This window comes from Homalodisca vitripennis, chromosome 1 (genome assembly GCF_021130785.1).
Source record: "Homalodisca vitripennis isolate AUS2020 chromosome 1, UT_GWSS_2.1, whole genome shotgun sequence".
NCBI classification, from domain to species: domain Eukaryota; kingdom Metazoa; phylum Arthropoda; class Insecta; order Hemiptera; family Cicadellidae; genus Homalodisca; species Homalodisca vitripennis.
The window spans coordinates 237116931-237179757 of NC_060207.1; the positions used below are offsets into that span (position 1 = coordinate 237116931).

Genomic DNA, 62827 nt, shown 5'->3' on the forward strand with positions numbered 1-62827 from the left:
TTTTGGCCAAAAACTGTGTTGTTTTCATGAAAGTGTGAGCTGGAGCGTTGTCGTGATGCAACAGCCATTTTTTGTCTTTCAAAAACAGAGTGCACTGTAGTATCAGGTGGCACAAACTCACGAAGGACAATGCCTTTAATGTGAAAAATAACCACGAGCATTGATTTTCTTGCACTTCTCATAAGTCATTTATTGTCTGATGGAGGTCTTCAGGACTGAGGTGCCGAATTTTTCCAACAATTTCATCTGTTTTGCTCGTGGAAGGATGTCCTTAACGATGATCATCTTCAATTAAAGTTCTGCCAGCCTTAAAACAAGCATACAACTCAAAAACCTGTGTTCTGCTCAGTGAATGTTCTTCTTGAAGCATTGCAAAAGATTCCGTTGGTGAATTCTTAAGTTTAAAACAAAACTTGAAGCAAGCACGTTACTCGAATTTATCAGCCATCACAAAAATCGCTACGTAATGATAACACACAACAACAAAGCAAAACTTGTAGACATAATCTAATCATTCACAACAACGAAACTCTGCACAATACCTCAGCGGCTACTGGCACGCCAACTTGTACAGTTGCATTACAAAAAAAAATGGTGAGTACAGTTCGAAAATCTTCTGATACCACCTTGTATAAAAAAAACTTGATGGAAATCGTGTACACAACCGTAAGTGTTGACTTTTTTTAAACTTATGTTATGGAATTTTTTTTTTGACATTTAGGAGAAGATATTAAAGAAGCTAATTTTTATACGTTTATTTCGTAAAAAATATTCTGGATTATGTGGCAGGAATCAAATTGATGAGTCTGTTGCTATTCTCTGCCAGCTCGGTAAGAGAGACTCGGCCACGCTGTTTCACGAATTTAGCCACCTTCTCTAATTCTTCCTGGCTGATGTAGATAAACTTTCCTCGATCATCAATCACCCCTGTGTGAATACAAACACTCTGTTACATTATATACCAAACAACACCATCTTAATGTATTCTTAGCAATTTGATAAATCAATATAATTTTTAATTTTATATTATTTAAAAAGATGTATTAAAACGTCTTCATTTATACGATTCTATTAAAAAAACATGTAGTATAGGATTAAATTACACAATATACGTTATTTCTATTCATTTTCCAAAACAAATATTTCATTTTTTTGTATTAAAAATGTAATTAAATATAACACTACGTAGTTGGGCATTGGAGATACTATGATGCTAAATTATGAAAATATTATGTCTTGTATTTATTTGCCTAACTTTAAATAAATTATATAAATCTTGTGGTTAATTCAAAGCTATGTAAAAATGTAGTTTTGTCAATTTGCATTTGCAAAATGTTAAGAGGATCACATTTTAGTAACATAATAAATAACCATATAGCTAAAAACAACAAATCTACTAAAAGATATATCACAAACACACTACTGTACAATAACATTAAAGTAATTTGTAAGACGGCAGAAACAGTGTGTACTCTTGCGTAATTATTTAAGCAGTTTCACTTGGATGCAGTAAGTGGTATATATTATATATCAACTATTATAATATTATCTGGTTATTTATTGTGTTACTAAAATGTGATCCTATTAAAATTGTGTAAATGCAAATTTACAAGATCTATTCTTTTTATGTAGCTTTGAGTTAATCACATTACTTTATCTTAACTGGTTCAAAAGATATAATTTTTTTTTATGAACAACACATACAGACAGATAGAAGGAAAAGGTACTTTGGGATTATACCGACCACACCCAGACATGAATCGTTATTTGACATTTTGCTTCTACTGATTACTAGATTAGCGTAGAACAATATTTCGTCAATATAAAACAGGAATTGTCTTATCGCAAACCCCTCCCCCATCCTCAGACAGAGGTCAAAGTCGAGCGGTCTAGTAGATAACGTGATTGCAGAGTCTCGCCGCCCGTTCAGCTGGTGCGTCGCTTTGTTGTACTTCCGTGTTTTAGCTCTACATTTCTCCAAACACAAAACTTCAATAAAAACAAACATTACCAAACTAAAACTAAACTCTTTATTGAAAAAAAACACTCAAAACTTGTTTTTTTCTTGATCACACTCTGCCACCCAAAATGCGAGTGCCTCCGGCGGAGTGTCGACGAAAGAAAAACATCCCTTGAGATAGTACCTATCAGTAAAATATCAAATTCTAGAGGGGCTGATCAGAAATATAAATTGAATTGTAATGGAAAGGCAATTATGTACCCTGTAAATCATGTGATGCCGCGCGGGCCTGCCGTAATCGGGATTCTCGAGAAAGATAAGATAACAGCGACAACAATACCGATCACAATACCTGGAAATGCTTGTAAGTTTGTAATTTTGTAATTAAAGAGTTGTTTTTTCATTCTATCATGTTTGTTTCTATAAATTTATATTTTCGTGTTCTTCATACTGGTGTGGTCGGTTATAATCCCAAAAGTACCAGGAAAACTAAAGGTTATAGGACATACGTTCATACAAACTTTTTTGCTCATTTTTATGTGTATAACAAAATCCCAAAGTATTGGAACACCTTTAATGAACACCCTGTATAAGAGCACAATTAAAAAAGGTGTTCAATGGAATTAGAAAAGGGTATTATTAGGAAATGCATTAGTATTAATTTAATTTATCTAATACGAATTAACCAACCAACAATTATGTAAGAAAAAAAGTGATTGCAAACTCTGTGCAATACTTCCAGTTTACCTTACTGAAGGTCACTATTTAATCGTTTTAAAAATCTTTTTCTTTATTGTTGAGTTTAAATTTATTTAAAATCTTTTTCTTTTTCTGTTATACTACAAAACTGCAGGTGAGATTACCTGTCAAACGGCCCTCTGCCTGTAAATCGTGTATCCTGTCAATAACAAACTGCGTTTTCAGTTTGAACTCGGCTGCTAAGTCTTCGAGAACAACCACTTTATTTTTCTAAAACAAACAACAACTTGTGTAAAGTAAGACTGAATCATACAGATCATCATACAATACTGTGTCTATTATCTATAGTAGGACCTATACTTCAGACACAAAGAAGCAACTTATTTTATACAATTACGTATGTATAAAAAGTAAAAAAGTTCAAAGAGTACAGTCAATGCTTACTTCACGTACAAATAAAATCTTGGTACAATGAATCCCTTAAAATACAAAAAGGTATTAAATTAAAATTTAAATTGAGTTTTTGAGATAATTCTAAATGGGGAAATACCACATCATATAAAAAGTTGCTTGTTTTTATTTTATAAAGCATAACCACCTAATAAATACATAGATTTAAAATTTTCCATACAAATCTAAAATGTTTACAATCTTATACAGTATATGAAAAAGAATATTACAAATATTGAAACAAAATGTGAAAGAAACACTTATTACAAACTTCAGATAAAGAATTCAATATTGAAGAATGGAAGGTTTTTGAAAAAATGTACAGGATGTCTTATTTTACCAGCCGAAGTTGAGGCTAAGAAACACTCTCTAACTAACATTTAATCTGAGGACCAACATTTTAAATGTGACTTCCATTACAACCCCTAATGGCAGAGCTGGTGGGTTGTATCCAAGGAGCAGTAATGTTCGGCCTTTACCTTATGATAACTGTAGTACCCGCTAGACTTTACCATTAGTAATACAAATCAGAAAAGGGTACAGACAGCAGAAATTTTTACTTAATTCGGTTAAGCACAACTGTGTAAAAATTATAATATTAAAACTACATATATTTACTAATTTCAAATAGAAGAAATTTGCAAGGTCAAATCCAATATACAGCGTAAATCATATATAACGTTTATAATATATATTCCAACACTGGAAGTTGGAATGTTGTTATTCATATTTTCACAGGATGTTTTCATATACACATACCAGTTACGTGAACAATTTATAAATTACTACACCAATAAATTATGAAACTGATAAAATATAATGCAAACTTTCTAAACGAATTATGTTGTAACAACATTGTAAAAGGAAAGAAAACCAGTTAAAACAACATCTTAATTAGAAATAGATTTTTTAGTTGTAAAATAAATTTATAATTAGTTATATACTTTAAAAAATGTAAAATATTATGTGTTGGCTTACTTGAATATAGCTTATAAAATCTTGCAAGAGGTTGGCTTTGTTTTCTTCGCTTTCAGCTTCGTCAAAACCTTCTTGTTCGATACTAAAAGCTTCTTTAAGTTTCAAATACTCCTCATGCTCCTGCCTTTCCTTTTCCTCTTTTGCTCTTCTTTCCTCTTCGAGCCGTTTTTCTTCCTCAAGTTTTTCTTTTAACTCGGCCCTTTTCCTTTCTTCTTCCAGCAACTCTTGTTTACGCTTCTTTTCCTCTCTTTCCCGTTCTTGTACCTAGAAATTAATAGTATTACCGCAACTGAAAATAAAACTGATCTGAACTTTAAAGTAGCTTTATCCTTCAGTTATACAAAAAAGAACAAGGCAAATAAGTAATTAATGTACAAGAATTATTAATAACCAGTGATAAGACCAGAAACTTCTGTTACAATAATAATATTGACAAAAAAACTAATCCTAAATATATTATAAATGCGGAAGTTTAGATGTTTGATACCCAATCACGAAAAACTTAGTGGATATATTTGGATGAAATTTGTAATTTACGTTATTAATATAACATAGTTTCTAGGCATATTTTCTGTCCGTAATACCACCCAAAAATACTCTACAAAGTAACTTAAAGTAAATTAATTTACTGTTAAAATAGGTATTATTTTTGTCACAGAATACAACATGCCATGCAGTGTACCAGTATTTTGTATTTGTATGAATAAATATATATTGTAGTTTTGTATGCATATATCTAGGTAATGACATATGATATTATCCAACTTTTATTACAGATAGTAGCAGTGACGAAATTTAACCAATTAGTTTACTCTGATTTTACCTAATGAACAAACTTGATGAATTGTAAGGTAATAGAAATTGGTTACCTCTGGCATTATAGGAGAACATATTTACAGTAGTGAAGGAACAAAAATGTAGTCCGTGCATTAACATGATTCAATGAAACATTTGTTCTGTTTGTGCAATTTTAGGAAACAAGTGAGCATAGTGAGCCCACTCATCATAAAATCATAGCAAATGCAATCAAAAAAACAATACACCAGACACTCTGTGCAATTTTTTATGACAGAAAATTGTTGGGAGGACATCACGTCCGTTTTTTCACTAATGATGCATACGATACTGATAAGGTTTATAAATATTGATATAATTTCTGGACTGAACTACGGAAATTGGATGATACAGCGAACAGGGATTGGGAAGCGAGAACATGTATACTATACTGTATCGGGTTTGCATATATTCATTTCTTCAAAAAACGTACAGAGGTTACAAACAAAAGCAGCAGGTAAGGTGGACTGCATACATTTACCTGTAGGGAATTAAACTTATAGTAAATATTATAAGTAAATCAGGACAGTTTAAAAAATTCACGTTCTTATGTGTATGTCCACATAGGTTTGTTCACACATTATCATGAAAACCATTTGACATATTCTATAGGGATTTAGCAACAATCTAGGTCAATTTAAGAGGAAGGCACAGCCGAAAATTTAGATTTTTAACTCTACCCTTATACCCAAAGTGGAATACAAGTGTGCGAGTAAATGCTTTTTGGCTGTAGTAGGAGCCACTGGAGTTTACTTTCTATTCCTATATTAGAGTTGTAGAGTATCCAAAGGAGTGCTTTCTAGTCCACAAAATAGTGCCCTCAACATTGAATATATTTTACTTTTGTAAATAGCTGTAACTATTAATTACTTTTTCATTCACAACTGACCTAACAAATACTACATAACTACAATTCCCTCCACCCATCCTGAATGTTATGTCTCCCTGAAAGCTGCACACAAGATGTTTAGGTTAAAGTGTACTAGAAGCTTCTTTATATTTTTGCCCTAAAGACACAGAGACTGAAGTTTTTAGCTTACCTCTCTCTGAGCTTTCTTTTCAGCCTTTGCTTCCAATTTAGCTCTTTTCTTTGCTCCTACTTTGGGGTCGATATCCAGATCAGCAAACTGCCGCAGCTTCCTCTTCAGCCTCATCTTCATCGTCATGATGTCCTACATGAATTATCTCATTAGTTAATAAAAAATGAGATAGAAATAAATATTTTTCTAAGGAGTAAAATAGGTTAAAACAGCACTTTTGAAATAAAAACATTATTAGAAATTACTAGTAAGGAGCAGCTCACAGCAAAAAAATGTGTAACCCATAAAAATCTTAAAAGATTGTTTTAGAAATCAAAATGAAACATTTTTTAAATCTGTGTGAAGAACATTATGCATTTTAGGTAGATTTGTGTAAACAAAATCAGCCAATTGCAATCGGCCTCATGGCAGAAATTAGTGAAAATTTCTACATAACTTCACCAAACTTGACCCCTACAGCCCAAAACCATGGGCCCCATTCAAATTGTTTTTATTTAAATGCTGTATAATTCGGCTTGTGGAAACAGTAACTCTAAAAAGAAGTTGAAACTTGTTCAAAAACTTATCTAACAAATGTCATCTTTCATTTCAACATGGCTGTTTAATTTTTTTAAATTCACAACTCTGTTATTTGTGAACCTAGAGAAAAAAAGCAAAATAAGTATTCTGTAAGGGAAGGGTACAGGGGAAGAAGGGGGAATGTCACTTTTAACTAATTTTACAGGGGAACATTTTTAAAGTTTTAAGACTGATACGTATGGTATGTTGAATTATGTAATATTAATTTTAAAAACATATCTTTGATATGTTTACCATATGGTTTGTAGGTTGTCATGACATTTGAAATTCACTAGAACGCTTTGTTTAAAAAATGATGTCAATAATACACTTTTACTGGTTAAAAAGGGGGAATGTCATGAGTTAAATCAAAACTTGTTTGAATACAGATTGAATTTAATTGATAAAATGAGAACATTATTAAGTTACAATGTTACTTGGTTAAGACTACAGTACTCCAGGCCCTCATTCAGCATGAGGTAATGCTTTGAAGTACTCTTTGGCATTCTTTGTGCAGAATCTGGATAGGTGCACAACGTCATCAAACTTTGCCTTGGAAATAGGAATAAAATCTAAAACCAACCACAGAATACTTGCGGTTTCCAAAAGATGATACCACAATATACAAAATATAAAATTTACACAGTCTTATGTTGTTAGTTATTTATCTAACTTTTTAAAATGTGTAATAGAGTATTAATGCTGTAAAAAAACGAGTTCCTTATCATGGTATGTTAGGACAAGTATCCTGACACAAAAATGTTATGATACAAGTAATTGCTGTTGCTTACCTTCATAAAGATAGTGTGGTAGTTCAAATTCATTCTCTTGCAAGTTATAGAGCCCCCTAATTTGGCGACGGTTAGCAATTACTGCAGATTCATAAGGACCGTTATATGAGTTTCGGTAAATAACAAAACAAATCATCGTGAAACACTTTATGTACGTAACATAAACAAACTAACCTCTAACTTACACAAGGCATCACATTGAAGTAACAATCAAAACGTGTTTACACGTGTCTGCATGACTCACAGCTGACATTCCTCCTTCTTAGCCGGTAACGTCCTGACATTCCCCCTTTTTCACCTGTATGGGTATTTTATTTATATTTTTATCTAACGACATTACCCATTTTTAACCAGTCTTGTTTATGCACTTAAAACTACAGCACATAACCTATATAATAGATCAACAAAAACAAAACAAATTTTTTTTTGACATTTCCCCTTCTTCCCCTGTACCCTTTGTATACTAGATTTTACAATAAGCAATTTGTTGGTACCTTGGACGATTTTTGAGATATTAAGTAAATGTAAATCCCATGAGAATAAATTAATAATATTTCAGTCACAGTAAAAACAATCTACCTATTTCTTCCGACTGAACCAGAAGGATTATTTAAAAAATATTTTTGGTATTCCATAAGTCAATGACAATATTTAAAGTGATGATAGGTCAGTTAATCACTAATCTTAATTAACAAAAGTATGACCTTAGTAATATGACACTTTTTTGAAAATCGCAAAAACTGCTACTTTAGATTAATATCTCATTTACTACTGCTACAAATCTAGGAGTTTAGTTATAATTTTGTTTTGAATGAATGTTAGATTTTTTTATTTTAATGGAAAATCTGGACTCCTTTTAAGCCTTAAATTATTTTACCCATCCTCATGGGCCACTGGCCTGTGCGAGGATCTCATCAAACAAAATAAGTAGGAGAGTTGATACAATACAAGGCTGATGGTACCGAACAAGTATCTATGGTCAAAGGTAGGATTTGAACCTGCATTATCTCTCACTCAGATCCAAATTCTAATGCCTTAGATTGCTTGGCCTTATCTGCACACTCAATGATACCTAATAAAAAATACGTGGTGTAAAAAAAAAAATCTGTGAAATCCATAAATGTTATCTCATGAAAATGAAAGTTATTTCATTTTAATGTATTTCACATAATAATTTTCCTATTCAAAAATTCATACCGAAATAGAAATCTAATAGTAAAATGCAATTATGGTTAAAAAAGGTAGATTTTTTGTGTATTTCAAAACTTCCAAGAAATCCTATTTTTCAATTCAGAAATAAGAGTGTTTTTATTCCATTTTATTAAAAAAAACTAAGCACTTTCAATTGCTTTTCAAAACATTGATAACAGTAATCTAGGGACAATTTTACTATTTAATTTACAATATTACAATAAATTAAAAGACAAATTTTTGAATAATGAAAATAATTACATCAATTATTTATTAAAAATAAAAATATTTTCACTTCAATGAGGAAATAGTGATGGTTATATAAGAAACAATGTCTAAATTAATTAATTCTATCAAACATAATAACAATTATTTGATGTGTTTAATTGGCTTAATACACAAGTTTTTATAGAAAACTTTTAGAAAATTTGAAGTTTATTTAAATGTGCTTTAATAAATAGTTTATTCTGTTATAGACATCTTTTAAGCTATATTTGTTTTTCTATGTCCACATCAAAATAGACTACAGTGTATTAAATTAAATAAAACTTTGATTTTGATTTAAATAAAACTACTGGAGCCTTGCAAAACTTCTCAAAAGCAAACTATTAATGAGGAAAGTTAAATTAAGAATTTACAAAACCATGATCTTGCTAGTTTTGCCGTACGGGTCAGAAGTATGGGCACTCACAAAGAAATCCCAAAAAAAGTTAATAACCTTTGAAAACAAAATACTAAGAAGAATTTTTGGACCAGTTCAAGAAGGAGATATATGGCGGATCAGGAAGAACAGAGAATTAAGAGAAATATACCAAGATCCCGATGTGATTGCACTGATCAGGAGTAAAAGAATGAGATGGATGGGCCATGTTGCCCGTAGGGGAGAAGATAAAATGATAAAGAAGGTGTGGCGAGGGGAACCAGAGGGAGTGAGGCCGTTGGGCAGACCTAGGATGCGATGGAGAGATCAGGTGGAGAAGGATTTAAGAACGATTGGCGCTACACTGGAAGTGGCTCAAGATAGAGGAAGTTGGAGAGACATTGTTGACGAGGTCAAAAACCATCTGGGTTTCGAGTGGCCACAGGAGTAAGAGTAAGTAAGTTGATTTTGTCAAAATAAATCATCATTATTATTAGTACCTGCTGCAGCCCTGAGACGAGCTCTGGCATTCCTAGCAGCAACTGCTCTCCGTGGCACGTCTCTAGGAGCCGGTTGTGGTCGTCTAGCAGCAGCTGGCTTGTCATCTGTACAAATTAATTACTTAAATAAAAATGAGCTTAATTAAATACTACCCTTACATAAATAGTACCCCAACAAACACGTGCTCACACACACATTATTCTTACTACCATATAAGGAGTATTTTTATATAACAGCAAAAGTAAAAATTAATGAATTACATAATGAATAAGCATCTTCTGAATTTAATTGAAAATAGATTTGGGCCAAAGTGGAATAGTTTGGATAGTATGTAGTTTTAGGTCCTTTTCTCATTAGATGACATGTAGTGCAGCATCACATCACTTAAGAGTAGTCACTTTGGCCAAAGTCTTAGCCATCACTGACAAAGTCTGGACTTGAGTTATTGCGTATTGGTTGTTGCAATTTTCTGCAAAATGCTAAATATTGATACTGTCAATAGCTTCATTTTGTAAAATGAGGTCTCACAGACTGCAGATTTCTGTTGATGTTTTACAGTCAGGGTTTCGGTATAGGTGTTAAAAACTACCTATGTGTATTTATTCGATGTAACAAGGCAACGTAAAACTAAGTCCTTACTATTTGGAAGGATAAGCGTGTATGTCTGCTTGTGACATAAATAGCGTAAGTTCATTGCCATTGTAGATGCGGTCATTACTCAAATACCACACAACTGATTTTACAAGGGTTGAATTTAATCAATACTGTTATAGTACATTAAAACAAATATCTTTAATTAATAACTACAATAAAAATGGATTTGTATAATTGATATGTTAGGTATTTCTAATCGATAATTTGGTTCGGTGATTTGATTGTTTTGGTGGTCACTCATTAATCTGCCACCATTTAGTCATGTTTATCTCCATTTACTATTGGAGTCTGGTTAGTTCTCAGTGGTTGGTTGTTCAGTGCATACCTATTGTGACCTGTATTCTTTAGTCCGATTTTAATAACTAATTAGTGTTGTGGTTTTATTAAGTTAACTAGCGGGCCCGGCGCGCTTTGCTGCGCATTTCAATAATTTTTTTTGCAAAAGTTGCCCGCGGCTTCGCACGCAATTTCCCGTTGAAAACAGTACACTATATTCACTTATTCTTTTTCTATCACATTCTAAACATTGCTGAGATAATTGATAGTCGTTCCATCGTGAGCCTCTTGGGCGTATTATGAAGGTATGTACCATATTCCTGCCTCTATCTAGCTGTTACCCACGGCTTCGCACGCAAATCTTAAGAACCGAAGTCCTTATATTACTTAGTAATTTTTTTTTTTTTTTACTATAATAAATTTTAGATTAAATTAGTTATATCTCCGATGCCACGATTGAGCTTGCTTTGTTGTCTCGATCGAGAGAATATGTACACACGGAGTTTTGAGAACCATACTTCTGTCAAAAAAAACAACTAAGGTTGATTTTATAACATTCTTTATATTTGTAGCCAACGTAAGATAGTAATTATGATATCTGCATTACTCTTCTGATCAAGCATGAGCATGGTTTATATTAAATAAATATTGCAGTTAAAGGTGAATTTTTACGTCAAATTTGAATTGTATTATCTGGATAGTAAAGTCTATGTTTAACAGTGATTGCAAAAACAGTTTAAACAAAATTTGTCGTTTCTCTTAAGCTTACTCTATGCTTTAAAACTATAAGTGTAATATATGTTTACAAAGAACAGCTGATTAAAAATTTGAAAAGACGTTAACATATGTTTGCTGCAATGCATTTCTTATGGGTATTTCTGTAACCAGTGGGGCGGAATCCTGAATCGGGAAAGGGATGGGCATAGCTTATAAACCTTCTCCGTGGAAAAATACATATACGTACAAATTTTCATCATGATCGGTCCAATAGTTTCACGATTCCATAAAGGACAAACATACAAACATTCATTTTTATATATATAGATGAAGCTATTTCATTGAGTTAAACTATGATTGATGCCGTAATTTATTTGTATAATTTTAAATGTAATTGTACAAAGTATATAAATAAAGTTGTTTTGAATTTGAAGTGTAAACTTTAGAGATAGTGTGTATGGAATGAACACAACATGTTTGTAATGATTCTTGACTTACGTACTAATTATCCGCAATTATTGTGCGATTACGTGTGTCTGGTACAATAATTTATTTATTGATTTATTGATAGAAAACTTAATACAAGATCATCAAGATCTGAATTGGTGTCAAACAGTATAAGCATTTTACAATTTGTCAATAGTAGTTTCCAGGTTAGGCAGTTGTGGTTAATGTTCTCTCCAATTCAGGAACTCCTCCAGGCTGTAGAATGATTGGTCCAGCAACAGGTTGTCAGTCTCTTCTTAAGCAGATTGCGGCTGATACTCTTCAGTGCTTCTGGGAGGTTGTTAAAAAAATTTTGCTCCAGCGTATGTAGGCTTTGATTCATAGAGTGCTGACTGTGTAGAGGTAATGTATAGTTTGTGGCATTTCTAGTTTGGTAAGCATGCCTATCATAGTGTCTTGGAAGGTTTTCGAGAAGAGGCATGAAGTATTGTCTCTAGGATATAAAGGGAGAGTGCTGTGAGGATCCCTAAGTCCTTAAAAGCCTGTTACAGCTGTCTCTTGTGCCTAGCCCAGATATTGTTCTTATGGCTTTCTTTTGTATGATCAGTACACCGCTGTATATTTCTTGCTGTTGAGCCTCCCCAGACCACAATGCCGTACCGCTTAGGTGTGACTCAAACAGTGCATAGTATGCGATTTTGCTGGCTGCTTGAGTGCTGATGGTCTTAATCCTCCTTATTACAAAGATGGCTGAGCTCAGTCTTTGACAAAGCCTACCCAGGTGTCCATTTCCAGGATAGCTTTTCATCTATGATGATCCCCAGATGCTTCACTGTGATGTTGGGGAGTTCCGAGACTTTCTCTCTGTTTCTTCCCAGAACAATCTGCTTTGTCTTAGACTCATTAAGTACAAGGTCATTTTTTATGCAGTATTCAGCAGCCACATTCAGTGCAATATATGAGTCAATTTCCAGGTCTTCTGTGTTTTTCTTTCCTGTTAGCAGCACTGTTATCGTCAGCATACATTACACTGTACGCATAGTCTTGGAGGTACTGTGGTAAGTCATTTGTGAAATAGGACAAACAATACGGGGGCCAAGCACTGAGCCCTGTGGGACTCCTCTTTGGATTGGAAGCAGGTCTGATCTGACTGAGGTGATAGTGTTCTTCAGGGTGTGTTCTACTTCTACCAGCTGACTTCTTCCATTGAGGTAGTTTTTAAACCATTTAGCCTCCACTCCATGTATTCCAAGGGCATTCAGTTTTTTTATTATCAAGTCATGGTCCAGGCAGTCGAAGGCTTTGCTAAAGTCCAGTAATAGGCTTATAACAGTGTCCCCAGCTTCCAGGTGGTCTACAGTGCGCTCAATTAAATCAATGAGGGCTGTCGCTGTTGATCTGCCACTGATAAAGCCATGCTGCCTGTCTGTTAATAGTCCATTCCACTTTAGATGTTCCAGTAGTCTGGTGAGGGCAACCTTCTCAATTACTTTAGAGAAGGTTGAGAGCAGTGAGATTGGCCTGTAGTTTGAAAGTTCTAGCTTGTCACCTTGCTTGTGTTTGGCATATACTCTGGAATTTTTTAAGCCAAAAGGGAAGATTTCCTTGGGCAAAAGATTTGTTGACTATATGAACAAGAATGGGAGATAGTTCATTTTTTGCAGTATTTTAATAGTTTCGCTGACACTTCATCATTTCCAGCTGAGGTTTTGGGTTTTTAGTGAGTCAATGATCTTCTGGACCTCCGTTGAGCGTAGTTGAGTGTAATGACATGGTTTGTAAGCTTGGGACGTCATTCATGTCTAGGGGCATTTGAGTTACACTGTCATTCTGCTTAAGGGTATCTCATTAGCAACATTAACAAAGTAGGTGTTAATGTGGTCAGCTATTATTTTAGGGTCGTCTACTAATCTCCCTCTGATTCGCAATTGCAGGTTTGATGTCTGTTCACCTTTTGGTTTTTCTCTCGCCATTAACAATGTCCCCACAGAGCTTTACTCTTGTTATTGGCTTGATGTATATGTTCTTCGCTAGCCAGGTGTCGGAGGGTTCTGAGCTTCAAGTCATATTTTTTTTAAATTTTTACAGCATCCCTTTTGTCCTCATCTCTGCTGGTTTGAATGTACTTTTGCCAAGCAATTTGGAAGTTCTTTTTTAAGGTCTGGGCCTCTGTGTCATTTACTATTCCTCGTTGGGTACTGTGCCTTGCCCGAGATCTTTTGTATGGACATGTTATATCTAGGGCAGAAGTCATTATGTTGGAGAAGTTGGTATAGGTTTCCTCCATACCGCCTCGCTGAGGTCACACTTGTCCAGTCCTGAGCCGATAGAAGCTGCCTAAGGTTCTCAAGATTTCTGTTGTTGAAGTGTCTGCGATTTGAGATTAGTGTCTTTTTTGCCTGTGTTGGTATTGCCATGCTGCAGTATTGCCCAGTGTGGTCTGAGAGGCCTGTGTGGACAACCTCCACGTCAATGTCATGCTGTGCCATGTTTGTGCAGACACAGTCAATTGAGGTTGCAGTGTTGTGGGTAATCCTTGTCGCTGGGAGTGTCAGTCTGTGCAGATTGTAAGTGGCGAGGAGTTCATTAAATTTGGTTTTCATGGGTATGTTCTTTGATGGAGTCAATATTGATGTCACCCATGATCAGTATTGGGTTGTTCTGCGTATCCTAGATCGTAGTTATTTCTTGGGTTAGTTATTCGTCTGAGGAAGAGATTGGATTGCAGATATTGAAACATTGTGTTCCTGATTACAACAGCAAATGTCCAAAAAATCCTGTTCCCTTCACAATTATGATCAAAAACAAACTTTAAACAAAGGAAATAATAATGTACTGCAACTCCAACAATTGGTAAATTTCACTGAAACCCTGAAATCCCTTTTGCATATTGCCTAAATCAAGGACAGGAGAAAGTCACTGGCTGGAGTATAATAAGCGGCCACAGTCACAATCAAATCATTGATATTCATAATGATCTAAACTAACGAAACCAGAATGTCAAACCAAATTACGATTTAGGTATTTGAAATAACAATACGCCTATAGTTCAGTTGTTTTTATATATAAAAAAGTAATAATTAAATGACGAATAAAAATTTATCTAGGCTTATGTGTATTTATAAAATGTAACAAACTAAACAGTGTAACATTTGGTTACTTTTTACTATTTTGAAGGATAAATGTGTCTGACAGCTTGTGACACAAATAACACATGTATTTCCCCATTGGGTATTTATTTACAATACCGTGACCATGAAAAATGGACTTTTTTTCATGGGTTGGGCATTTATAGCCAAGTATTATTATCACAGGTGCATATAAACTGGGGGGAAAGTATATTATTGTATTATATTGATGCCTTTCGGGCATTATTGCGTTAAAAATGGAAAATAACCGACAAAATTTTGTCGAACAACACTTGGAGGGTTAAGGATCAGGGGCATCACGTGATCTGGGATTCAACTTTTGCAAGCTCGAGTTAATTTTTTTTCTAAAAGAGCAAGCAGTGCGCAGCACTGCGCAGCGGGCAGGCATCGTTGACAGAATTAACGTACTTGTCAGCATCATTTCAGTAAAATTGCCAGAGATACTGTCAAAAACAGAGTTTTCAAAAAATCGTAACTCCTTTGATTTTCGTTGCCGACGAATTTTTTCTTCACTATTGTTTTCAGGAAAAATTGTAGTTTTCAGGGGAAAAAAATGAACATACCTTTCCATGGTCACGTTATTGTAAATTGATACCCCCCATTGTATTTGTGACCATTAATACATCAAAAACCATACAAATAATTTTTAATATACATTAGAAAGAGTTGGCAATAACTTATTGTAAATAACTATATTTAGAATCTTTTAGGTCGTGCTGCTTACTATCCTATACTGCAGTCAAGTCACCATCTGGTAGACTAGAAACACTATTTCACTTAAATTTATTCACCTTTATTAGATTTATTACATGATATTTAATTTACTTATAAATAGACACACAACCTAATAAATAAAATAATGTGTAGTATATTATTTTTTTATAAAAACGTTACCTTTCTTGTTATATTGAATAAAAACAAACAGAAAAAGGACACATATTACAACTCCTGAAGCTAGAGCTAAGATTATTGTTAGATCCATAACAAACTTTTAAATATAAAATAATAACTCAAATAAAAATAAATAACAGTTATATCACTGTTAACTCTGAAATAAATCTCCTAACCTCACTCTCACTAAGAACAAAAACAACACGTACCAAAACCAACAGGAGAGGGGGAGTACTTTTTTTATTCTCTTTTTTAAAGCCTCAGCTTTATTAGCTATGTCGGCTACGAAGTACACTATATTAATTTATGTGTCTACATAGAATATAAGTGCGTGTTTACAACATCATTATAATTTTTGTATTATTATTTATTCATTTCAACGGCGAGCCATTACAGTTAATATAATATACCAATACATCCATATGCATACCAAAAACAAATATGAAAATATGACAAAGTAAATCACAATTACCTAAATTAAATACTTTTATAAATACAATAAACAACATATTACATTCATCATTAATAAATAGAACATTAGTAACGAAGAATGACAATACAACTAAGGAACAATAGATGATAATGAGGCAAATAAATAGTGACATAATATTACTTTATAACATAATGGCTATATAACAATCAGAAACATAACAGGTAAGTAGTATCTTAATCTGGTATGAAACAGCTTAGATTAGGGATTGAAGTCCACCTCCTTGCAGATAGTGTTACCCAGGTGCAGGATTCTTGCCAATGGTCTGTGGAAAGCGTATATCCTAGAGTGGTGTTGTCTCCACAACAATTCTTGAGAGCGAGTTCTTGAAGGGACCCATATGTCAATCTCCATCAGCAGTTCAGGAAAATTAATTTTCCCATTTAAATTATAGAGGAAGATGAAATCGGCAACAGCTAAATAATCAAGTCAATGATGCCTGTTTTCAAGCTGGTCCTCTGCAGACAGCTACACTATAATAATATAGGTCAAAGTGTTAAACAATCGTACGTCACACTATCTGCCCACGGACGATTTGGATTTCAAAAGCAGAAAAGCACATTAAATGCTGCGTTTTATATTGTATTATATTAAATAAACTAGTCGAAACTCTTGACAAAAAAAGTAAAAATCCACCTGTTCGTCGATCCCAGTAAGGCTTTTGACATCGTAAACCTTCTTTTATATAAAATGCAGGTATTAGGAATTAGAGGCTTTGCATATTATTAGTTCTCTTCATGCCGTTTTGGATGTGGGAGGGAAGGTTGAGATATATATATATAGTTGATCACCTTTGTTAGATTAGAACACAACATTAGAAAGTGAATGAAGTGTGTTGAAATTTGAGTGATACAATATTCAGTTCTGTTTGAGACCGCGATTGTTCTTGGTTTTTATCAACGCTATTATATAGACCATATGAATAATTCAACCTTTGTTTCTTTGTATAGGAGTTTAGTAAGTGCTCTTAACAAATTAGACCTAAATTTGAACAGACTTATTGAATCGAACTTGCTCTTTCAAAGGTTTATTGAAAATGGTCTAGGTGTATGTAAACAGGAATAAAATTTAGTGTGTAAATATCAAGAACAAAAAGATGACCTGCAACTTTTTGTTGGTGAATATTTGTTTCTTGTACAGAGCGTGCAGATTTGTAAGGATAAAAATTTGATACAAATGAATCTTTTCTCCTGCCACAGAAAGGGTGATACATATTTATCTACAACCGAATTCACTGGCTTTCAATTCTCTCTGCTTGGTGTAAATTAGAGATATTTTTCTTTTAATCCCAACTTTCAACGTCAAAATAATGAAAAACTGGCGGGAAATACTGAGTACACTACTTACAGTCAAAAATTAGTATAATACTATTCCATTTGCTTAAGGGGGGCAACGTACCCAAAAAATTGATTTTTTCTAAAAAAAATTTTTATTTTATTTTTTTAGTTTCTAAAATGTTTGGAAACAATAATCAATTATTGGTTTTGCATTATCATTGCCAAAAGTGTGTTTTTTTTAATAAAATCTATTAGCGTGTAGAGCTGATTTTTTTTCTCCTCCAGGCGGCCATTATAAATTACAAGCTTTATATCATATATCTATTCATAATATTATCATATAACTATTCATTACTAATGTATTTTATTACTGTATTCAGTATATTAGAATGTCATAGTTTCAGAACTTACTAAGATCCCAGCTTTTTATGTGTGGTAATCACTCAGTAAATCAGCTCTTGTCAGTGATCAGCTGTTGTTCCAGTTACTGTACTCTAACCTCACTTTGTGAATGACATGTGTTTGTTGTGTTTTGTTGAACAATTTCGTGATTTAGACTATTAGTTTTGATTTAGTCATGAAGCAATCAACTAAAAATCAATATTCTAGAAACAAAATTAGTAAGAAAACTTGGAAGTATAAAAAATTACCGTCAGCAAGTTAAATTGAAAAAGATGAGAAAGGAAGAAAAAAAAATTAAAAAAAGAAGGTGTTACCTATGGGGCTAGACTCTTTTAAGTGTAAAATATGTTTACACTAAACACAAAAAATAATGATTATGTAAATAGTCTTACTTTTAATATGTAATAAACATATGAAGTTTTTTGCCTTTTCCCGTAAGTTTGTTTTTTCCGTGTTTTACAACGTAACTTCTTTATTTATTGACCTAGAGACCTTATATTTTGTACATAATGATCTTCAATATATAGTGCACAAAGTGTAGTATGGGATCAAGTATATTTTAAATTATACTCCTAATATAATTTTTTCCATTTATAGAAAATTATAATCTTTTGAAAAAAATTAAAATAAAATGTCACTTACCTATTTTGATAACTACACAAAATTCCATACTACACTTTGTAAGGCTATTTATTAGCTTTAAAAAAATATCCAAACATTTGGAATAGGTGCAATACAAAAGCAGCTATGGTGTAAAACAAGAATTCTAATTTTCTTGAAAAACCCCCTCCCTTTCCCATGAAGAGGGGTGGGAGGGGGTTAATAATATATTTTCTTTAAACCCTGACCTAGGGAGACACTTTAATGAACAAAAGGATTAATTAGTGGCAGAAATTAAAAAAACGTTTTGGGTACGTGTAATACTTTTGACAATACTTATATCAATGTAATTATATTGTATAACCAATAATAGTAAAGTTAGAACGTAATTAGTAAGATTTTAATTTATATACTATTTTCTATGAAGGACTATTGTTCTATCTATTCTATGTATTAGGTTATTGTGATTATAATAATTTGACTGGACGTGACAATTGGACCAGAAATGGAAGTGATATTGTACACGTTTGAATCACAGCATTGTATAAAGTAGCTCAGATCAGATACAGTTTTAAGTGTGTTTGATTAGAAATAAAAGGCTCAATATGCTAATAGTTTTGATAGATCGAATTTTGAGGTTAGGGTTTAAAGGAATAGGGATTTATTACCTGACCATCTAATCTAACTGTAGTACAAGACAAGCCTGGCCATTTGGCATTATTATTTATTAATAATGTAAAAAATTTCAATTTAAAATTGTAATACTATTGTTATCACTAAAACTAATCTTCTATACTTGTGCAAAGTTTAAACGATATATCTCAGACTTGAGTGCATTACACAATTTATTTGTTACAAACCAGGCTTGCAATGATTTGTCTTGCACTTTAGATGATTAGAAAAAATTTTGAACAAAAACAGCGGCGAATGGAAATTGCTCAGGAGCTATTAAATGAAATAAAAGACGATGCAGAATTACTTAAACATGGATTACGGATATGACATCAAAATTAAGGCTCAATCATCCTAGTGGAGGTATTCTGTATCAACATGTGCAGTTGAATTTGTAGATTATGCTTACTGTGTTCTTCAATTTTAATGGCCCAGTGCATCTTGAATTTTTGGTCTAACGGTCAATAAGCAGTACTATCTGCAAGTACAATACTGTTTGCGTAAAGAAATCCAAAGAAAATGCCCTGATTTGTGGTAAAACAATTCATGGCTTGGTTCGAGTACGATAAGCGGACCCAGCTTTTTATATCGAAATTATGAAACGAAATTGAATTATTACACTCATCGTTATTATCAACCAAATAGTAATTTGAAAAATAACTTTAACAACTTTACACACACTTTCATATTCTAAACACAATTTGTTAAAAAAAATTAACTTTAGAAAATGAAACAAAATAACACTAATAGTTTATTTACTGTGTCTTTCTCGGTTTCAAGATATTGTATATGTATATATATAGTTGGTACCTATATTATTTTGTTGCGTTTTCTTCCTGACACCTGTCTTATTTTTATCGTTTGATTAATGGTTATGCTTTCTTTATTATTTATGACATTTTGTAACTGTTTAAACTATTTCTTTAATTTAATTTGAAACATGTTGACTTTAATTTAGTATTTTAGATATGTTAATATCGATTGATAGATCTGTTATTCGGTATATAAATTATAATTATATTAATATTACATAAATTATGCATAATAATTAATTGGGACTATTTTGAAGGTGACAAAATTAATGTTAAAAAATAAATAAATATTAAAAAAAGAAAATTCCCACTACTTTTAGAACATACCTTGTATATTTTAAACTGTAAAATTTCACTTAGCCTTTTAGTTTTGTTTAGTACAGTATTTAATAGTTTCATTTCTTGACATGCGCTAACATCGTAATGTTTTCTTGGACTAATAAATAGATAAAATAATCAAAGAATCATTGTGTGTCAATCAAAGGATTAAACACAAATATTTTAGTAATATAATTAGGAGGTTCTAGAACAGTTATAAAATCCACATTCCAGTTGTTCGATTCCAGAAAACAGTGACTTCATTAAGTTATAAGGCTTTTTTGTTTGTTTTACCTAATGAATTGTATTATTTAATCAAATTTGTTGCAGGTTTCAATATGCTAGAACATTTGATTGAGGAATTGGAAAAGATTCTATACGAAACGAGCAAACTAAAGGATGATTTGAATAATAGCTGTGAAAGGGGCTGGAGTTTACTTTGCCCTTCTGGATCCCAAATCAATGGATTTAAAATTCAGAAAGAACTGCCGCCTTCTGATAAAGATGAAAGCTCTAATGCAAGCAACATTTCACCTTCACTGGGAGGTGTATTTGATAAAGTTACAGAATTAATAACTTACGGAAAAGAGTTGCGAAACTCTGCAAAACTGGAAAATAAAAAATCAAGTTCAAATGTTACTTTAAATGTTAAAGGAGATTTACGGAATCAGCCACAACTAAATAAATCCAAAATTAATTTGACCAAATCTGGATCAAATTCTATTCCAGTAGCACCAAGAGGAGGACACAAAGTAAATAGATGTAATTTTAAAAGTAAAAAAGTTGCAGATTCAAAACATTCTTTGGATACTTTAACAAGTGACAAAACTCTTCATGATCTTCCATTGTCTTCTTCTGAAATCAGAAACAGTGTTAGTATTTCACATGCTGAGGATCAAGAATGCCCTGACAACGTCACAAAAACATACTTGCTGAAAGATAATCAGATGTTGACTAAGGATAGTAATAATGGTAGTGCTCTAACTCCTAAGTATTCCCATTCATGCTCTGTAACTTTATCCGACTTGGTAAAAACACTGAAAATGCCTGAAGATATGCATCACTTGCTGAAATGCTACTTTCAATATCAAAATTATAAGTTAAAACATCACGTTAACAAAGAAGAACATAACTCTCTTGACTTTTCAAAAAGAATAAATAATTTAGTAAGTATTATCGTATAACCAAAATATGTAGCTGATTTACTATGATTAATTTTGTATGCAAGTTATACTTTGTGTAGTAAAATGTCCAATCCTAGGCAAAGAATATCATATTCAATATTTCTTGTTCGTACTTAATGTCATGGGCGGCTCATGCCGCACATAAACTATATTGCTTTCACAGTTTTTTGTCATATGTAGCATGAATCACCAGTAACTCAGGTGTGTACAATTGTTTTCCTTGTTCACACCAATATTGGTATTTTAGGGTTTTTGAGGGGGGTTTCTAAATAATATGTTATTTTAATAAGTTTTTTTTTTGTTTTTCAAAACAAATTAAATGCATTTATTTAATATTATTGCATTAAAATCTGAAATCTTGATGACTGTGGCATCACTATCTGCAGTTTGTAATCGTTACTACGTAGTATACACGCAAGCCTATTGTAGCCTGTGTAATTTGGGTTTGTGTTATTTTTTTCAATGTTGCGGTGAGGAAGAAATAGGCTCATTTCTGTTGGATGTAAGTGAAGATGAGTGTTAGGAAAGTGACAATAAATTCAAACCAGTTGATAGATATGTCCATATATATAGTTCCAAAAACAAAATTATAAACAATAATTTGGTAACAATTCCAATTAAAAAACTTTAAACAGCTGAATTTTGCTACTAAAACCAACAGCTGCCAATGGGTTATGTTAGAAACTTTTTCAACACAGCTGAGATATTCTACTGAGTCGGATCTCCACTCTACAAGATTATGGAAAATAAATAAGTCCATTAGCGTTTTTCATTTCAATATAGTAGATAGGGACATAGCTTCATGCTTATAAATTATAGAAAGTGTGTTTCTGTGTAATCAAATCCTTTTACCTGTTCCTCGAGAGTGGTTCACATTTTCCAAACATATTATGTCTTTAACACGTAATATTGATAAGAGGTTGAGCTCTTTCCATAAAATACAAGTTTTTAAGTTCGTCTCACTCTCAAACTAAAAAAAAAATAATAAAAATACCGCTTTTAATATCTACTGCTATTTGCCACATGCTATTTCTTTAATATTTACTGTTAGAGGTGGTTTATTAGATTAGTAATACATTTATATCCACATTGTATTGAATTTCTTGTTAAATTTACAGGCAAAGCTTAAACTTGGAATTGATTTGAGAACAAATGTAAAAGAAAGAGACAGACATATGAAATATTTGGATGTTGCTGATGAAGTTTGTAGAAGCGGAAAAGCAAGGACTGTTTTAGGTAATTTGAAACTTGTTGAAATTTATCTTGTATACAGATGTTCTGCCATTCTTCATTACAAGAGAAGAATTGTTTTAAGTAAAAGAAATTGTTCAATTGTAACTCTTATACAGAACCAGAGATTTTTCAGAGTACTAGTCAAAAATGCTGAGTTTTTGGAAGTGTTATCCAAAATTACCTAACCAGTTTTGGCAATGCACGTACAGTGATTAAAAAAATGTTTTAACTTTGTGACAAATCAACTAGTTTTTTAACTGTTGTTTTGTGAAAATGCATCTATATTAACACTTTATATACTTAAAATCTTGAAATACAAAAAAATCAAAATCTTACACTGAATTTTTTCAAGGTTGGGCCCAAAGAACTGGTAAAATATCCTACACACAGTAAAACCAAGTCATACTATAATGCCACTTTATTTTCAACATGTCTACTAGTTTTGATCAAGTTATCTCCAAAAATATTGTTTTTCTTTTTTTTTAATCATTGTTGTCCAGCCATATTGATTGTTGACTGTTATCACTGCTACTAATTGGTTAGCTGTGTTTTACCCACTATATAACACTGACTTATATTCATTCAATTGGAAACTAACATCATGAGTATTTTGTCTACAAAGATTGCAGTCACATTTATCTAACCTTGACATTTCCAATACTACTATACAATATACGAGGGCTGTTCAGAAATAATAAAATATAAAAGGGCGTTTTGAATATAAAAATTAACAAAATGAAAATCATTTTTATTATTTACATTTTGGAAAATCAACGAGAATTACTCTCTGAGCGTTCCAAAACACAAAAGCCACGATTTTTCTTGGTGACAGCGTTTGCACACACTTTCTCTGCGTCTTGGGCGAATGAGTGTGTCCCCATTCCATCGACTGCTGTTTTGTTTTACAGTTGTCATGCTTTACCCAAGTCGTTGCCGGTTACAATGTGATTGATGACTTGGTTTCCACTTTTGTCGTAGTCTTCCAAACAAGTCTGTGCTGCAGCAAGTCTCTGTTTTTTATGGCCTTCATCCATTTTTAAAATTAATGCACCACTGCCTCACGTGGCTTTCACTTATTATTCCTTGACCGTACATCACAAATCTGGCGATAAATTTCTAGTGGTTTGTGATTTTTCACCGACAAAATTTTATCACAGATCGCAGTCCACGACTGGTGTTTTTTCAATTGCAGCGCTTATTTCATCACTCTCTCTCTCTCTCTCTCTATATATATATATATATACAAAGTATGATACACCATGGCTGGTTGTTTACTGAATTTGGAACACTCATGACGCCAAGATGGCGATGCTAGTCCCACTCATTGCCGCACCATGTTAAAACATCTCTTACTTTCTGGATAGCTCTCTTATATTTTAATACATTGGCGATTTCTTTGTTTAAAGTTTTTTATTGACAATGGAAGGTTTGAAAGGATTTTGGACATTTGCCATCGTTATATTTTGCAAAACGTATAACACTAAGTTTCGAGATCTGCAATCTGATCTCTTCCTCAGGTGAATATATAACACATAACTATAATCTTGGTTAAAATAAATCATACCAGAGCTGCTTGGAGTCCAGTTCAGGTGTTATCACTGCACTGGTGTGACGTGTAATTGTGAGCTTGACTTCTTGTGCTCGCGACTTACTATTATTTATAAGAAAAAAACTATCATGTTCAGATAGGAGTCCTTTCTTAACCCTCCTTCTTGCTCCAATCACTTCCTTAGTGCGGTATTAGACGAGAATCAGTATGAGTTTACGTGTTTAGTACTGTGCCAAGTTTCTGTTTTGTATTTATATGTATTGCATTTGGTTGTGTTACTAAAAAATAAATCCGTTAGAGCGACGTGTTGTACAGTCAATTCAATTATCTTGAATTCATTTTTTCACTATGCCACAACTCATGGTAAACAACCTAAAATAATAAGTTTTAAACATAAATAATTATGATTTTTTTTGTTTACAAACTCTACAGTGTTTGAATTATTACAAATATTACAACACATTAGGCATTATATTTTAGTGCAATATATTACAAATCACTTTGAAAAACTGTATATAAATGTTTACATGTGATAAATAAAGTACCTGACTATACAGTTTTATCATAGTATAACAAGATGCATTGTGTACTTTATTTAATAAAGTAAAAAACGCTTTCAATTATACCTTTATACTATACTTGAAGTTGGCAATTTTAACTTTGTGTAATCAAAATATATAATTACTCCAATTTTTACCAGTACATTCAGATACATCATACACATAATATGTATATGCATTTTTTAATGCATGACAATAGTTTAAGTTTGCATTATTTTCCTTTAAAAAAATACAATTATTTTATGATGCATGATTTTAATTATATTTCTCAATTACACAGCATGTTCATGCCCACTAATGTATGTATTATAAAAAGGTCTGTGCTCTAAAATATTTGTGTTTTTGTTGAACAGATAAATCTTCCATTATCTGGTACCAGTCCAAAGAACAGTTATGCTCATATGAAGTTAAGTGCCAGCAGTTGTTGGAGCTACAATTACAGAGAAGACTGATGGCAGTTCTTGAAGCGTGTTTAAAGTAATTTACCGACACCACTGACACACTGTAAATACTAAATTTACTACAGCTCAGTAATTTTCAAATATATTTCTATCAACTATGTACAGCTAAATAAAATTATTGCATTATATTTTTTTAGGAGTATTAAATATAAACGGTTTTGTAACAGTAAATCGCTTTTTAATTTTTGAATCCATTTTATCCATTATTTTGAATTTTATCTACTGACATATTAGTAATGACATGCTTTACTCCCTGGTTTTGCAAGAAGCTTAAGATCTGGCTACTTGAGCATTACATGTGGAATTTCTTAAGCAAGTGTTGCAATAGTGCAAATATCTAATCAATCAGTTTTGATAATCTTTTATATTCTTTGTAATATAGTCTGGTTATTATTATATGATTAAAAACATTGTTCTAATGCGGTTCTTTATTTTACTATCTGTATTTGTATTTATCATTTATCCTTCTTAATACTAGAATATATTTCTCAAAATTGTAGCTGACACCACTGAGCTAAATACTTTAGTTGTTATGTTACTGGACTCTCAGTTTGTCAACAAGCCTATTGACTATTTATCTATTTTGTTTTTGTGCATTTTTATTAGATTTTTTCTAAATAGCTGCCACATAACTTGATAATGTGGCAGTTTAATTTATAAGACATTATTAAATGTACATTGGTTTTATAAAGGAGAAATAAATCATTATTTTATTTTAATTTCGTTTCTTAGCAGATCTCCATCAGCAGATGGACAATCAATGACAACTTCTGACATGAATCTAGCAACTATTGTCATAATTTTCAAGGATTTTCAAGTAGGCATCGCTACAACTTTACAGGTATGAAGACCTGATAGGACAGATTATTTCTCGATAATTAAAACTCTTTTTAGATCTGTTGCTGTTTTACCACCCCATACAACAAGAATCTTGTTATAGGACTGGACAAATCTTTAAAAATAATGTTACTTAGTGCATCTAAAGTACCTCTTATGTACATGTGGTGCAAAGCACTGGTTTGTTGTAGTAGAAGAATTCACTTAAAAAAGATAAAATTTTCAGTGGAAAGCAGGCTTTTAGAATATTTGAGGTCAAACTAGTGTAACAATCAACAATCATAAACTGTACATATGATTTTAAATTAAAATATACCCTTTCCACCGGATAGATAATAAGGCTTCCTTCTACCTTGAACTAACAAATTTAATAAAATAGCGTTTTTTACTTTCACTTCATTAAAAAAACAATTAGAGCCCATGGGTACAGATGGAATAAATACACAAAACACTGTTTTATATATAAACATTCTTAAATATTTAATCTATTATCTACAAGTGTGTTATTGCTAGAAGCCAGGGTCCCAGTCCAAAGTCTGTGGACTGTTGACGGGTGACGTAGCAGATGATTACATCTCCGGGTCGCACTTGTACACTCGGGTCAGCCAGCCGTAATCCACACTCCAGATCTGTCTTGATGGAATCCACCTCATTCTTCAGGTGTCTCATCGATTCCAACTTACCTATTGGCCAAACATTATCAGATTCCGATGGAATAGAAAAATGACTAAGAGAGTTACAAACCAACAGGCAAAATACCTACCTCATTTGAAACTAATAGTTATTTATGATCAAGAGTCCAATAAATTAAAGACGATTCCTTAATTTAATGCAATCAACAAATAGTCTTGGAGTCTTCTGCGACCTATCCAAGGCTTTTCATTGTGTCATTCAGGATTTTGCTTTAGAAACTTCAATATTACGGCATGAGTAAAAATTTAATAGCATGGTGTAAATCCTATTTACTAAACAGATATCAAAGGGATAAAATCACTGTGGAAAATGGTTTGGATTGTTTTTCAGAATGGCAAAAAGTTCAGTACGGTATCCCTCAAGGATCAAAATTAGGACCTTTTTTATTTCTAGTCTATGTTAATAATCTTCCCTTTATTTTCATGGCAGTCTAACTTTGTTAGCAGATGACACAACAGTTCTCATAACAGCCAAAAATCTTCCAGAAATTAACATTAAACTCCACTCATTAATCCATCATCTCTTTTAGAAACTGGACCAATTTTATAGAGATTAAGTTATTTAACAATTTGACTCCAAATTTGACTTAAGAAGAGAATTCCAGAATTTTAGAAAGCGATTTGAAAAATTGCTTATTGAAGCCTGTCCTTTAGATTTTTGTCCTGATTTCGTAATATAAAATTGTATTTTATTATTTTAACGATCAGTGTTATTGTAATTTGACAAAGTTTTGTATTAGTATTAATTTTGTATTAAATACTGAAAATGATGTGTTGTATGTTTACAGTTGCACTGCAACATTCTATTGTAAACCTATCAAACAAATAAATAAATAATAACAATTGATAGGATTAGAGCATGATAAAATCATCATGACTAACAAGAAGAACATCTATGACCTCAAATTAAGAGACCTAAAACGAAGCAGAACATATCAGTTTATAGCTATTATCCTCTTAAAGAAATATGTTGGAATGGTTGGGAACGACAAGGAACTCAAACACACAGTTTCCGGCTAGCTCAAGGCCAGATTATCCATCTGGAGGGGCCTATCAAATGTTGTGTTTGTGCTGTGTTCGTGAATTTTAAAACTATGACAACTCCAGATGGATATTCGTCGCTTTTAATATTTATTGACACTGACACCAGAAGATGACTTATTAAAAGCCGAAACTATAGTAGTGTATGATTACAGTTTGACGAAGGTACGTAGTTATTGTTATTTATCAAAAAAGTACCACAACTTGCAACTTTACTTACCATCGTACAAAATTTCTTCATTTCGTATTAGACGGAACAGTGCGTTTTTCTTGAGCACCCCCTTAACACACCGGCACCCTGCGATCGGCACCTTCTTCCTGCCTTCGGTCACAAGAAACTGCTCAAGAACATTAGCTTCACCTGAGAATGAAACATTGTCAATGTACTTTGTATGTTTTGTGATAAGGATAGCCACGAGAGTTATTTAAGAGTTTATTAGAATATAGGCTTAATTTTTAATTATTATTAAATATCGTAAATAATGGAAAACTTAAAGTCCCAGGTTTTCTGCTGTGCCCGAATAATCACCTCTCAGCCAAATTTATTGTTAAAATTATTAATAATTTTTTAATGGTATTCTTACACTTAACAATAAAAATTTATTGGAGATGTGTAGATTTACTGTTAGAGATAATATAGTAAATGGATCTGCGTTTAAAATTAACTTTTATTTCATTAAAAATGGTTCTTTGGAATTATAGGACTGTTTAAACCCTAACTTAGGATTAAATAATTTGTCTTCATTATTATTTCTACTACTTCCTACTGTGACAACCAAAATGTTAATTAAAACAAAAGGAAAGAAAAAACAGTGCAATAGAAACTTTAAAAAATACATGACAAAACATTGGGAGTTCATTGCACAATGTGAACAATCTCTAATAATGACTAACTGACTTCCATTTGGAGACCACAAGAAACTAGGTCCTGGATTAATATATGGCTAGAGTGTGAAAATGAAGATTTCTTCCCACGAATATGACAATGAATTACTCTTGTAATACAAAAAAACATTTATCGAAACAAAATTTAACATGAAGATGTAGAAATAAATTATAAAATTGAATTTGAAAAGTAAGCAATAATACAATTATATATTAAACAATCCGGGACAAAAGTTATTTGTTGATGCTTAACATTTTGTATATTACTGCGCCTAAGTTAGATTTTTATCTGATTAATTGAAAGTTTTAGACAGATTAGTATGATTTAATTTCTAAAGTTTAGCTGAATAATTGGGGAAACACCAATCTTCTCAGGTAAAATTTTTCCATAAGAACAAAACATGCAATATCTCTGTTTCTTAGACACAGACATGTAAAAATAGTGTTTACAATTGTTTTGCATAATGTTGTATAAAATGGACCATTGCACAATTGTATCATAAAGCATAAATGATGTAACACATCTTATCAGATTGGCTATAAACATAATTGCTATGCTTGTTTTATTAATTAAATTATATTCATAATCCACACTAACCTAAATTCTCCTCCACTTCAGTTGTCGGAAGTTTCTTTTCCATTTCTTCCTTGAGATCGTCGACTAATTTATATATAACATTGTGTTTCTTGATCATCACTGCACTTGAATTCGCCTTTTCCACAGCATCGTTCAACACGCCGACATTAAAAGTGTAAATAATTGCTGCAACAGAGTTAATTTATTACGAAATTTGTAACAATAATTTTAGTATAAACATAACGAGACGAACTACTGATTTTCACTAATTCTATATCTGATATTTTCCCTCAACAAGTGCTGTGTAAGACACAAGATACTGACATACCTTTGAATGCGATTGCCAATTCCACGTCTGAAAGGGTGACACCACCAACTCCGTAGTGAACCAGTTCTAACTTACAAACGGTGCCACTGTATGTGTCCAACACGTCCAGGATAGCTTCCACAGACCCGTCCACATCACCTGGACATTGAGATTTCACATTAGATTACATAGTGAAATTTAACTGAAAGATTTGTACATGCATACATACGATTTCCAATGTTAACCCTTCTCACGCTATAGACGGATATATTAGAATGGTAGACTTTGACTAAAACGCCAAATACGTTTTGTCCGATATTATAGATTATGTCTCTTGGAGAGTTTTATAGTTCACAAATGGCTTTCGAAATGCTAAGTGCACGCTCCATGCTTATCGTGGTTGCCAAGGAAATATTTATAAATGACCTTCACTCTGCAGCAGGGGGAGGGGAATGCCCTTTGTCTAACTCTGACCACCTGCTCGTCAGTTCTGCGTCTCCTACAGAACCATAAAAAACATATCCGTGGCGTGTATTACTGCTTTCTCGGTTGTCACGAGTGCGCATATTCTACCTATACCGTTATTATTCTTCATCATGTGATAATTTTCTGATTAGTTTGAAAAATTTATCTCGTTAATAAAACCCTTCAGTTTACTTACATTTTACAATGAAATTAAAATTTATTTATGAAATAAACAGTTTTGAAAAAAGTTCTTCTTAATTTACCAATAAATAAGCTAATTGTAAGTAAAATGCCAGGTTTTATACTTTTTATGGCTTTTACCTTTTATAATTTAGTTATAACAAAAATTAACTTTAAACTTAAAGAAAGAAACATTTTTTACTAGTCTTAACATTATAGGAATGGAATGTTAATGGATTTATTAGTGGCGTGCGAAAGGTTAATCCTTTTAGTTATTATAATATTGGTGTAAATTACTTTACTTAAATATACAAAAAAGAAATACTGAACCGATTGACTAACTCAGAATACATTTTAAAAAATTTAAGTAAGCTGCAAACACTTATCACTACTTTAGAATGTTTTTCCAAAAGTGAGTTAAATAATTTAAACTTAATTTATGAAAACATCACGAGTGTGGGAAGTAGTTTTAACTCATTCCTTTTAGAACTCAAATTGAAACAAACATTAGTTTTATAATTTTCAGAGAAATTTGGGTTAACAGTGATGAGATTGGTTCGTATAATATTTAAGGTTTTAATACTTTTTCAAATTTAATGGAGCTTATAGAGCTGGAGGTGTCATGTGTTAAGTAATTATTGAACATTAAATACATTTCAATTAAATACAGACTATTTTAAAATATTATGAATGTGCTAAAAATTGTCGACTGTAACATATTTTTAGAAAGTGTATTTCTTTGGTAACCTTGGAAAAAAATTGGATTCGCTAAAATTTTTAATGAGGTAACAATAAAAAAAAAACTGTGAAACCATACAATTTCGACATTTTGAACCACTCTATATACAAGAAGCGAAATAAAGTAAAACTTTTATTCAAAATTATCAGTGGAATAAAAGTGATCAGAAATACCTTTAACACAAGGTATGGCTCGTCCTACCTTTAAATTTGAAAATCTTTAAAAAATGACCCATACTCACCAAAAGTGTGCCAGTTTGGAATATTTTGGGCATTAAAAATTATTTTCCTGAATTCCTTGGAATCTAAATATGGAGGGTTTTGTTAAAACAAAGAAGGTAGATAAACTAAAAACTAGCAACCATTTTATGGATATGTTTTACATTCATTGAAAACTAGTTTTCTGCTCAATTAAATTCAATTAATTCTCTAAAAAAAGATTATCTATAGACTTAAAATTTTGCATAAAGTTTTATTTCTATGTAGGGAACACCGAGTTCTATGTTGTCAACCCATGGGATTTAGCTGAGTGTCAGCAAATATTTTTATATTGGTAACCATAAATGGCAACAAGACAATTGCAGAATAAATAAATTTTCAAACTAACTGAGTCCAATCATGTGATATTCTAACGTGTGTAGCCTAACTACCCATAACATACAACATAAATTGTTGCTGACTTTGGGTGTAGACTTTTATTTATAGAGTGGAAAGTCAATGTTACAAGGTTTAAATAATGTGACAGTATTCTCATTTTTAGAATACTGTTTCAATCCATAGTAATAATACTGTCATATGTGTAATTTTGTCATGTACCATATTATAAGACATTTCCATATCTTTAACTGTGCAGTTCACAACTTATTTGCGTATTTTAAATTCTACACTTTTTAACATGACTTGGCAACAAATGAACAATGTATTTTGTCAATGATTTGTAGTTTTGAAAAAATATTTATTTGAGATTGAAATAGTAAATACCACAAAAATTACTACTTTACTGAAACAGCAATGCTATTGTGAATTACATTTCTATAATAATGTTCATAAATTGATCAATTATCTCACAATGAAGGTTTAGTAATTTAGTGACCAACAAAATTATACACATTCTTAAAAAATGTGTTTTATTTTTAAATAGGCTATGTATCACGTTAAAATGTATATCTTTCACTTAAGGGCTTTAGAGGTATTATACGATACACTCAAACTAGCAGTCCTTAGGGCCAATAGACATATGGGGAGTCGAGAAAGAAAATGTAAATTGTCTAAAAAAATATACAGCATACCTTTAAGTACAATACTGACTCTAATTTCATTGTCTTCTTGAAATTCTTTCTGCCGTGGCCCAGTTGGTTTTAATCTTCTCCTGCCAAGTTTCCTTCTCTGCTCCAGTTGAGTTTTATAGACCTGTGAAGTAAATGTTTTAAGATGAAACTACACCACAAAGTAGCAGATTTAAAATTTAAAAAAATACTGGACAGTATGAAGTTAAAATCAATACTTTCAGAGATTTGATGAATAAAAGTTATTTATCTTACATATTACTATGAAGACATATCATATTAACAGACGTAATTACTGTCATGTGAGTTCCAGAATATTAACCCTTTAACCCCCATGCCCAAGTATACTTGTTTTCATATTATCAGCTGGTTTTTTATTGTTGTATCAGCTGTTGTACTGTGTTAATTCGTGTTCTATTATGTTAGAAATGTCTAGAAGATAGCTGTCCAGTTGGTGGTGCAATCTTGTGGACATTACTCAAACTACTTGGAAGTAACATGCTTTGTATCGTACACCAGTTCGTGAGTGGTTACGTAATACATTGATATTTTACAACATGTTTTCCGATGTCTATTCGTAGATAGTCGTGTGATAGTGGTAATATCCTGTAATTATTTGACAAATTGACATTATTTGAGAAGTTTGTAAACATTGTTAATTGTTTACTCAATTTATTAAACTTTAAAGTAAAGTTTAACGTGTTATGTCAAAAACTTCTAAAAGTGGAAAAAATACTCAGCACTAGGGGGTCTTAGTATGTAACTAAACCCGGCACACTGCTGTCACCGTGAATCTAGGAACGTGGCGGTTAAAAGGTTTAGACATGTCTTACATTCTTATAAACTTGTAAAATAATATAAATATATTATAGATATAATAAATTAAAAATATAATATAGATATTTAAATTCATTATATTTTGATTTATGTGCTATAGGAAAATTATCAGGATATTTAGATCAAAGATTTAAAAAATAAATTTTCTGTTTCCCTAAATGTATAATTTAAACATGTTGACTCATAAGTATTTAATAACACGTATCAAGGGGCAGGGTAAGCAAAAAAAAAATAAATTTTTTTCAAAAATCATTTTAATGTTTTTCTTGTTCTCTGAAGTATTCTGAACATTTTGATATATAATACAATATATATATATTGTATATTATATACCAAAATGTTCAGAATACTTCAGAGAACAAGAAAAAACATTAAAATGATTTTCGAAATATGTAAGTCTATATGTAAGTCATGTTTATTTATGATATTTGTGGACATTGCACGCACCGATTTCGCCAGCAATCGTGGTGCAAATACCAAAAGGCAGTTGCGAACTAACAACATTTTTTCCCATAAAAAGGCACTACCTTGCAGTAGTTATGAAGGAGATTAAACCTATTTTTAATGACCTAGCTAAAGCAGATCTACTAAAAAATGTGTTCATGGGAAAACCCAAAATCCAAATGAGAGTGTGAACAATGTTATTTGGAACCGCATTTACAAAAATGTCTTTGTAGCTAATAAAACATTGCATTTTGGCATTTATGATGCAATTTCATGTTTTTAAACGATGGTTACATTGCCAAATGTGAAACTATGAACAAATGTAACATGAAAATAGGCCTAAACACAATTGAAGCTATGAAAAGGTTGGATAAGGACAGAGTATTCTTTGCGCAAAAACAAGTGTTAGAGATCACAAAGAAGGCTAGACAAATGAGAAGACTTAAAAAAATGCAAATTTAAGATGTGGAAGAGGATCCTGATGACCCAGCTATGGTATTGGGATGCATTAAAAGTAAGTTTACGTTAAATTCATGTATTTACCATTAAAACACTGTCTTTCTTGGCGTTTTTTGCGATTTCCGAAACTTACATTTTTTAAATACATTTGCACACTTTTCTCAGCATTGGAGAGGTTTTAAAGCTCTGACATTTTTATCACATATAAAACTAACTTAGTTGTATGGTTTAACGAGAGATTTTATCAATATTCATTCTAGAAAAAAAAGTAAATAAAATATTAAGCTAAAAAACAAAGTTTTTGTTGTAGTTTTTAAACAAAATCAAAAAAATAAATTTTTTAAATATTTTTTAAATTCCTCCCGTTAAACATGTACAATAGTATAATTATTATTGTGAAAAAATTTCATTGGGATATCTGTTATGGTTATTGAGAAATGTGTGCAAATGTTTGGTCAATTTAACATTGTTTAGATAGGCCCTACCCTGTCCCCTGGATGTTATTTTTGCTAGAATCATATAGATTTAATTTAATTTTGTAAAAGTGTTTTCTGCTGTAAAAACCATCAATAACATAAAAAACTAGATGAGCTTACTTTTAATTTTTTTTCTCAGACACATTATGAGCATAGATGGAGTGTTATCAGTTACATAAGTATAGTGTTTTGAGAAGGTATTTTTAAAAAACCTTGTTAGAAAAATCATCAGTTATCAATGGGATTGTAAAAGTTGTGGAAATTTACGTTTACTACATAGTTGTGTTTCGAGATCTGCAATCTGATCTCTTCTTCAGGTAAATAACTAACGTAACACATAATTAAAAACTAGGTTAAAATAAACAAATCATACCAGAGCGTTGTGACACGCATAAGTCAGGAATCACAACCACCATGTTGTGTGTCAACTTCACTAACTCTAAAACATGCACTTAATAAAAACTAAACACAATATTATTATTAAAACGGAACTACAGAATATAGGTCTGCATCAGCTGACCAACCACCTGCGACTGACCAGAGGCCAATAGTAAATGGCAATCATCACGGCAGAAACAAGATGGCAGCAAAAAAGGAGGGAACGGGAGTGGGCCCTTTTATTATTGGTTCATACTAGATGAACTTCTTAAAACCATACTGTGATTCTGCATTGGTTTATAAAAAAAATTTAATCTGTTTGATACTTTTGCTTTTCTTTTTAATTCATCTTTCAGAATTGGCAACCAAAGTGGCCTAATCTCGACTGATGGTTGACTGGATTGGTTGTTCTGCTGCCAATTTAATTTTTAACAGTAAATGATGTAAAATGTCCGGAAAAATCCTGTTTCCTTCACAATCCTTCCATCATCAAAAACAAAGAATAGTTGTGTTGTTTTTTTTTATCCATTTCCTTTTTTGTGCAAGGAGTGTTGACAATTTAAAATACAAAAAAATCTTCCGGATATTAGCAATTAAAATATCCAATATAAGTCCTATTTGTTATGTTCACAAACCCGCTATCATTAAAATTTTAAAACAAAAAATGGAAATAAATTATAAGAGTTATGTTTTTCCCCTCATCTTCTGAGACGTATAATACGTATATATGGCATACCAGTCTTTATCACAACGCTTGTATCTGTGTATATAAACAATAAATCATAAATAACAAATGTCAATATAGAATTTCTATCAATAAAATGGGGGTTCATCTAAAAATGTATGTTAAAATTACAATAAAAGATAACATGAACTATGAGAATATGTTAACAACTGTCCTCAATGTATGATCATCCGATCATGTAAGTGTCAATTTAACGACTAATAATGTCCCAGTACATAGGAAAATTCAAAGGGGAAAGAGAAGCATAAATGACACAGATAGATCAACAATCCTCTTTGTTAATTATTACTCACTTCTTGATGCTCCGTCATTTTCGCCTGAATGACTTGTAAATCTTCCAATGCCTTTTCCTTCATTTTGTTCTCCTCGCGCCATTTAATGACTTGAGTCGCTTTTTTCTGTTAACAAAGAGTTAATTATTTTCTAATTAAAAACAATTTTTATGTTACAACATTGTTGTACTAATCATACATGAACATGATTTTTCTACTGTATTCAACTTAGAGAGAATTAAATTGCTCAAGTGAAATAATTGATTAAAACTTTTTGTTCAGTGTGAAAATTCTTTTACGATTTGTCATTTTAGATAATTATTTCAATAACCCATAACTGCCTAGTGTAGCTATGTGGACACAGAGATAAGTTGAGTTCGTCCATAGTGTTCATTGTCACTTTATTATTTAAGGTTAATTACATGGAAACTTCAAATTATTAATGTATAATTCACCAAAGAGAAAATTTTTTTGCTATTCCAAAACTCAACACAGATAAAATGTTAGTTATGTTTGAGACATGCACAATTGAAAATAGCTTAACGTTATATCTTGTCACACACTGAAAATTATTTCAACTGATAAAACTGGACTTTAGTTATATAGGACATAAGTTATTGTTTTAATCTAATTATTTCTGTTGCGTTAGTCAGTTCATAAATACAAGCTATATGGAGCAACTGCATATTTAACAATTACCAATTACTTCCATCTGTAAAAACCAAATCATTCAATTAATCTAAGTTTAGGTAGCTACCGGATCATTATATCTTCCAAGTGCATCTTTTAATTTGTTTTAGAGACCTATTTTATTCAGTGTTTTCTCAATTATTAATGTAATTATTCCTCTTCAATAAGCTGATTGAATTCAGACCTTCTCTTAATTATTGTGGAAACCATGTTTAAAAATTAACCCATTCACAGTTTTTGATGTAATATTACATTCACAGCGTAAAAACTTGCATAAAAAGTGTGCTAGTGACTTAATATTACGCATCGTTAAATTGTTCCTGTTTTATTCTGTTGCCTATCATAATATTGGGCAAGAAGCATTTTTAAAACAACCACACATCAAGCACATAGTTCTGGCATTTTCTACTAGATGACAGCACTTCCTTAGTTCTCTGTCATGAGTGTTTGCACCTTGGTGAGTTTGCTGAAATCCATACAGCTACCGTGTGTGTTGTTGTTGCATGTAACCCTTCCTGGAGTATTTTATGGTTTTATTTCTAGTGTTTATTTGAACATGGAAATATCCCACTCACAAATTAAACGATTGACTTCGCTTGTGTGATAACTTAGTTAGCAATATATTATAAAAACTAAAAAAATTGGAAAAGGCATTATAAATAACTTTTGTATATAAAAAAAGTATAAATCTAAACCCTAAAAACCTGTCTTGCAGCCTCAATACATGTCTTATATATTTTAATTAATAACTTATTTTATTTTATCACCTCGGAGATGACCTCTAGCAGCAAGTCGCCAGCGGAAGGCAGGGACCGCCAGCCAATGACCTGAGCTGCCATGCCTGGAGTCACCTGCTGCAGGACTTGCTGGTCCTCATTGAATAGTGAGCGCACCTTCGCCCAGGCCAGGCCGGCCACCACGATAGAGCCGCGCTGGAGTGTGCCTCGAGACACCAGTACTGTCGCCAGCTTTCTGCACATAAGATATCTTTGTTTCAGCATTGTGTCTCACCAAAAATGATCAAATACTTTTCGACTGAACAAACCCTTATTTCAGTTTTATTTTCAATCAATCAATCAATCAAATCAAAGAGAACTTTATTCATATACATCGAGTACAGAATATGTGTCAATATGTATGTAAAAATTGTATCTAGTTTAAAACATAGATCAAGATAAAAATGTCATGTCCAGTTTAAAAATTCCCTCGATGGAGTAAAAACGTCCTGTCAGCAAGCCATGCACTGAGATTCCTCTTCAACGCTGACTCTCTTGTTATACTCTTGAGGTGTCTTGGTAGGAGATTGTAAAATTTTGCACCTGCATAAGATGGCTTCTTGGTAGTCATGGTGAGTCGATGAGGTTGTAAGACGAAGTCTGTCACATTGCGGGTTCCATATGAATGAATTTCGCCCAGTCTATTGTAATCAGTGTTAAATACATGTAGAATGGTTTGTTGTATGTAAAGTTGTATTTTCACAACTGGCAAAACAAAGGAAGGGCCTTTAAATATAGTTTCGGATTTTGACATATGAAAAGTAAAGACAATTGATCAATTATTTTATTTTGTCCTTGCATGAAGATGAAGCATTCCAAACGACTCAACACCTGTTACATTTTTAAAGTCTCCGGTTCATGGAAGGCCAATAGTTGCTGTCCCCCAGTTTATACCTGGGGACCAAACTTCCTTCCTTGGACAACTAGTCTAGCACAGTTGCAGAAGTGGGAATGTGTATGTACATGGTTCTTCAAATAGATTCTGACAATTTACTCATTGCTTTCAAAGTGGTGAGGGTACTTAATGATCATAATCCCAGATGACTTCAATATCACTTAAGTAGCTGCCAGAAACTTAGAACCAGAATATACTTAATTTAACATCTTCAAGCTTAGTGTCAGAGAGTACAATGGTAAGTTAAAATCAGTTAAAAGATGTGGTTTGTTCCTCCAGGCACACATTCTCATTGCCTCATCAGGTACACAATTGAGTTCACTACGATGTTATAGACACGGTGAAGCAATCAAGTTGTCTACACATTGACAATGAGACTACCACTTCACCTATTTCTAAGTGTATCTGATGTCGAAACGATGTAAATGTTTCGTTTGACCTTCTTCGTTGTCGACTTTCTTTGGATCTCTTCAGACGAACATGACTCCAGATTCCAGGAGTCAAGTCTGAGACAGTGTCAGATACCAGACGCTGCAATAAAAAGGGAAGGTGAACTGGAGCTAAACTCAAAATTAAATTGAATCAACACTTCCTACCATAGCTACATTATGCATAGATTTTTATGTTAGACTAGATAACAATCAGAGCTGCAATGCTATAGAACTATTTAGAATAATTTTAAACTAAAAGAACATAAGAGGGATCCATTATAGATACTTTTTTGGTGTTTTTACTCTAACCACTCCCTCGGATAATGCTGACAGTGTGGCTCCCAAACTCACCCCCGAGACTGGTCGGTGCTAGCTTCAATGATTGTTTCCCTCCACCAGGCCCTGGTAGTCAGCTTTCAGCCCCATCAGCTCAGCTTGGAGTGCAATGGCTTCAACCAGGGTGTCCACATTGGTGCCTTTCAGCGCTGATATTGGGACAGCCTGTACATCGCCTCCCCAGTCCTCCAAGGTCAGACCTAGCTGTGCCAGCATCCTCTTGGTCCTTTCCTGGGATGGACATAAAAGAGAAATAAATTACGTATGTGACAATTTCTTAATTTTGTACAGTCAAATTAGACCATAACAAATTAAATGTGAAAAATATCTCATATTTTATTTCTTTACACTTCATTATTGACTTTGGATTATTTATAACGACAACATTTACAGAAATTGCTATCGCTACACTCAGGCCAGCCGTAGAGTTGAAAAGCACTTTGGTGTTGATTTGTCTTCAAGATTCCAGATTCAAGATGTCTTTATTAGTCATTAAGTAACATAATTAGTTACAATAGACTTCGTCACATTATTGGGCAGTAATACTTAAAAAATTAACAATTTTATAATTGGAGACTTATTTTAAAATTAACAGGAATGTTGCAAGATATAGGAACTTACAAAACTAATAATTGGTATAAATAGAGAGTGATTGTATAAAATTATTTAAGAAATAAGAAAGCATTGTAGGGTAAATATATATAAAAAACACAGACTGGACAAGAAACACAAATAACACATACAATTAAAACCCAATGAAAAATGTAACAATATAAATATTTAAAATATATAAGTCAGGTGGTTAAAACATAAAATCTTCAAACTATAAAATAAAGGTTAAAAAACTTAAAACTTGACTAGACAAAATTATAAACTTAAGGAACTAATATCACAGGCCAAATATTCATTCACAGAGTAAAATGCCTTTTCTTTAAGCCATTTGCTTACAACTCGTTTAAACCTATTTATATTTACAATCCATCCTCCTTTTGGTAATTTATTAAATAGTTTTATTTTCATATAGATATGACTACCTTTTTGTTTTTTCAAGCCTGGTCCTTGGCAGCTCTAACATGTACTTTTTTTCTAGTTTTATAAGTATGTATGGTTTCTCTAACAGTTTAAACTTTGCAGATTTGCTTTCACATCCAGTAAACAATAATATATATACAAACAGGGCAATGTCATGATATTTAAATCCCTAAAAGCTTGCAGGCAAGATTCCCTTTCATTAAGATTTTTTATAATTCTTATTGCTTTTTTTTGCCAGACAAACACTTTATTTGAATGGCAACTATTTCCCCATAAAGAAATTCCATAGACTAAGTGGGAGTGGAAAAAGGCATAGTAGGAGGTTATTAGCATTTCTTCGGTGATGCAGAGTTTCAATTTGTGCAATAGGAAAATTACTCTCGCCAATTTAGTACAAAGATTTTCTATATGGCTTTCCCAGCTTAGTCTACTGTCTAGAAAGATTCCTAATAGTTTAACAGGCTTAAAACATTTGTAAATTACATGGTCCATTGAAAAAATTATATTTTCTGTTTTGCTATTGTTTACAACAAGCCTGTTAGCCTGAAACCACTCAGTTGCTACCTTCATTGCACTTGTTGTTTTATTATACCATTATGGTGATTTAGAAGGGTAGTACCATCAGCAAACAAAACTGACATACAGGGTAAATTGAAAGGAAAATCATTAACTGCAACGATAAATAAAAAAGGACCTAAAACTGAGCCTTGTGGCACACCAATTTGAATTGTTTTTATGAGAGACGAAGTAGAACCCTGAACAACCATTTGTTTCTATTTTTTCAAATAAAATACCAACAAATTCAACTCACTACCTTGCACACCATAGCAATAAAGTTTTACTTATAAGTAACTCATGAGGTATGCTGTCGAAGGCTTTAGACAAATCAATTAAGGTTGCAGATGATGTTGTTTTATACTCAAAATTATGAATAACATTACCAACTAGAGTTTCTACAGCTTTTGTAGTATTCAGTCCTGGTAAAAAAACCCAAACTGCTCTTTACATAAGAGACCATTTAGCATGAAAAAGTTTTGTAATTGTTTTTTTGATACAATATTCAAATATTTTGCTAAAAATAGGTATTAAAGATATGGGACGATAACTGGAAGGGTTTGTTTTATCACCCTTCTTATAGATAGGAACTACTTTTGCTATTTTTAAACATTGAGGAAATGTGCCTTCAATTAACATTCGATTAAATAGATAAGTTAGTGGTTCAGCTATGACACTGATAATCTGTTTAGTAATCTTATTCGAAAAAACCATAGTAATCTTCACTACCCGATAGATTTAATTCAGAAGCACACTTTAGGACATCTTCAACAACAATTACTTTCCAATATAACGTATTTCTTGGAGTACAACTATTTACATAATTATTTACTAAGCTAAGAGCTACACTAAAATCATCAGGTACTTGAGTTTTTATTCATATCTAGTGCTACATTTATAAAAAAATCATTAAAAACATTAGAATCAATATAAGACTCATTAGATTGTGATTCTGTGCTTTTTTCAGCTTTGATAATATTCCATGCAGCTTTACATTTATTTTTAGACCTCTTAATGTAATCTTCATTTGCCAATAGCTTTTCTTCCTTAATCAAGGCTTTATACCATTTTCTAGCTTCCTTGTACACTGATTTAGCCAACAGTTCTCTTTCTGTACCTTTACTATTTTTTAAATTGTCATAACAAACTAAAACAAAACTTCTAAAATTCTTAAAGTTTTGGCGTAAACCATTGAATATTTGGCCTTTTTGAATTTTTAACTATAACTTCTTTTAAATAACATGTTTCTTCATATAAACTAGTCAAAAAATTAATAAAATAAGAAAATGCCTCGTCAACAGTATAAAAAAACTTAAGCCTAGTCCAATCTACTTCAAGAAGTAGTTTTTTAAAACTATCAATGGTGATAGGCGTCATCACTCTTATTTTTTTGTACATGTCCATTCGTTTTTACAGCACATTGTATGTTTGTCAGATTAGATTTATATAAGCTAGCTAAGATGCCAGCATGGTCAGACAGGTGAGGTTCTACTACTTTACATTTAAGTTTTCTTGTAATTTATATTAGTGATAATGTTGTCTAAACATGCCTCTCCTCTTGTGTTTTTCCAGGTTCAAGCAATACATATTGTAAGTGCGTAATAAATTAAGAAAAGGACTCCTTTTCAAATGAATTTTTAATTATATTTAATGTTAAAATCTCCTGACAAAACTATGGTTTCTTTGTATGTTTTTGATAAAAATTGTAAAAAGTGTATCTAGTAAACAGAAGAAAATCTTAACATCAGAATCAGGTGTGCGATAAATAGTTACAATTAAGACATTTTCTTTTTTTAGTAAAATTACTGAAGCTTCAAATACAAGAGGAAAACAATAATTTTCCAAGCTAATTATTTGAAATTCCATCCCTACCCTGGCATATACACTGCTTCCTCCTCTTATAAGGGGAGGTTTTCTACAATAACTACTGGCTAAATTAAAACTTAGTGGAGGATATAAAAGTAATTCCTCCTCAACAAGCCAATGTTCATTAATTGTTATTATGTCGATAGTTATATTAAGTTCATTTATCCAAATATTTAACATGTCTAGTTTATTTTTGATCGACTGGATATTCATAATGAAAGATATTAAATCCCATGAAGTCTGTTTACTGTGTTGTCATCAGTGGCGAGGGCGGGTGGCGACTTGGGACTGGAGATGGTGAGTGATTCAGTACTTAGAGATGATGTGGGTCGCTTTTCTGGATTGTCCTCTTACTGCTTGTATTATTTCATGAGCCAGCCACCTTTTACCACTAACACCTAAGGTGTAAACCATGTCTAGTATGCAAGTGTTTATTTGCTTTTACTGGCTTCAACTAGTGTCACATTAGGATACTTCTCAGAGAGCTTCTTCAGAATTTCATTGGTTTTCTTTGTCTCTTCATTAACACACGACCACCCAGCCAGGTCATATCGATTAGGCAAGTCCACCAAAACTACATTACTTGTGTAACATTTTGCCATTTCAAGAGCTTTTGTAATGTTATTAATGGCAACTTGAGATTCGTTTTTAGCAACATTATTTGCTCCACACATGAGAACAAGTACATCGTCATTTGAACAATTTTCTTTTTCGAAGTTTATCATGTTCAGTACTTGTTCACTCTTTCCTCCAGGTTTTACATAACCTATAGCCTCAAAATGAGTTTTGAATATTATTAATATTCCAAGCAATATCCCTTCCATGACTGTCTGAAACAAAGTAGCAAATTTCTTTTTTGTAACAATGTTTTGTACTTTAACTTGAACATTCTCAGCATCAATATTCTGGAGTTCGTCTTCATAGTCGTCCCGTGTCAGAAGAAAGTACTTCATAGTAATTGAAGGTTGAAAATTGTACTTAATGGCTGCTTTTTATATGCATTTTGCCTTTAGAAGGATTTCTGATGTTCTTGCTCACGACATTTGAGAAGAGTTCTTTTTCAGATGTTGCTACTGGAGTGTTGTGAGGTGTTTGAATATTCTTTACGAGAGGCAAACTTTTTCTTTCAGACTGCCATTTCTTTTTCCTACATTTACATTCATTTGGTCCAGTAAGGCCTTCTAATTTTCTTTCAAGTAACAAGTTCTTTTCTTCCTTTTCTAAGACCAAAATTTCTAATCTTGAACTATGACTTCTTAATTCTGTAATTTCTTCCTTGGCAAATGTAAGCTCTTCATTCAATGTCTTAATTACTTCATTCAAGTTTTCTATTTCTGAAGTTAGGTCCTCATTTATATTTTCAACATCTTGGTCTTCTTTGTAGCTCAAGTTAATTAAGTTACATTCATTACAGAACCACAATGTGTTGTGTTTCTCAATTTGTTTAAACCCTTCTTGTTTTAAGTCTGTACACTTCAGATGAAACCATTTTGAGCAGGTTCCTTTACACAATACAGAGTGACATTTACCAACATTTCTTGTACATTTTCCACAAGGATATTTAGGCATTTTGATACTTTATTTTTAACATCTTGTTACAAACCAACATTACACTTTCGAAATAATGCTCCAAATGCAAATATAAGCATACAAATCAAAAGACAAAAAATATCAACTTCCTATATCATGTATTAATTTTGATGGAAATGAGCTACAGTCGAAACAGGAATTTATCACTGACAATGTTACAGTGACACTCCTACTGGCCAGAATTTTGTTTTAATCGTTACAAAACTAAACTACTGAGTGATATTTAGGCTAATAATGTACCTATTAATGCTTTTAATACTAACTGTTGTATTAATGTGTAAGATCACAGCCACATACATAATGTAGAGGTTCACAATTGTTATTGTATATTTGGGTAACATTTGAAGTTGAAAAAGTTTAGAATCAATTTTTTTTAACATGTTCACAACCTATAACCTTTTTTATTTGCCATAGAATTTTTCAAAAATAATAGCAAAAAACCATAATTGGTTTTTTTTAAGACAAACATATAAATGAATGAGAAAGGTATGTATATTTTGCTATTTTTGCACAAAACAATTATTTCATAATTTTTTCAATCTTATTCCGTGTACTGCAAGGAGTACCTAAAAAAAATTAATTTACCTTAAAAATTAAGAAATTCTAAAAAACATATTTAAAATGGCAAAAATATTCTTGATCACACACCACCACAGGAACTGTATGAGTATCGAATTCAGAATTGAACCCAATATTTGGATCAAATGTTGAGTTTAGCTACATTTCAACTTCTGCTTAATGCAATGCTTCATACAATTGACCTCCTGCAATCTGGAGTCGACGTCTATACCGATAAACAAGTCAAAGTCAGTAAAGAAGAAACTTAAAAGACCTCTTTGCATCGTTTCCCACATCAGAGACACCTAGACTACAAAATCGAGATAAGATCATTTTATCTCAAGAAGAGGGCAGACATACATGTGCTCTAGTTTTTTATAACACTAATGACATAAAAATTAAAAACATTTAGCAATTAGATTATGACTAAATCTTTTCTTCAACTTAACTAAACAAAAAAAAAAGATTTCTATAAGAGGATTCTCACTAATGCTTCTCCACAAAAATGTACAATGTTCAACCAGAGCTTGTGACAGCTAACTGACCATCATATCACCATATAACGTACCCAAGAACTTTTAAACAAAAATATACAGTATTCTACCTAGGTTTGAGAATAACGTTTACCTACTATATCTGCTCCAGGCTTATCGATCTTGATTGACTGCCACAATTATAGGTACTGCAACAATGTACCAGATTAACATACACACACAAAATTGAGATTCATACAAATATAAAATATTATGACATTTTAAAGGCTTTAAGCTGAAACTAATCTCTGCAAAACATTATTTTATTATAACTTAAACTTGAGAACATTTTCTTGAGAAAGCCATTTTGTTTATGGTTTTTCTTATAAAACCACTGTAAATTAATTAAAGAAAGGCACAACAAAGCAGGAATACAAATTATGTAAATCTTTTACTTTATTTTAAATTTCTAGAATTTCACTATCAATCAATAATTTTTTCATTAAAATTCACAAATTATGATGCTACAGTAAATTGTGCAAAATTATTTTGCAATTCAATCTTTATAAAAAATAAACAATAAATTATTTCTAACAGAGGCTTTTAACTAAATTTTTAAAAAGTAATAAATTCTTCTTAAATGTTTGTAACAATGAAGAAAGCTTTTGCAATGATTATCACTAAATGCGTTCAAAAGATCGAAAGTCTATTCTTTATAAAAGAAAAGATAAGAAAAAAACTACTTTATTATTATTTTTGTAAATTGAAAACTAATGATTCAAGTACTCAATTTTTATAACGTTTTTATTTTATCTAAAACATATGTTAACTAATTATACGTTACCTAAACGTAACGTATCCTACTGAATAAACTTTATGAGAAAGATAAAAGGGAAACCAGGCACAATGCTAATCAACTAGCCTTTTTCTCCTCTCTATCAGAACAAAATGTACTGATTTTGTTATATTAACAGAAGTTTTCGTTTTACTAACATCTCACTGATCCTTGAGACCGTCCCGTTTGCCCATTCGAGACACTTTCTTACAGTCCTGTTCCATGGACACCAATCATCTGCTGCCAACCCACCAACAACCACGATGTCAAGTGGCCGTTGTGGCACCACGCTCCTCTTCATCGACACTGAACGCTGCGTGCCCTGGTGTGTCCAACATCGTCACGAACGTTACACCGGCGTACTTTTAGTTTCACTGATATACAATAAACACTATTCCCCCCCCCCCCACCCCCCCCCCCCCCCACCCCCCCCCCCCCCCACCCCCCCCCCCCCCCACCCCCCCCCCCCCCCACCCCCCCCCCCCCCCACCCCCCATTATTTATAGACAACATAGACATCAATGATGGTGGGTGTAAATCCATGGAGCTTGGTTGAGCGTTGTGCATTAGGTGAAATGCTATAAACTGTGAAAATAAATTGGGGTCTGTAAACTTGAAATGTTGGATATTTATCCTTAGCTATCACTAAGGGTTTCATGCAAAATTCATTTGTACTTATGTGACCAGTGAGGCAGAAGACTCAATTTATACTAACCTTTCCGCCTAGCAACTGACTCTTTCTGTGTTTGTATAGGAAAGATAAATATTTTAATTAAAATATAAGGCTAATGAAATTCAGCTCTGCTACTTATCTAACTGTTGCTTTACTCATGCCATCATATACAATACCATGAGTCACTCAACACAATGCTTTTGAAATTTGAATAACATACAATTACATCAAGTCTATGGTTCAAATAAACTTCTTCTGAACCTCGCATTTTCTTTGGGGGTAATTTCAGTTTCAGTACTGTCCAAATGAATAATCGCAACTGTATATATATTTCACATCAACTGAAATTGCTATTTGAAATTTGAAACTGAAAATATTGAGCATCAACTTGTGATAAGCCAATATATTGGAAAGCCTGTCGATGTAGATGGGCAAAGTATCCAACCAAGAGTTCAATAATGCTTGTTATGAAGCATAGATAGGTTTCATCGCAACCATTGTTATTCAATTCATGATAGGTCTCTGGAGGGAAAATTTGTGGCCACAATAAGTGGTTTTAAGAAGATATGTCTGTTTGCATGGACTTGCATAGAAGTATAGTATCCACGTGGGATCTACTTCTACTATGGACTTTGCATAAGTACATAACCCTTGGCTATATTAGCTGCTTTTAGCAGGTCTCGATTATTGCAGCGGTCTAGGGGTTTACAAAAGAACAACATGTCTACATAACGATGCAGATGCAGTTACACAATTTTCTTCATAATCTATCATAGGTTTATTAAGGATTCCATCATTCCCATGCTGTTGTTACCTTCTAACATTCTAAAGGAAGATTCTGGAAGAAAAAGATCTTATATACAGGCCATATATATTTAAGATGGAACATGACGAGTCGTTTAATCCTAGGCGTTACTTAAAAACTTGATAAATGGCCTGGGACCGATTTAGTGTAATTTTGGTTTTGAAAATATTTGCAAGAAGTCCAAGGATAGCGTTCTTAAAGGGTGAGAAAACACTGGTTAAAAGTGTTTTAGAATAATTTCAATTATATTCTGGAAAATTCAATTCTAAACATTTATAGCACGTAATCCTTATAGTTAAAATTGATCCTAATAAAACAGCTGTTGGGGACACTTTACAGCTAAAGTTCACTCAAAAGTGGCTAAGATGAGACTTTTGTTTATTATTTAAATTTTTAGAAAATATTTGAACACAAGGTGCTTGTACAATACGTTTTATGCAGATTGCAAGAAGGACAAAGTTATTATATAATTATTCATTTCAATTTTGCAACCAGTGAACAAACTACAGATGCCTGACCTAAGGACATTCAACAAATACGAGCAAGGGACTTTACCTCAATGTCTTCATACACAGAGGAAAGGTATGTTATAAGGCGTCAAAAAGCCAACAGTATGTAAATCATTCATTCTGTATTATCCCTTATTTTTGGAAACTGTCTGATAAGTGCCTTCAAATAAATAAATATGCAATATGTCGTGTAGTTCTGATACAAGAATTTTACCCCCTTTCGATCTTAAATGAGGGCACCAATGGTAGTTTCCAAAAAAGCTTTCTCATTGTTTGGTAGACTCATTCATTGCTTCTAATCTAGTGTTGTCAAAAATAAAATTTAATGTAAGTAATGGATCTATGACTTTTGAAGGTTAAAAAATGGCTGCCATTTTGATTAGAGATTTCAGATCTTTGCTGTCTTGGTCTTGTCTCATTAACGCCTTAATTTGAGGTGCTACTTGATGGGTCTTTTTAAGCTGTTCCCTCAACAACCCATTTTGGGCTAAGGAGATGTAATTTTAAAACGTGCAAAACTTCAGGTCTCAACCACAAGCAACAACTACATCCACAAAAGTGGGCTATGAAATAAACTCAATATTTTGTATTTGTCCTGTTTCTGTAAATACAATACTTGAAACAGTCTCTTCCTTCATGCAGTCCACTGGACTTAGTACCACACCAGAACCCTTTAGGTTGGATATGAAGAAAGTGATACAGGTATATACGGATAATTCTTTCCTCTCTAAAATAGCTGGAATTTTCCAAAGCCCTAACGTACACAGCACCAAATTTCGGAAGCAGGAGAGAAATGTCTTCTAAAATTGTATGGAAGTTTACAAATTTTGGAAGCAGGAGAGAAATGTCTTCTAAAATTGTATGGAAGTTAACAAATTTTGAAGCAGGAGAGAAATGTCTTCTAAAATTGTATGGAAGTTTACAATTGATAACTTGGACACGATTTATGATAATGCATTCACAGAAGTAGTGGCAAAAACAAAATTCCAGCTTGCCAGGTTGCTCCATACCAGATACATTGACCAGTGCCAAAAATACCACTCCTTCGTGACCTGAACCTTGATGAATTCTTTGATTAATTTTGTAAGCAATTTTATTTTTGTAGTATTTTTTATAGAATTGTGTCTTGTTTTGTTTACTTCAATCATCTTGGAATCGATTGGAAACATAACTCTTGAGTCCTTTTAAAAATTGAAATATAGACTTGGGAGTGTTTGCATACAGCCCATTCATTAATTGAACTAGGGACTTGGTGTGTTGCATACAGCCCCAATTCATAAATTGAACTATAGACTTGGAGTGGTTGCTTACAGCCCATTTATAAATTGAACTATGGACTTGGAGTGTTGCTTACAGCCTTAAATAAATCTACGTAAGCCAGACTATCACATCGGGGAAAACAGGAGTAATTATTAACCTTCCTTGGAGTTGTTTATGATTGTTCAAAATATCCATGACTGCTGTAGTTGTTTATTTTCCATAGTGTAGATGCCCGAATTTGAATGTTAACTAAAATATAACTAATAGAGCTAAAATTACGGACTATAATAAACAAGTTTAGAGTCTGTAAGAATGAAAAAACAATGTCATTTTTACATGTGGTGTTTTTGGAGGTCCACAGCCCATATGAAAAAAGATGATGGGAAATGGTCAAAATATATTAAAACAATATTTAATTATTATAGCATCCTATTCCCAGTTAATGACACGAGAGCGGGCCATGCATGATTCGAGTGTAGTGTACAACGAATGGTCATGCTTTTGTTGCTATGACAGCAGCGCTTTTGCGCCATGGCTGACATGTATACACACGAAAACGAACTTTGAAAGCTTCTATCTTGTCATGATGTTGGTAACAGTACTGGAGATTTTTTGAAGTTTTGTTATAGTCAGATTCCTCTTTGGAATGAAAGACATTTGCAAAAGGTTAAGTATAATCAATTTTAAAGCATCTAATAGAAAGGAATTCATTTCAATGAGATTTAAATAGTGGAGTTTACAAAAAAAAAGAAGGTTACAGATTTAATGAGGTTGGTTAGACATGAACCTGATTAGTTTTCTATAGATAAACTGTTGTTAAAAGTAACTTGTTTTATAAAAAATGACTACATTATTTTATTTTACATTGAGAGAAGTCTTTTGTATTTTTATTTATATTTGTACAATAAATTTAAAATGTAGTTTTGTAACTAAACTGCTTTTAATCAAACCACTTTAAAAAAATCTCATCTTTAAATTATTGAGGTTTTTATTACTTTAACGACAGTATTTTTATCCCAGTAAATATTGGAGGCTAATGTATTAAAGAACTTCAGACTTTTTTTGATAAGTAATATTGGAATACCCGGTGAACAACGATGCAATTAATACGTGCTACATGACAAATATTTTTGCTATAGAGTCTGAAGAGCTTGTAAGATTATTGCTAAGAAAATGTTCATCTCACCTTACGCCCTGAATAAGCACACAATAACAATCATCACAATACAAATCCTCCCACATACAGAATTGACTTTTAATTGTACAGAATTACCATTAACTGTATGAACAACGTAACATTACTTCACCAAACACAACTTTCTTCAGAAACAAAACAAATGCTACCTTTATTTCACTATTTAACACATTCACCAGTTGAAAATCCAACCTCCTGCTCTGCCCTGATTCACTGTCTCAGTGCGAGTCGCAAGGAAGGTTGTGCTGCTTACCGCGTATAGTCCCGGTTCCGCTGTTTCTTTTTGTGCAAACCATTCTCGGATCACATCTTGGTTTGTTTTCTGTTAGGTGATTCACTTATCGTACTCTAAACTGTTATTATTTATAATTTACTTTGGTATTTTTATGTGTACTAGGCTATAAGCTTTTGAAATGCTGAAGTATGTGAGTTCATAGTTAAAAGTAGAAATAGCAAAAATAAAACGCCTCTCCACTTCACTTCAATTTTGAAAGTAATACTTTCAAACTCTTCATTGCTGCCAACTTGCAACACAAAATAACTCTGCTATACATCAATGCATCCATTATCTCTATAGTTAACTGGCGATTTCTTTTCATGATGAATGCTAAATAAATAAATTTGAAAGTGAAGATTTATTGATTAGCCTACATGGCAATGAGTGGGTACTAATTTGTAAATATTGATTGCAAGTTTTTCATTAAAGGTCAATAAAAAACCCCTCTTTGGTGCAATAGAAGTTGAGTCACTACTAAGCTACATCATCGTTTTGAAAATCAACCAATCAAAAATTGAGCTGAGGTATAATAAACTCGCTATTAGTAATACCAAAGTTAAAGACAACCTTTGCAAGTGCTCATGTGATCTAAGCTGAAATTTGGGTACCATCTCGAAGGTTGTTTTTTGTCTCAGCCAAAGGGCGCTCCCAAAGCCTGCACTGATGACCAGGTATGTCCAACATCCCAATGTCATATCGGATTAAGCTGAGATGAAAATTTTCTTAGCTAAAATGCTACAAGCTCTTCAGACTTTTTAGCAAAATTATTTGTCCTGTAGCACTTATTTAACATTGGTGTTCAGTGAAGATTCCAATATTAATTATCGAAAAACATTCTGAAGTTTTCTAATACTTTAGCCTGTAGAACTAATAAAATTACATTAATAAATAGACTGTTATTAACTCTTCGCATGCCACAAATAAATCCATTAATTTTTTCTATAACGCTAAGGCAAGTAAAAACAATTTGTTTCTTTAAGTTTAAAACTAATTTTTAATATAACTAAATTATTAAAGGTAAAACAAACAAAAGGTATAAAACAGGGTATTTTATTTAAAATTAGCATATTTATTGATTAAAAAATAAGAAAAACTATTCAAAAAAACTGTTTATTTCAAATACATTTTATGTTTATTGTAAAATGTAACTAAATTGAAAAGTTTAATTACATTTAACTCATAAAACAAGATAAATACCTAAAACTAATACTACACACATGATTAAGAATAATAACGAGATAGTAGACAAGCACTTGTGACAACTGAGAAAGCAGTTTACACACCGCGTAGGCTATATATTTGGTTGTCTCTGTCATCGCAACAAGCATGGCCGTTCGTTGGATACTACTCTCACATCAAAAAGTATAGATAACCTAGTTTGAATGCTTACCACAAACTAACTACTTAAGTGAGTTCGTTCAAGCGTACTAGAATTAACTAACTTGAGCAAATTATAAATTTTGCTTGTTTACCTATTTCTGTATCTAGACATATAAATAAAATTGTTTACATACACTAAATTTAAGTTTTTATGACAGTAAGAACAAAAGTGGTGCTGTTTTGTGGCGTTTTCAACCAAACTGCAATTTTGAACATTCATAACCAGGAAAACTTGTAATTCTTTTTAAAAGACCAAAGTTTTATACAATATATATACAAGTGTACTTATTTAGAGTATCTAATTTTAGAATTCTTTAATTATATGGATAAGAGTTGTTGTCAAATAACCATTTTTAACTTTTATTTTTAACCAGGTTCGGCATTGGATATGTAATTTTTATTTCAAAGGTCATTTATTTGTGTAAACACAATTTTATAACTATAGTTTTCAAAAACCACTTTAATTGAACAGATTTTGTTGATTTACCGCAGTTGGTTGCCTGCTTGATAGAACGCCCAAAACCGTCAGATTGTCGAGGGCAGTGTTGTGATGATCGTGCGTGGTTCACTGCAAGAGGAGGCTGTAATAAATTAAATATAGTTTTAATATATTTGACCATTTCATCATCATCAGCTTTGGACTTCCAATGGCAGGTTTAACAATGAATAATTAATTATCAAAATTGCAGGTTAGCAGTAAAGCCGCCAAAAAACCGGAAACCTTTTTTCATTCTTACAGACACAACACTTGGTTATTGTTTGTAAATAATTTGCTTTATATGTCTAAGTGCAGAAGTTCAAGATCAATTTTTAATGTAACTCCTGTAAATTTAGTTGTATTAGTTATTGTATAGTTAACGTTTCAAACTCTGGGTATCTATACTTTTTGATCCGAGAGTAGGCAGACGTTTTCAACCAGAAAGTTTGTCGTCTAGCAGTACGGTAAAAGTGTTTAATATTTTATAGACATGAAATTAAATGTGATGACAGAATACATAAAATTTTATAGTATCATTAAAAAAAATGTATAATCCTATAAAATGTGATGTACTTTTCACTGCTAGTTGTTCTTCTCGCTTTCGTCACAATTTTACAAGAACTTTTCCCAACAGCGTCACACTTTCTCGACTCATTTTGCAAAATAAGATCGTAGCTTAAACCCTGCTAGTAACAGGTTACTGGAACGGAATAACTCACAAAGTTATTTTGGTAGTATATAGGTTATTTTCACAATAGACTAACAGTATTTCCCAGTAATGAACATAGAGCTTGTGTTGGCTTTTCTTAATTCAATCACTATATTAAAAAACACAACACCAATACTGTTAACTCTTGTATTTTGTCAGGCCTTTCAATAGAAAGGCTATCTTCTTCAGTGATGTGAATTGACTTTTGTGCTGTGACTGAAGAAGACAGACTTAATATTGAAAGGTCTCACAAAAATAAAAAGTTATCATTATTGGTTAGTGTTTTTAAATTATACTACTTCCAATGTCTAGCGGCCACTACTCAAACACCATGCACATGATTTTACTTTGCTTTAATAAATTTTCAACAATAATGTTTCAACTCAATTATGTTTTTTTTAAGATTGTATCAAAACAATATTGTTATTCTAGAAAACTAAAAACAGTTGACAATTATTAATTATGAATATCTAATAGGTCAAATGTTTTCATATTGAATAGTTGAGATATTTTCTAAATCGATAGAATACTATATTCGATTGTCGTAGTGACTACTTATTATATGTAGCCCTCAAATTACTATACAAATGAATTTACTTTGTTTAGATTTAATTTTGAACAATATTAAGGTATTTATTCAATATATTCTGTATTTTAAAAAACTGGGAGAATTATTTATAAAAAACTATAGATAGAATGTCTTTGTATTCCATAGTTTAGGTATTTTAATAATTTGATACACTATTTTTGATTGTGGTGGTTGCCTCTTTAATATACTGTAAATTACTTTGTATTATTCTTTTGCTTCAAGTTCACAGTGGACTTTTAATGGGCAATTTATGTCATAGCTTAAGCCTACACATTTTCTGTTTTTTTCAACATCTTAATAAACACATAGCCTAACTTTAAAACAAAACAAAATGAATATTGAAGTAAAAAAAGGCTAGTCATACTTAAAAACACCAATTAGGTTAATTAAATAAACAAAATTATACTAACAAATTCGATAAACTGATTTAGTCTATATAATAATAGCCTAGTACTTACATTCTTGTTCTAAAGGGCTGTTGTAAAATATTAGGAAAAAGGTGCTCAGCACCAAAAACTTCCTACCATCATTATTAACACAACAAAAGAGTAAACCCCTTACTCCATTCCGTTCAAGTTCTTGGAACAGTTGTAAATTCACAAAATCCTGCCAAAAATTTATATAAAACAAACATGAACACAAAATTATTTTCTACCAAAACTGTAATAAATACCAATTTCTACCATTTTCCTATGACATACCACCGGCTAACAAATCAGTGGGGTAGGACCAAGGTGAAAATCACAGACTAACGCATAAAAAGAACAAAGGGTCACTATGACGTTCACATAAGGCTTGCAGAAGATAGACCAGGCAGGAAAACGGAGAACGTCGATTACAGCTGCACCCTTAGGAAAGTTACAAACAATGCCTGCCCCACAAGTAAGTATTGCACCATAATCTGAGCAAAGCTCTTTAGAACGAAAATTCAAAAACTATTCACGAAACCATGCAAGCATTTTTTAGGGGAGTAAGGGATTTTGGGGTTTTATAATAATTAAAAATATTTTCCTGAGATTCCTGCAAAGTGGTTTATTTATTTATTTACATTTCAGTGGTTTAAAAAAATTTAACAAAATGTTACATAATAATAACAATATATGAATAACAAGAAATAAGAATGTGATAAATCTATACGAAAGCATTAAACTTACGGACAATAACCAATAACACATTCTAAGCTTACAAACAATAATAACAAATACAAACGCACTGAGGCCAACTTACAAATATTAATATACTGTGTAAAATATTTGACAATCAAATCAGGATAAAAATAAAAAATAATAAATGTTCAATAAAACCCAAACACTATACAGGACCCAAGCAACACCCGTGGGTTAATATATTGTGTCACCACCAAAGGACACTAAATAATTAAAATGCAATCCACAGCGCGCGCGGTTGTGTGTATGTCGTGGTGTATGTGTGTTTTAGTGTTTGTGGTGTGTGTGTGTGGTGTGGTGGAGTGATGTGGTGTGTGTGTTTGGTGTGTGGTGTGTGTGTGGTGTGAGGGTGTGAGCGCGTCGATGGGTTTTGTTATTAAGTTTAAAATTAAAACGAGAATTTCCAATTTTTTTCAAAAGTAGTTGCTCGGTTGGGTTAAGTTGTGGGGGATTCGTCTACATACATTTTCTGGTTAAGAAGTCGATGGTCAGATCTTGCGGCAATATAATTACATTAACAGAAAAAACACCGTAAGATGATTAACGGCAAGATACTGGGTGCTTCTACTTCTTATTTATACACATCTCTCTATCTTTTCAAATTATGTTCTATCTTCTGCTCTTATTGATAACACAGAGCGTTCTTTGAGAACTTTATGTGACAAAGTTTGTTTATCTCGCTAGCCATAACTTACTTCGGATTACGATCAATCGTTAAGGTTTTTAATTTCTACCTGTTATGACCGTTCTAGTTTCGTTTATTCACAATTTCGTGTTATAGGTGGGCGGAGCACGCGAAAAAGTAACGTTGCTTCGCATCATAACATCGATCACTGTATAAATTTTAAGGCACTCTAGGAATTTCTTCCTCTTGTACTAGTTGAAATGAGTGCCTTGAAAGCACCAAGTATCCTTGACAAAATTATGCGAAAATGGGTAGCTTGACTTTTATTGCTATTTGAAAACAGTTTGCGTCCACTTCTTCCCACCCCCCCCCCCCCCCACCCCCCCCCCCCCCCACCCCCCCCCCCCCCCACCCCCCCCCCCCCCCACCCCCCCCCCCCCCCACCCCCCCCCCCCCCCACAATTGCAAAAAAATGTAAATAGTTTATTTGAGATTATCATTTTAAATAAAAAAATTGAATGAAACAAACAGTTTTATCTCATTTCCCAGATAGATTAATGCAGGAGCTTGTCATAAACTCATCAAAAAGTGAACAAATGTAAGCGAATTTTGATTGTTTTTTATTATGCTTTACAATTAAGTAATCCAAATAAAAACTTGTTTTCCATGTAAAAACACATTGTGCTGTTTTTAGTAAAAATTTATTGAAAAACATAAAACAAAACAAAAAATAGAATATTGACAGTTGCTTTTGATTTTTTTTTTGTTTTTCTAACTAAAAAATATTTGTAAACAGATACCATACTAAAAAAAATATAAATATAAAATTATTTGGAGAAAGCAACAAATACTATTGTAGAGCAACTAAGTAGACTAAAATTACCTGAAAAATTGACTAATTTATCTGTTATTCAGACTCATTCTATTAATATTTTAGTACCCCCATGAATTTTTGCCAAAACCAATTCAAGCATTCAGTCCTAGAGAGGCTTGGTTAATTGCTTCCTCAATGGGTTTTAAAAGCAAGTTACTTAGAGATGGACAAAACTCACCCTCAAACTCATTGTATGAGATATCTTCCAGTTGAAGTGAGTTGTCCGAGTAGTTCTATAAAACCTGGAATCAAATCAGATGCAATATTATATAAATTAAAGTCACAAATTTTACAAGCAAAAGTAGGACATTACTAGTGCTTTTTTACATCTGAGGTATCCGCCTATTTCATTAATTTAAGTTTCTAAACAGTTTTGTTTTGTTTGTTTTTTTTTGTTTTTTTTTTTTTTGTTCTATTAGGATAAGAAGCTTAATATAAATTGCACATAGCCCTATAAGAAACCTTAGCACTGCTTCCGGAGTGACAGGATATTCAGGATAGGTAAGGTTACGGGGTAGGGGCACGCCTCCTATCGAGATCCCTGAGGAAGAATTTAGGGCACTAATCTTAAGGTAGTGTCCCCCCCCGGAAGAAGGAAAGGCCAGCTCTGAACCAGCCTCTCCAGTCAAAGCAGGCAGGGGGTGGCACATCCTTGTTGAGGCTAGCAAGAACCTCCTGATACTTAGGGAACGAACCCCACCAATTCAAACTGTCATCTCCCACAGTAGATTAGACTTATTGAATTACCAGAGGCATTTGTTGACACCATGGATAGCAAAATTCTTAAAGCTCTGTACATAAATGTTTTAAAAAGATAAAAGAGTTATCAGCCGTTGCTTCATTATTTTAAAGAATTCACTACACAAATTATGTTCTTTTATGTTTAGATTAAGTGGCTCCATAAAGGCATTAAAATAAACAAAAAAATCAGTAACACAACTGATTTTTGAAACAGGTGTGTTACTGATTTTGTTGTATCACTGAATAATGGCAAATGTCCCGAAAAATCCGGTTTCCTTCACAATCCTTCCATCGTCAAAAACAAACAAACTTCAACAAAGAAAAAAATACACAAGATCTGAGCCAAGGTCAGTGGGATACTTTATATCAAAACAGAAGCTCTATTACAAATTTCTTCATTTTTAAAAGTAAAAGATTGTAAAAGACACAAGACTTTATTGTACTCAAAATGAATTTTTGATATGTTGGCTATCCATGTCCATATCCTGTCTTCCATCAAGTCTGGCGATATCATCATTATCATGGAAGGTTTTATTCTTTTCCTCCTTTTAAAGTCTACATCATTGGTGGCAGTCTCACATTCACACAGTTCTATATGCGCTTTGTTTCATAATGATCAAACATAAACCTTGTACATATTCTTTGAGGGAACTGTATAAATTACAAATATCTCTAAAGTGTTTTTGCATAGTTTTGCTTGCTGCACTAAAAAAATTCCAGTATATCATGCCAAAACAAATAGTAAAGCTATTTCTATTCTTCCATAAGAATTAGCTCAGAACTTACTTCCTGAATGACCCTTGTATTATCTTGGAGATCCAATTGTTTAAAGGCTAAAGCATAGGACTTTGGATCTGAGTTAGAGATTAGTGATTCATGCCACTTTTGATCAGTACTGTTGACCTTGTATTATCCTGTTTCTCACACAGGTCAGTGGCCCATGTGGATGGGCAAATTAAGGCTAAAAGGGAATGACTTCTCTTACAAAAATTTATTTAACTCATCCTTTCTGATCTTGATATATTTGGTATAAAAATACTCTTCTCTTTCTCTGTTTTAAAATGTATCAGTCCACACCTTTACATCTGTTCTGGAATAGTATATTGTTCATCATCTCGTTTCGTTTGCCTCGTTTGAAAACACTCAATTTATGCTATTCAATCAGATAGCATAAATTGTTAGAAAATAACTCCGCTCAATCAAGAAATCTTCTAAAGCCTGTAAAAAGAAAGGTCTTTCTAAAGGGTTGAAAAAATGTATATATATTTTCTTATAAAACAAATTAAAACTAAACACAGATATGCTTAGCTGTTTGTTTTAAGAAATCTTCAATCCAAAACAAAAATATCCATTCAGTACTTGAAAAAATAAACAGGGTAATACAGTTATCAATCTGGTTTAATATAAGTACTAAGACCTATTATAGTAAAACTGAACTAACCATTTAAAGCTCATCTTACAATAAGGGTTCAGATGAACTGACCCTTGAAAAATCATACATGCATTTTAAGAAATAGCCTACAAATTTCTACGTACCAGCATTGTAGTCTGAAGACTGAAGGGGGCGGACAAGGAATCCACTACCAGGCTCAGTTACGCTTAGTGATGGATTGAAATTGGACTTGAATTTTGAAAAAATCTAATTTTTTCCAAAATGTGCTTATCAAATAGGGCAATATCTTCATTTTGCTGCAACACAAAAGTTAACTATTTATTACCCTTAAATGATTGTCAATATGTTATCCTAGGCATTATGAAAGAATGACATTTATTGAAATTTCACATTTCCACTATTAGCATGTTCCATTCTGATGATTTTATATCACTAAACCGATTTTACAGAAACCCTTATGGTAGGGCCAGAACCAGGCTGTGGAGTAGCTTTATCCTACAGCAAAGCTCTAGTAAAAGATTGGGAAAAGAGAATTAAATTCTTAAACTGGAGAGGGGTCTCTGAACTAACACAATCTAAAATGCTCATCTCACCAAATGATAAATAGTGGTCAGCTCTCTTAGCAAAAAAGTAAGGATATACAACTCGTATTAGGGATGTTAACAGGATATGGTCTCCTTAGGAAACATATGATGAAGGCGGGTCTAACTAAGCCAGAATGATGAATACTGACTCTCAGAGGAACATACATGGCTAAACTGTCCTGCCATATGTAAAATTAGGAAAAAGATTCCTAGGTGTGTATTTTCTCAGACCCAAGGATATCAGAGAATAGGAATCCTCAAATTTAATTGGCTTCTGTAAAAGTCTCAGATTTTGAGGGCCTAAAAATAAAGTAAGGGAGACGCAAAGGTCCTTTCAGGACTATGTGTAGAGATTATTGCCTCTTTCCTTCTAGGGAAAAAAAATATAAAATTAATTATTTTAATTTCAAACATATGATTGTTGTTCAGGATTATAGATAAGTTGATATCGATTGATAGTCTAGTATTCAATACACGAATATTATGTATCAATGATTATAAATCAATATAATCAATATAAAAAAACAGGTCTGCTTAACGTAGGATTGATCGTAATGGTTTGCCCCATTACTCAAATACCATTCAAATGATTTTACTTTGAATAAATTTGGATCAATATTGTTAATACATTAAAAAGAGTTTGCAAATAATTAATAGTAAATAACTAAAATTAGAATGTTTCTGTATTCAATACATTAGGTAAAATCTAATAAATACAATTGGTACCCTGATTCGATTATTAGTCCGTTTATCATAATGCAGCCCTCAAAGGTTTAATCCGAATACATTTTAGAAGCTTATATCTAGTACAATTTTACTAAAGATCAGGAAATATGGTCTACTTATATGCCATCATTATACTTCCTTTCACATAATTTTTGGTATGGCAACATATGGTAAAAACATATATTAACTGTACAATTAAATTATATTTGACATTCCTTTCATACTTTAATCATAAAAAGAATTATACGTCATTGTGTCTTGTATGAAAATTCAATTATAAAGATAACAAATTATACTGTCATTGATTTTTTTTATTTCTTAACTTCCTTATGTAAATTAAAAACATTCCATATTAAATTGTTTCAAGGTTATGTTTCGGGCATATGGATCAACCTTCCAACATTAATACCAAACAAAAGCTTTCAATTTGTAAACAAGCAAGAAGCTTACATTTCAAAAGCTTAAATATATAAAACTGCAATTAGCTATACCTGGGTCATTTTTAAAATGAAATTCAAAATATTTCTACAAAATAATTTCAAATATAAACAAATACAGACGTCCACAAGACAAAATCTACTTGCCAGCCGCCAGGTGATAATTGACCAATCGACTGCAGTTTTGCAGACTTGCAGAAGACACGAGTACGGAATTACGCATAGGTTGCCAACCAATAGTTGGGAATATAAATACAATTTAGCGTTTAAGTAATAGCTTTGGAAGTACCTTTAGACAATGGTAATACTATGACAACAGGCATCAAAACAATGTATATATTTGATTCCTGTATGTATATATATATATATATTTTTAATGTTGATGAGGGATGTTTTTTACTCAGTAGGTCTTAACTATTTTTAGAAAGTAGTTAATGCCACTATTATCGTATATTTTAATAATCAATAGTTTATTTTTACTCTTATTGTACATTATTCTATATAATGATCATCGTGGCTTTTACTTTTGTCCTTGGTTATGTAGAAAAGTCCAATTAAAATGTTTATGGATTACTTATAACCTATTATATTAAGGCTAAAACTAAAAACCAAAAAGGCTATCTTAAAATCACGCAGGGTTAATACATAAGCAAACACTCCATGCATTAGAAATAAAGCTTAAAAACACTCTGAGATAAGGCAAGACATTCACTTTGTTGAATGGGTTTGCCAATAAGAAAGCGATAGTTTTTTTTATTTTGATGTCTCCAAAGTACGAACTAAGACTGGAAGTTTGTTAAAAAATGTAACACTTTGCTGATGCAGATTAGATTTAGATTTAGTGAGCCTCTTATATAGAATATCAATAAGACTTTTATTCCTAGTATTATGTCTATGGACATCACTTCTTAGTATTAAGCTCTCATAATTTTCCTTAACGGTTACAATGATATTAAAAATATATAGATTAACCAAAGTCATGATATTCTTCGTTATAAACAACGGTCTATTGTTAGTTCGTGAGTAAACTTTACATATTATGGTTCTTAGAGCTTTCTTTTGAAGTAGTAAAACATATGTACACCAGATCTGGACTCCCCATAGACTGAGCCCATTCAGGATTAGGCTTTGAAAAAAGCAAAATAAGCTGTATTAACATATTCAATAGGGCCTTTAGTTTTCTCAAGAGATATATTACTTTAGATAACTTACTACTTAAAATATGTACATGCTCATGCCAAACTAACTTACTATCTAGGTTTGTTACTATTCCCAGTATTTTAACACTATCTTTAAAAATATTTATATCACTCAAGATAAATATCATTATCTGTGTTTTATTTATGTTAAGCATAAAAAGGTTGGCTCGGAGCCAACTCGAGACATTGTCAAATGAGTTCTGCATCGATATGACCAAGTCATGTATATCAGCATCAACATCAATCAGAGTGGTTTCATCAGCATAACAAAATTACATTAGAGTCGGTGTTACAAGATATGTCATTTACCATAACAAGAAAGGGTAAGGGTCCAAGGGGGATCCCTGTGCACAACAGCTTCTACACAAAAGCTACGACCATTTACTGTGACAATTTGCACTCGGCCACCCAAATAAGACCTGAACAATTCCAAGTTATTGTGATTTACACCGTCGTGACTTAATTTTTCAAGCAATATTTTCTCCTGAGTGTTGCGAAATAAGAATAATCAAGAATAAGTGGCACTGAGATTATTAAATAAATAAAGAAAAAAAATTATGGTTGCCTGTAAAGTCGGTTTTTCGGGCGAAGATTTTACGTGACAACGTCTTTTTCTCGGTTTAGAATATTTAATTGATATTGAATATTATTAAATTGCACAATAGGAACAAGGAATTGAATGAAAATAAGAATTGCACAAATTTTTAACTATTAGAAATATATTTTTGTTTACTAAAACATTGTACATAATTTGAAATTAATTAAAATGTGTTATTTGTAAATGGTAAAGTTGAATAAAACATTTACTAAAATTGGAATTTTGAAATTCTTGGTAAAACACAGTTAAATTCTAACTCCGCGCGTGTGGTGATTGGTCGGTTTAGTTCGTTTGTTTGGTCGCACGTTATGACAGGTTAGAGGTTATATAATTTGTTATTTTAAAATGTTTGACTAGCAATACGCGCTGTTTCTTCTCAATCGACTGAATTACGATTGGTTGCAGAGTGATTTAAAACTAATTAATTTACTTAACCACTATCAACATTTGTCAATAGTATGACATAACCTATAAACTCAGTTTCTCAACTTTTGTGTCAATCTAACAATTAATCAATCAATCATAGTTTACGATAAATGAAATATCCAGTGTACAATTATTTACCTTTATTGTTGTAGTTGTTGTAAATGACGAATTAAGCACTCCACATTTTTCACGA

The 62827-nt window shown here is 32.2% G+C and overlaps 3 protein-coding genes and 1 long non-coding RNA gene across 6 annotated transcripts; 1 reads left to right on the top strand and 3 right to left on the bottom strand.

Moving 5' to 3' along the window:
* Positions 1-740: 740 nt before the first annotated feature.
* On the bottom strand, positions 741-15993 carry LOC124353175 (DDRGK domain-containing protein 1-like). The gene is made up of 6 exons (XM_046803047.1): positions 15780-15993; positions 9642-9746; positions 5962-6093; positions 4088-4351; positions 2824-2929; positions 741-927 (listed from the first exon to the last, which is right to left on the bottom strand). The coding sequence occupies exons 2-6, from the start codon at positions 9744-9746 to the stop codon at positions 779-781; spliced, it is 756 nt and encodes a 251-aa protein (XP_046659003.1). The 5' UTR covers positions 15780-15993; the 3' UTR covers positions 741-778.
* Positions 15994-18860: 2867 nt separating this feature from the next.
* On the top strand, positions 18861-25505 carry LOC124353172. 3 transcript variants are annotated; one of them, XM_046803046.1, is made up of 4 exons: positions 18861-18891; positions 20678-21513; positions 22650-22767; positions 25227-25505. In XM_046803046.1, exons 2-4 carry the CDS (start codon positions 20686-20688, stop codon positions 25352-25354), a joined length of 1074 nt encoding a protein of 357 aa, XP_046659002.1. In that variant the 5' UTR covers positions 18861-18891; positions 20678-20685; the 3' UTR covers positions 25355-25505. The 3 variants fall into 3 exon arrangements, with proteins under 3 accessions (XP_046659002.1, XP_046659001.1, XP_046659000.1); XM_046803045.1 differs by lacking the exon at positions 18861-18891 and adding an exon at positions 18994-19087; XM_046803044.1 differs by lacking the exon at positions 18861-18891 and adding an exon at positions 19133-19580.
* Positions 25506-26680: 1175 nt separating this feature from the next.
* LOC124353171 (translation initiation factor IF-2, mitochondrial-like) lies at positions 26681-45404 on the bottom strand. Its single transcript, XM_046803043.1, is given in 12 exon segments — positions 26681-26710; positions 26712-26854; positions 28125-28265; positions 29388-29552; positions 29695-29832; positions 32346-32466; positions 35975-36079; positions 37411-37615; positions 39097-39131; positions 39133-39312; positions 45314-45340; positions 45342-45404. Coding segments are annotated over 12 exon segments (1338 nt in total). The 5' UTR covers positions 45390-45404.
* An 11277-nt stretch (positions 45405-56681) lies between these two features.
* LOC124353176 lies at positions 56682-60597 on the bottom strand. Its single transcript, XR_006921574.1, has 3 exons — positions 60466-60597; positions 58808-58960; positions 56682-56772 (listed from the first exon to the last, which is right to left on the bottom strand). It is a non-coding gene; the product is annotated as an uncharacterized LOC124353176 (long non-coding RNA).
* Between the last annotated feature and the right edge of the window lie 2230 nt (positions 60598-62827).

Coding starts and splice junctions, on each gene's coding strand:
- LOC124353175 (XM_046803047.1), bottom strand. CDS start 9,746: ATGACAAGCCAGCTGCTGCTAGACGACCACAACCGGCTCCTAGAGACG. Junction 4,352..5,961: donor AAAAGAAAGCTCAGAGAGAG/GTAAGCTAAAAA, acceptor ATTAATTTCTAG/GTACAAGAACGGGAAAGAGA. Junction 2,930..4,087: donor ATTTTATAAGCTATATTCAA/GTAAGCCAACAC, acceptor TGTTTGTTTTAG/AAAAATAAAGTGGTTGTTCT.
- LOC124353172 (XM_046803045.1), top strand. CDS start 19,051: ATGGAAGTGATATTGTACACGTTTGAATCACAGCATT. Junction 19,088..20,677: donor CACGTTTGAATCACAGCATT/GTATAAAGTAGC, acceptor AATTTGTTGCAG/GTTTCAATATGCTAGAACAT. Junction 22,768..25,226: donor AAAAGCAAGGACTGTTTTAG/GTAATTTGAAAC, acceptor TTTGTTGAACAG/ATAAATCTTCCATTATCTGG.